This window comes from Eleutherodactylus coqui, chromosome 6 (assembly GCF_035609145.1).
Source record: "Eleutherodactylus coqui strain aEleCoq1 chromosome 6, aEleCoq1.hap1, whole genome shotgun sequence".
Lineage (NCBI taxonomy): Eukaryota > Metazoa > Chordata > Amphibia > Anura > Eleutherodactylidae > Eleutherodactylus > Eleutherodactylus coqui.
Window position 1 is genome coordinate 142,372,543 of NC_089842.1, and position 72,089 is coordinate 142,444,631.

The 72,089-nt window shown below is 43.9% G+C and overlaps 1 protein-coding gene across 2 annotated transcripts; it reads right to left on the reverse strand.

Moving 5' to 3' along the window:
* Positions 1 to 4,851: 4,851 nt before the first annotated feature.
* On the reverse strand, positions 4,852 to 46,304 carry LOC136632712 (suppressor of cytokine signaling 3-like). 2 transcript variants are annotated; one of them, XM_066607786.1, is made up of 2 exons: positions 45,949 to 46,304; positions 4,852 to 6,072 (listed from the first exon to the last, which is right to left on the reverse strand). In XM_066607786.1, the coding sequence occupies exon 2, from the start codon at positions 5,955 to 5,957 to the stop codon at positions 5,322 to 5,324; it is 636 nt and encodes a 211-aa protein (XP_066463883.1). In that variant the 5' UTR covers positions 5,958 to 6,072; positions 45,949 to 46,304; the 3' UTR covers positions 4,852 to 5,321. The 2 variants fall into 2 exon arrangements, with proteins under 2 accessions (XP_066463883.1, XP_066463884.1); XM_066607787.1 differs by lacking the exon at positions 45,949 to 46,304 and adding an exon at positions 42,760 to 42,879.
* Between the last annotated feature and the right edge of the window lie 25,785 nt (positions 46,305 to 72,089).

The window sequence follows — 72,089 nt, forward strand, 5'->3', positions numbered from 1 at the left end:
CCCTTTATGCTGATAACATCAAGTTATTGCTTACTCATAGAATAGGGGAAAAATTGTCTGGTTGGTGGGGATCCAAATGCTAACACGCTCACCGATCGCTAGAATGTGGGTCCCAAGTGACTGGCAATGAATGGAGTGGCAGTGTGTATGCTTAATCACCACTCCTTTCATTTTAATGTAACTACCAGAGATAGCCCAATTTCAGCCCAGCCCAGCGCAGCCATAAAAGTTCAGATTAGCAGCAATGCTTGGGGGAACAAAAAAAATAGATGAAAAAAAAATATTTGGAGTGAAAAGAGTTAAGGCCCATTTACATGGAGCGATGATCACTCAAAAATCGCTAAAAAGCAATCGTTTGAGCAATAATCGTTGTGAAAAGGGTTAATAAGGTTAGGATGTGTTATTTTCCTGCGCAAGTGCATTGAAATCAATGGGTTCTATTATCTGCGTATTGCACGCACAAATATTTCATGTGCAAATACGTCCATGTGAATAAGCCAGAGACACTGTTGTACACCAATAAAAAACAGTATATGGAATTATTGTACATATGTAATATTTTCCAGCTGATGTATACTGTATTACATTTGTATGGACCCAGTACCATTAGCTCAGGCAATTCATTTAGGAAATGTTTGCAGTAGTGAAAATTCTGGTTGCGGAAATGGGCTGAATTTCATTGTACTTTTGGCAGAATATGTCCTAATTTGCATTAAAATATGCACAGATGTCATAAAACCTTATTCACATGCTTTGTACTGTACTTGCTGCAGATCTCTGGTGCCGAATCTTTAATGAAAATCACCAATAACTACACCATATGAGAAAATGGCATTATTACCTGATCACATATCATTGGAAAAGGGCATACTTACTACTACAAGGTTCAAACATCAGTTCACTGCAGAATGCAAACAGGCTCCTTATATGAGGGAGGTCACATGACTTCTTGGCATTGGTCATATAGGCTAAACCGGTATTTACTGTTGACTGTCACTTGCAGAATAAGCCAATAGTATGACCCTAAAGGTCCCTTTTGCTTATACAAATGTGTAGTAGATCTTGAGCTCTTTGCAGATTTTGCCCTGGGGCCCTCGAGCTTTAGGGTACGCCACGGTCTGTGTAGCTTCTGATGGTAGATTGAAGGCAAGAGTATTTCTTTCAATTTCTGGCATCTTGTTGGTGCTAAGTGTGTTCAACACACAGAATACAATGTATTTTGTATTCTTCAGAGTCTTCTTCAGGAGTCTTCCAAGCACAAACAAAAGGAGCTCTTTAAAAGGAACACTAATAGAGATGAGCGAGCATACTCGCTAAGGGCAATTGCTCGATCGAGCATTGCCCTTAGCGAGTACCTGCCCGCTCGGAAGAAAAGATTCGGCTACCGGCCGCGGGCAGGAGCTGCAGGGGGGAGCGGGGAGGAACGGAGGGGCGATCTCTCTCACCCTCTCTCCCCCCCGCCCCCCCTGCTTACCGCCGCAACTCACCTGTCACCCGCGCCGGCAGCCGAACCTTTTCTTCCGAGCGGGGAGATATTCGCTAAAGACAATGCTCGCTCGAGCAGTTGTCCTTAGCGAGTATACTTGCTCATCTCTAAACACTAACTAAATTGCTTGGTTAGTGGTTGTAGCCACTAAGACATTCATTTCATTAGTTTTATCTGTATGAGTCCCAGAGACAAGGGAGAATGGGAGGCACTCATATATAGGTCATTCTTTTCTATTGGAAAAACACACAGTTGCTTCCTAATACTACTATATAGCCTCTTGCAGAAGATATGTTATACACTATATGGACAAAAGTATTTGGACACTGCAGAAAATCAGCAAATATGTAAATACTGAATGTGCCAAACAGTATGCTGGCAAGAGCATGGGTAAAATTAAAAGCTGTCATTTTGTAATAACCATTCATTCGAGCCCTTGTGGGACGAACTGGAGCAACGGGTACGACACCGCCACCCATGCCAATCCTCACAACTATCTCTTCTCACAGCCTTGCAGAGGAATGGCGATCCATACTTGCCCAGACTTACAGAGAACTTGTGGAAAGTCTGCCTCGACGTGTTGTCGCTGTAATACAAGCAAAAGGAGGGCCGGCACGTTACTAAATAGAAGAATAAAGCAGTTTTTTCTGAAAAAACATACAGTGTCCAAATACTTTTGTCCATATAGTGTATATCTATCCCTTGATTTTGGGGTACCATTAAGGGATAGATAGGCATATAGCCTAAGAAGTAGTTACTGTATGTATCTGTTTGCATTATTATACTTTGGTTTAAACTAGAATGGGAGGGTGTTATTCATGATTTTGCCTTAGAGCCCTGCAAATAGCTATAATCTATCTTCATGTCATTACAAGACCAAACATTGTGTTTTATGAAATATAGCAAGGACCACATTGTTTATAACTAAATTACAGATCATTGACAATGATGAAGTCTACTGGAACAAGGTAATGACCTTTTAGGAGTCTGGAGTGTATAGGCACTCTTTGAGAAGATCCAGCTGAAGGTATCAAGTCTTACAGATAATAGAAAAAAGTATGCAAATTAGCCTTCATCCAGAAGAAAGAAATGCCACCTATAAGTAGCTACCCTGTAAAGGCCCATTTAAACACAATGACTATCGCTCAAAATTTGCTCAAAAGCCATCTTTTGAGCGATAATTGTTGTGTGTAAATGTGCCCACCTTTCACTTTTCTGATGAATTTTAGTTCTGCATGAAATCCATGGTTCGGCAGAACAGCTGATAGCTGATAAGACGGACTGCACGCTGTGTTGTGCTCGGGGAGCGCCGATAACAGCTGATTGCATTGTGTCAGCTGTCAGCCCCACTTGCAGAACAAAAGGAATGTAATCAGGGAACAGCGGGTGGTCTGTTCCCTGAATTCAGCTCCCAGTGGCTAACACACTACTAATTGGTAGCAATAGGCATTAGTATCAAGTAGTAGTTTATGCAAAATGGTCGCTCAAAAGCCATCTTTTGAGCGATCATCTTTGTGGTGTAAATGCAGCTTAAGGGTGGCTTTACATGGAACAACTGTTGTCAAAATAATTGCTCAATCGAGTGAATGTAAACAATAGTTGTTCCGTGTAAAGACGGCCACCAACACAGTGACAAGTGATAGTTGCTAGTTAATTTGTTTCAGCTCACCTAAAAATAGTCGCTGGTTGATTAATTATTGTCTGGTGTAAACTGGCATTCGTCTTTCTTTCAAGAATTTGACAATAAACTGTGCAGGGAGGTGTGCGCTAAAAGCAGTTGTTCATTTGTGAACAACCCGCTGTTGAGACTATTTCCAGCGACTATCCAAATGATAGTTGTCCCATATAAACGGACCCTACAGTTATTGCCCAACCCAGAAAAAGAGCCTTGAAACATGACTCATGATATATTGGCTATAATTCTAAGCCATGATTCAAGGTAATTTAAGGGTCAGACATTGATACAGTGTAGCTAGCTATAGGGGGCACTAGAGAGACAGTTTTCTTAGTGATGTATTAATTTGCAAACTTATAGCAGTCTAACATACAACAGGGCAATATTCTGATAGGATTTTAGCATCCACAGATAATAGAGTGTTGTAGTCTATGTGAGGGTGTTTGTATGCATTAAAGGGCATCTGTCAGCAGGTTTGTGCTGCCCATGCATCATAAAGTAGTGACAAAAGACCTTGATTCCAATGGAGTATCATGTCTTGCTATAGTTTTCATAAAACCGCCCAAAGTGGGAGCCAAATGTTGAGATCTCAATATTCGAGAGCTGCCACTATTTCTGCCCTCCTGCTGTTGATTGACAACTTCCTCCTTATATTGTGCATAGGGAGAAAGCTGCTAATCAGCAAAGGGAAGGCAGACAGGAGAACTGCAGCTCATGAATATTGAGGACTATACTGCACACACTGTATTGCTAGAACTACAGCTTTGGCTCCCAATGTGGCTATGAAAAAAATGAAAGTTAAAGTAGGATATTCAGTAATCAGTAGAATCAGGGTCTCTATCAATGCTTTATTTAGAGTTAGAAGCATAAACTTGGTGACACATTCCCTTTAAAGCATTGTTCCCCAACCAGTGACTCTTAACCACATTTGGCTCTCTGGCTTATTGGATGTAGCTTCCCAGCTGGTGACAGCTATGTATTACTATTTTACTAGTGGCACCATGAATTTTATCATTTTACTTCTAGCGACCCTCCGGTCCTGGAGAAACAAAGATGGCCAAACCGCTTCTCTGACTAACTGATGTATATTGTGCATTAGTGTACATTAGTAGTCTAAAGGTCCATTTACACTTTTGAAGGACAGCTTGTTGAAAGTAAATGGAGGCAGGCAAGAGAAGAGTGCTCTTGCCTCCATGCCAGCAGCGCTTTCATCGATGCCAGCGATACTCGTCCCTGTTTGCCGACAACTCGTCCCATCTAAGACACTACATGCTGTTCTGACTGGCCGGCACTGGTCACATGGGCAGCACTGGTCAATCAAAGAAGATGTATGTCTTAGGCTAATGATGCATACTAATACACAGTGTATACTGGTAGTCAGAGAAGCTGCTCTGGCCACCTTTGTTTCTTCAGACCTGGAGGGTCACTTCAAACTTAGGCCTAGGTCCAAACTATATCACGGCTATTTAAAATATGGTGACAGTGAAATTTTTAATAGAACTCCTACTTTGAAACCCAGTGCAGCTCAACATCACCAATATTATATTTGGAAGTAAATCGTGAGATAGAAAATGTTGAGAAACTCTGCATTAAGGCAATCAGATCAACTGAACACAGAACGACAGAACGTGTTATACCCATTATATACGTGTAGCGCAATGAAAAACAACCATGGACAAGAACAGAACAGTCAAGTGAATTATTACCTTTAATATCTGAAAGTATCAAGGGTATACTTTCTCTGTCGCCTTTTAACTTGTCATTTTGTCTAATGCCACATAATGTTGCATTACAGATGTCATGCTCCTTATCTCACTATGTCTGCGAAATGCTGATAAATTAATACAGTAAGGAAATAAATGTGAAAAACATAAAATACATGGCAGTTGAATATCAGACAAGTGTTCCCTCTAGATAAAAGCCATATCTCTCTCTATATATAAAGAAATAATCTACTGTTCTCTGCACCGGGATCCTTTTTTTTTCTTGCAAAGATATTTTCTGTTGTTTTTGAAAGTTTTTTAAAACTTTTTTTGTATGACCTCATACCAGATGTAAGAAAACATGGCAACAAAGGTCCTATAGGCATTTTATTTAGGAGACTGCCATGAGGTTACTTAATAGTTCCTCCTGAAATGTTTTTAGCTTAACTAAACATCTTTAGTTTTGAAAGGCATCCCGAAGCATCTTAGACACAGGAAGTTCCTCCAAGTTCCCATCGGAACCAGACGCTTCTGCAGGCATGTTGGCCACCACTGTCCTTTTGCATAAATACTGTAGAGACACCACTTTACAATTTAGTGGTTGCGTAAGCATAAGAGGGACAGGATGCTCTTTCCCTTCAATGTAGCACAGATTAGAATCAGACTCTCCTGCTGCCGTCAAGCGCATATAATGTTCAACCAATTTCACCACACAAGGAAAGGTTGGGGGATTGTCAGCTCCTGCTACTGTTTCCAGGTAGAAAGAAGTTCCCTCTAATTTAATACGTAGGTTGGTAATACCAGCAGATGTGCGAAGGCTGAGGGTAAACAGGTGGTGATGGTCTGAAGAGTCACGGATAAGAAAGGATCCAACAGGCTGATCAGATAGTAGCTTTTTGGCTTCGGTACCGGAGAGTGTGCTCCAGTAGTAGCCACTGGCCTCCAGTCTCTCAAGAGCAGTCTCCACCCTTTCATAGTCTCCACAGAAGGATTTGTAGTGGTAAGACAATTGGGCAGCCTGTGAGCTCATGGCTGCAAGGATGGATGATGAATAGAAGCAACGATGGAAGCAATTCCAACGAAGTGTGACCATCGTCAAGCTAATGAACAAGGACTGCTGTACGTTTTGAGAGGGAAGACCCAGGCTGGTTGTGCTTAACTGTTTGCACCACTGTTAGTGCTCACCTGTGTCCACCTTCCCAGTTCATCTGCAAGACAAAAAAAACAGAAAATCAATGTAATGTGATTTTAGTAAAGACTTTTCACAACAGATGAAAGTGTAATATATGGAGACTATTTATGAAAACAGAATGGTTGCTTGGGAGCTACATGGGACTCTTAGGATCCCTATATGTGGCCCTCCAGCTTGGGGCAGCTCTACATAGTAGTACAAGGGTTGAAAGCATAACGGTAGCAATTAATACCAGTGCAATATTATGGCCCAGTCATGTGATTCGTTCATACAATTGTTTTAAATAAACTGTGGTAAAAGTAGCTTGGGATCCTGGGACACACCTTCAATGCAAGCAACCTGAACACAGGGCTTCCAAACTCAAAATGACATTTATTTTCTTTAACTTAAGGTGTAGCTTTACATACATTAGCCACTTTAGGTAAAATATAAAATAACATCTTGCCCCCACCCATTTTGGTACCCAGCCAATCTCAAGTTCTGGGCGTAGATGTGGGCATGCAGTTTGTCTCCACCCATTCTGCTGGTGTAGACAAAATGCACCAGCACTGAAATATACTTCCCATCTATTACCACTCCTATCATGTCACAAAACATTTTCATTTTGTAATGAACTTAGAAATCAGAACCGTGATTGTTTTAGTAGTAGTAAGACCATCACTGATCTCCTGTTTTGGTCTTCTTTTGTGAAAAGTAGCAGTGGAATGTGTGCTGCGTGCTGCTTAGTACAATCCTGAGCTACATCTGCTTTTTTTTGTCTGGTGTGAATTAATTCAGATTTTCTAACATTTGATACTGTTATATGTTTATTGTGGTGACTCACTGGTGCTGTACATGTTGTACCAGAAAGTTTCAGGTCAGTGATTCATTCTTTAATATTCCCTCTCATTAATTTGCAAAAGTTTGGAAATTTATCTTCATTCAAGGTTAGAAATACCGCATGACTTTCCTATGTTCTCTATTTGGATAAAGACCTTTTTTTGAAACAGAGGACTAGCGTGCATTTTTTTGGGACCATGGAGAATTATTTTTAGCTGTCTGAGTTTATTTATATTTTTGCAAACTATGCAAAAATATTATATGAAAAGAGAACACAAACAATTTCGGTCTGTTTTAAAACCTGGGTACTCATGTCACTATGCTTTGCTATTATAAGCTAGGATCGTTAACTTACAGTCAACATTGTTACCCAACCAGTAACCATGAATTGGGGTATAACTATAGGGGGAGGGGGAGAAATTGTAGTTGCACCTGGTTCCTGGAGCTTTAGAGGGGTAAAACAGTCTCAGCCTCATTTGTTCTTTTATCAATGATGCTGTTATTGTTTTTGTATTGAGGACCTAGAACTTCAACTGACCTGAGATTTTTGGGAATCTGGTCAGAAGTTACCTAAAAGATGGTAGATAATAAGAGCTGTTACTTTTACAGTTAGGTGGCAAAATGATTTCAATACGAGGCAGAATTCAAAATTATAGAATATTTTATCAGCCACTACACCAAGGTTATTTGAGGTAACTGCAAACTCTGTGTGGCATTACTAGTTTACCAGCTGCTATTGAAGTACTGCTTGTTCTGTTTCTGAAGTGCATTACGGCTATTGCCATTCTATACAATGCACATAATTGTTGCTATTATTCCATTCCTAATTAGCCGGAATTAGGGTTGCGTAACAGATCCATGGAATTTCCATATTTTCTCAACTGTTTTGCTAAACATTGCATAACCATTCTTCTTCTGTGGTTTATTAATTGTAATAAAAGTTATATTATTCCATCTCCATCGTTCGCTTCATATTCTGGTATCTGTGTCACCTACCATTTACTGTGACAGCTGCGAAACATTAGTGCTAACCACTGTCCCCATCTACTAGTGCTAGAATAAAGCATGTATCTATGAAATACACTGACTTTTTTCAAACTTTGAACTCATGACCTCAGTGGTTTTTGGCAATAGTGCCAGTCAAGGTGCCTGCCTACTAAGATCCTGTGTTCCCCACAACCTTGTGTCCATGTCTTGTTTGCTTCAGAAAGTGGTAGTGCAATACCCCAAAATGCGTTGCATGTTATCAAGGTGTTTTTGGGCATACACATTCCTTCCTGCAATAACTTCTGTGAAGACTCCAGACTGCTCCAGAAACATATTGGACTATTGGCTCTAGTGGATATCTGGCATGATATTTTAGTGAAGACGTTGGATCAGATCCCCTCCAAATAGTAAGTTAACTAGCATTCTTTTCTACATATTTAGTATTCTGGTATTGAGCTCTCCCCTTTGTTTTCCTATTATATATTGTGTTCCTCTCAAAAGCATTGGGCTTCTCATGAAATGTCTTACAGAATTTAATTCTTGCCATAGATTTCTGTTCCTTCACAACTAGCACTTCGCATGACTTTGAGTCGTCTTTCATAGTTCCTTACTCTGATAAGTTGTTGCCATACTATAAGATCTTCTAACAAATGGGTTCTCCTCAATGGCCTGGAAGACCAGAGAACAAAGAAACCACTATTCTACATTTCCAGGAATACTGAAACTATTGAACCTCATTACAGACAATCTAATTTAGCATGCAATAGAAATGTACCCAAAAATTGATGTAACTTCCATCCATCATCCATATGCGCCCAGCCTTACAAAGCATTCAGATATGTCCACGAAGTTCCCCTAGCAATAACTAATAGATGTGAAGCACTTACAAAAGGAATGAATAAGTCAATCTGATATTGCAGGAATTCTGTAATTGAATAAGAGACAACTAATTTCATCCTTAAGTCAGACATGATATGATGTATTGTGTCATAAAAGCAGAGTTAGAGATGCTTATTCCCAGAAAGTAACATTACTTATCTTTATTCTGATTTGTTACCGTCTTACTGGGAAGTGCTCTTCAATTAGCATGTAACAATCATCTACATTTTTAAATACCTGAGCTGCCCAGCCATTTTTACAGCAGGAAGAGCAGAAATGCCAGATATTAATGATATTGGTGACATAGAAAAAAGCATTTCCATTGATTCATGTTTATCATCTCATTGTGTTCTAAGTGATTGCCTTTGTGCATTATTCATTTGTTCTAATACTGACTGTAAACTTCACAGTTTGACTGTATATTCTGGGTGATTAATAACCGCTAACACTTTAATGAGTCCCGGCCAACACTGAAAAGCCAGAGCAGCATGTTACGAGCAGTTCAGCCTGGACTTATTGCTTGCAAGGAAATGACTATGCCTTCTGAAAAACAGAGATATTTCTTCCCGTCTGTCCAATAGACATAATTGAATGGGATTCCCCTGTTAAAGCGATGACATATTGTGCCTATGTTACTATTTCTGGTTACTCCGTGCTATTTAAATACACAAAAACAGTCTTGATTCCCCAAACTATGATATTCCCTGTTAATGTGCCCTTTATCAGTCTGGCAGCCTCTGCAGCCTGGTTCATTAGAGGACAAGCCTTTTTTAACTAAGTGGATCTTAGGGTGTTCTACTGCTGCAACGCCCAGGGATCACCTGTTAACCTTTAGGGAACTCTAGTGGAGTGTGTTCAATTTTCCTGCAGTACCGCTACAGACAAATGAGGCATTGCATGGTGCCCATTGAAGATAATGGTCGGTCTGTGTGGATGCACTTGGTGCTCCACAGACAGACAGTCAGATACTCTTCATAGCCACAATCCATAGCAGCTAATTGATAGTTGACCTAAATGAGAATCCTCATTTACACTGCTCAAAAAAATTAAGGGAACACTTAAATGGTTTGTCCGACTGAATTCTTTTATATAATTTTGGGCACCCGTTCCTAAGGCCGACTTCACATGAGCTTAAGCGCAATTGTGCATGGCTCGATGCAACGTATCACATATGCATTTGCGTACACTCTATTGACTTTTATAAGGATTTTGGTGTGCAAATATGCAGAAAGATGGAGCATGTTCTATTTTTTTACATGACTGAAATGTGAATGAACTCATTGAAATCAATGGGTTCTATTCTCTGCGTATTCATGCACAAATATGCCCATATGAAGCCGGCCTAAAACTGTATAAAAGCAATATACTCAGCATGACCCCACCTCAGCGTGCCCTGTTTTGGCACTCTGGCACCATGGCATCTGACAGAAGATGTCACTGGATCTTCTTGCTTGGTGACATCCCGTAAACCTGTAACGTGGGCTTCAATTGTAGAAGCCCCTAGTAGCATTCCAGGACGTCAATGATGATGTCTGTGTCAGGCCTCCTATTGGCTGCAGCCATCACATAGATGAACAACCACATGACTTCTGCAGCTAAGGTAAACAGAAAACCAAAGTAGGGGTGGGGGAGCATCATGGCATCAGAGAGGTGATTGTGTGTGTGTGTATATATATATATATATATATATATATATATATATATAGTGTATATATATATGTTCCCCCCCCCAGTGCCACCAATGATTTGGGTCGACATGGTTTATTGGAAAACTCCTTTGAGCATCACAATGTAACCCCAAGTCACTTTAACTTCGGGGATATGAACTTGTACAGTTAGGAAGCAAAAGTGATTGTGAATCAATTTCACCTGCTTTGGTGTAAATAAAAGTGACGAGTGCATTGGAGAGGCAACACAACCCATAAAAACAGAATGGCTTTGCAGGTGGTGGCCACAGACAATTACTGTCTTATCTTTCCTCACTGATTCTCCTCAAGTTTTACTACTGATTCCTGCAGCTTAATCAGGTTGCACAGGTAGTCTTGCTCCTCCAACAGTCAGGTGCCATTCTCCTGGCATTATGGCTCCTAACATCTGAGCGGTGATGCCAGGAGAACAGCACATGTCCACTACAGCCTCTGATTGGACCGTTGTGCTACAGTGCTGGATCGCCAGGGAAGAGGATGGGTAGGTACCACTGCTCATACTATTTTAACAGATTTGTGTGCATTAAAAAAAAAATTGTATAACACCTTGACAACCACATTAACTCTCAGTTCCGTATTGTGGTCTTTAAAGAAGAGGTTCCTAAAAAAGATAAGCTCTTTTGCTTTTACAAAAACAACACTCAAGTTCACTGACAAGCTCACATCAGACTTGCAATCTTTATTTTAGTCTATTATCTACCTTAATCATCTCAGTAAAGTCTCGTATATCAACCTCCAGAATAAGGTCTGCTTGTTGTATTTGCCACCAAGATATTTACTAAAAAAAATGTGTACTTTTTAAAACGTCTCTTCTAATAACTAACTCTGTAATGGTTCAGAAGGGAATAACAAGAATAGTCTGATTTCCTAGCCAGATTTATGTTATAAGGGCGCCCACCCACTGGCGTTTTTTTTCCCCTGCGAAATTCGCAGCATTTTTTTTCTGCAGGGGTCTATGGGACTTGTAATGTTAAAATCGCGATCGCGCAAAATCGCAATTTACCGCGATTTTCGTGCGTGAAAAACGCAGGGTTTTCGCGGTGTTTTTTGCCGCGTTTTCGCGGCGTTTTCGCGGCTTTTCCATTAATTTCCATTGACTTTCATGGGTGCATTAGGAGAAAAATAAGGACACATATGCAACTGACAGTTCCTATGTTAAAAAACGCAACGCAACGCAAAAAAACCCGCCAGTGGACAGGAGTACATTCAATTCTAATTGCTCTTGAGAAAAATGCAAAACGCAAAGAAAAAAAAAATCGCCAGTGGGTGGGCGCCCTTATACATGTAATCCCTTAATTAGCATCTGTAGAAAACCAAATGTGAAAAGCTGTTTAACCACCAATATAAAGACACCGAGTATAGAGCAGACCTGTGGCTAGAATCCTACAGAATATTAGAGTTTAGAGTCTTACCTGCGTGTGTAATGTTAAATACCCACTGCTAGTTCTGTATGCAAAAGTGTTTTACTTTTAACTTCAAATTTGATCAGAATTTTAAAGGGGTTTTCTGAGTCATTTCTTTTCTATAGTTTTGGGTCCCCCACCTTTATAAAAGTAATATACTCAAACCTCCACTTTGGCTCTCCAGTGCCACGGCATCCGACAGGTGATGTCACCAGGTCAGAAGCCCTGGTAATGTCCCATAAGCTTGTTACATGGGCTTCTAATGTAGAAACCCCAAGGACTCCGTTAAGGCAAAACAGCAGTGAGCTACCAAGCTTCTTACTTCTTTGGAGGAGAAGGAGAAGAACAAAGAGAACATGCAAATTTCACGCAAATGTTGTCCTTGGTCAGATTTGAACCTAGGACTCCAGCATTGCAAGGCAAGAGAGCTAACCATTAATCCACCATGCTACTACTTCTTTCTCTAAAGGAGAAGAAGAGGAAGAACAAGAATAAACATAAAGAAAACATGCAAACTTTATGCAGATGTTGCCCTTGGTTAGATTTGACCCTATGATAACTTGCTTTTCATGATAGGCTGCATGATAAAATCGGGTTGATATTTGCTAAATCAAATCAGATCAGATCATCCTGATCTGATTTTTAGCAAAACATTGGCTTTCTGCTTTGCGCAAAAAGGACACATACAGTATGTTGGCTTTGCACTACTGCATTGCAGTGGTGGAGTTTGAGGTTTGAATCTAGCCTTGATTGGGATTTGAACCTGGGACCCCACTACTTCAAGGCAGCAGTGCTAACCACTAAAATTATCCAATAGCATACAGATTTGAACCCAGGACCCCAGCACTGGAAGGCAACATTGCTAACCACAGTTGTCTTTTCAGGGCTCTTAGACAGTATTCAACACTAATTTTAGAGGTTTTTATGAAGTTCTAGTACAGCAGAAACATACCACCAACCCAACTAGTTTTAGGGGTTTTTATGAAGTTCCAGTTGAGCAGAAATGAACCACCTGAGCTTCAGATTCTTACTAAAGCAAAGTTTTAGCAAAGTTCAACTTGAATTCAGGTTCTACAAATTTGGTTCGCCCATCTCTATACTAGAACTCTGAAATTGAATCTCTAACAGGGCTCTCAAACAATTAAATTTCATAATATACGTTGGTCACTTCTTATATTGCAGAGAGCTGTTGGGCTCCAGGGGCTAGGAAGGTGTGACTAAATGTGATTCTCTCATCTTTTAAAGGGAATGCATCATTTGAAAAGTTAGTGCTATTTTTAGAGCATTTTGGAGGTGTTTCTTTGTGACTATTCACCTGAAATATTTTGCAATATTCCAGTTTTCAGATTTATTCTGGAAGCACATTGGAAAAACTTTAGTTTTAAAAAGAAATAATTTAGAAAATGTACAAATTTAACATTGATTACATTTCAAGGAACATTTTGTTTTCCTACACCAAGCCAAGTTTGCAGAGGCTCATAGGTGTCAGAATGATAAATACTCCCACAAATGATTCCATTTTAAAAGCTACACCCCTTAATATATTCTCAGAGGGGTGTCAGGAGTATTTTTACCCCACAGTTTCTTTTCAGGAGTTAATGCAATTTAGAAGAGAAAAAAATAAAATGTCATATTTTTGCAAATATGCCATTTTGAAGACAGTTTTTTTTCCTATAGTGCACATGAAAATGTGGATTTGCACCCCAAAATGGATACCCCTGTTTGTCCTGTGTTTAGAAACATACCTATTGTGGCCCTAATATTATGTCTGTATGCACAACAGGGCCCAAATTAAAAAGAGCAGCCAGTGGCTTTTAGAACAGACATTTTGCTTGAAGTCCTTTTAGGCCCCATTGCCCACTTGTAGAGCCCTTGAGCAGCCAAAACAATAAAGAACCCCCACAAATGACCCTATTTTGAAAACTAGACCCCTTAACAAATTCATCTAGAGGTGTACTGCGTATTTTGACCCCACAGTTTTTAAATGAATCTAAGCAAAGCAGAAGGAAAAAATGACTATTTTCATTTTTTTGGCAATTGTGTCACTTTAAAAACATTTTTTTTGTACAGCACACATATCAATGAAGACTTTCACCCCAAAATGGATACCCCTGTTTGTCCCGCGTTCAGAGACATACCCATTGTGGCCCTAATCTAATTTCTGTATGCACAACGGGGCCCAAATCGAGAGGAGCATTAAACTTCAACTGTTTTTTAACTTTTACGTGATCGCTATTATCCGTTGGATAAATGTGATCATGTGACCGGAGACCGCTCACAGCGGCCCACGTTCACTGCTGCAGGCTCTCAGCTACCTTTAGTAGTCAGGAGCAAGAAGGTTTTAAATTTCCCGGGCCCTCTCCAGCTTCTGGACTTTTGTCTGCCATTTTGCTGATGGCTGCATGCACTGAAGTTGGGGGAAGGCCCACGGATAAGGATCCCATCAGGGGACCTCGCCAGAGGCCTTAGGTAAGTTATTTCACCACCCCTCATGGATCAGATTCATGATGAGGTAAAATTGTAACTTTTTTTTTACTTTTACGTGATCGCCGTTATCCCTTGGATACCAGCAATTGCGTAACCAGGGGAAAGGGCTCCTCGTGGCTCCCCCATGACAGCTCCAGGTTTTTGGCTACCTCCGGCAGCCGACAGCATGGAGCTGTCAAGTCCACAGGCCTGCAGCTTTAATCCTCAGGGTGAGTGTGTCTTTACGACCCTGAGGATTAAAGTCCACAAAGCCAGGATGTAAAAAGGCAATGGGTCGGTCACTAAGGGGTTAATATAATGGCTATGCTTTTAACTTTGACCAATGTATATTTGTCTATTTGCTTTCTATAAATCTGTCCATGAAATACACAGCTACAAGCTGAATACTGGGGATGGTGTTTGCTTTTCAGAGCAGTTTAAAGATATGAGGCATTCACAGACACATGTATTACTGCTGACTGTGGACTGTTTTGTATACAGTTGTGGTTTTTAGCAGAATTATTTCCAATGTCTGGTGCGTTTTGCATACGCCTCAATGTCCAGTTTATTTAATAGTCGCCATAAATGGTCCTGTGTCCCTGCATGCAAAAATGTTATGTACTGTAACCCAAATATCCTTGAATTATATGCTAGTAAGATGATCAGGCCTTGTTTTTAAACATTTGTCCCAATTTAGTGCTCTGTACTGCTTACAAGGTTATGGGGCTTCTATGTATGCAATACCAGAATCAAGCTCTGCTATTATATTTGTAGAGTACTTGTTTTATACTAGATGTCTGCCTGAGTTACTTCTAGAGACGAGAGAAAAGACATAAATTGATGAATTGTTCCCATAATTCTGTTGCAGCTCAGACTTGCAGAATGAATGTGTTCCTATTCGGGACATAATACGTTCCTGACTATTATAATTTTCTGATCTAATTACTGAATATCTCAGAGTTCACAAATCTACCAGTAGACATACTGCTATTTAGACTGCTGTGGTTCCAAATGTGATTTCTGTAAGAGATAATTTTGGAACTGAAGTTGGAGCAAGCACTGATAGTATGGCTTAAAACTTCCAAATATTTAGAAACAGATTGAGATGTATGAAACTACTGTACAAGAATAGATCATTAATCAGTGGGGGGATTTATCACTGGCTGTGTGCCACAATTGTCATTGGGAAAAAGTCACACATTTTCATACACAGCTGTTTTTTGCAGAAAAAAATGATTTTGTTTTCCTCTTTAAACAGCAATTCCTATTTTTTGAATCATGGGCGGGCTTAGTGGGGTTGGGGTGTGGCCTGGCATGATCCAAAAATTAAATAAAGTAAATTTTGCAAGTCTACTCCAGCCCTTAATAAAATAGGCAATTTTACAACAGCTCAGTAGTATAGGAAGCACCTGTCATCATAAATTCCTCCCACTGTGACTAATTTTTAATCACTGTTTAAAGTTGAACTTTTAGCTTCAGCCTAGTTCCCAGTCATCCATACAGAATATATTTCCTATGGCTGATTTCTAATACAGGCTTCTGAGATACCCGGAGAGCCTTAGCGTGGCCTCACAGGGCCATACACACATATATGCTCGCTATTGTGAGGTTTGTATGCGCTATGCAGGACGCTACTGCACCTGGATCGGCACATTTTATTGTACTTTATTGTGCTGCCGAAACCGTTCATGTCAGCACGGTCCCAGCAGCACCATGTTTGAGTAGGCTGGTCAGCTGACTTGGTAGGACCAGGTGTTTTTGTTTAAGCCCGCAATTTCACTGCTCAATTTTGGGCAGATGGCCTTCGGTGCACAATTGCACAGAAAAATAGAGCATGTCGCTTTTTTTTTACCCACCCATTTCGAGCATGGGAAAATAACCACATGCGGAGGAACCTATTGAAGTCAATGGGTTCTATTTGCTGTGCATTGCTGGTGCTGATTTTGCAGCTGCAAATGCTACCACAAATGTGATCGTGTGAGGCCGCCCTTTGAGCTTATTCTTACAAATGCACTTGTGCTGTGTATTATGCATGCAAAATTTGCACAGGCAATAAAGAGTAAAAAGAACCCATTGAAATCATGTGTTTTTTGTGAGCGCATTTCAGTCGTACAAAAAACACACAGTATATCCTATTTTGGTGCATATTATGCACTGATTAGCCTGTATTAAACTTCATTGGCTATTGAAATCAAAGGGAACATGCTTGCATGTTTTTTTGCACACTAATGCCCATTAGCACTTTATCAGCTTCATTTGCATGTAAATGAGCCTCCAGGAGCTGCTTGCAGAATACAGCAGGTGGTCTGAGCTGTACAATCAGCTCCTTTGTTCTTACATGGGCTGTCAAGGTCTGTCAACATGAATACAATGTAATCAGCTGCTGCTATGGAGAACACAGCATGTGGTCTATGTTATCTACTTTTAGGCTGAAGGATGGATTTTAAGCTCACCTTACCAAAAAGTAAATGATGGTAGCATTTACACGCAACGATTATCGCTCATATGCCATCGTTTGAACAGATTTCGAGCAATAATCGTTGCGTGTAAATGGGGCTTTAGACTAATGTTGTATGCTAGTGTACGTGTTCATCAGGTAGTTGGAGTTGCTAGTGTGGTTATTATTGTTTCTCTGGGCCCGGTGGGTGACTTTAACCAGATGCATACCCAAGAGAGGTCTATGAGCCATGCTGTGGCCACCCTCACGACGTTTTCCAGTATGATATATTTTATTAATGCTCATGTAAGACAGACCACCTTACATTACACTTATGTGTTTTAGCCATCTCTAGGTTTGTAACATGGAGGGAACCTTATGGTCACCAGTTGGTTTCTTTCATAGGCAACAACTCTTTCATGTTAGGAATCTAATCTATCAATTTACTTCCCATATCATAGGGTGGGGCGCATGGGAAGTGGATGCTTGAGATTTACTGCAAACACACAAGATGCTTTAGGGCAAGACAAATTGGAATTAGCATGGAGTGAGTGGTGAAGTAGTAATTATATATTGTTATTATGGACCGTAGCAAAAATTGGCCTTTTATTTGAAATATCATGTTAGTCCACTATATAATTTTTGAGACTGATATTTTTCAGTCTGGCACAATTCATTAATTGACTTATTACGTTCTAAATAGAAAACAACTGTATGGCTTCAAGGACATGTCTCACATACAGTACTGAGCAAAAGCTTTACACAGGTGTGAAAAAAAATGTAAGTAAAGTAAAAATTTATAGTTTTGTTAATTTTTGTAAATTAACAAAATGCAAAGCGAATGAACAAAAAGAAATCTTAATCAATATTTGGTGTGACCACCTTCAAAACAGCATCAATTCTTTTAGGTACACTTACAAAGTCAGGGATTGTGAAGGATTATAGTGAGGTGTATGATTAATCAATTATACCACACAGGTAATAATGATCATCATTTTCATATTTACGTTGAAACACCTGTGCAGGAAGCTTAAAACTGGGTGAGAAACAGACAAACTCTGCATCAAAGGTGAGGTTGTGGAAGACAGCTTCATGACACAGGTTATACACCATGGCGAGACAGAGCACAGCAACAAGACACAAGGTAGCATCAGCAAAGTGTCTCTCAGGCAAAGATTTCAAAGGAGACTGGGGTTTCAAGATGTGCTGTTTAAGCTCTTTTGAAGCACAAAGAAATGGACAATGATGAGGACTGTAGACACACATTGGACCAAGGAAACATACAACAGATGAAATATACATAATGCCTACCTCCCTTAAAATGGGAAGATGTCTAGTAGTGCCATCAGCTTAGAACTGGCAGAAACCAGTGGGACTTAGGTATACCCATCTATAGTTTGGAGAATTCTGGCCAGAAGTGGCCTTTATGGAAGAATTGCTGGCAAAAAGCCATACCTTCAACACAGAAACATGGACAAGCAACTCAACTATATACAAAAACATATGACCTATGGGGTGCAGAAAAATGTCAGCATGTAAAATAATTGGCTGTAACAGAGAGCAGTTTGTTGAAGGGCTTTAAAATGGTACAATAATAAGTGTCTGCAGCCAATAGTGAAGAATGGTGAAGGTTCCTTGCAAGTTTTTGGCTGCATTTCAACAAATGGAGTTGGGGATTCAGTCAGGATTAATAGGGTCCTCAATACTGAGAAATACAGGCAGATAATTATCTATCATACATTACTATCAGGGAGGTGTCTGATTACTCCATATTCATTCTGCAGCAGGACAGCAACCCCAAACATACAGCCAACGTCATTGAGAACTATTTTCAGTGTAAAGAAGAACAAGGAGTCCTGGAAGTGATGATATAGCCCCTATAAAGCCAGGATCTCAACATTGTCTGTCTGGAATTACAGGAAGAGAAAGAAGGATTTGAGCAAATCTACATCTACAGAAGATCTGCATTTAGCTCGCTAAGGGTGACTAACGACTACAGTTTTTTTTCACTGCGAAATTCGCAGCCTTTTTTTTCTGCAGGGGTCTATGAGGCTTGTAATGTTAAAATCGCTATTGCGCAAAATCGCAATTTTGCGGTAAATTGCGATTTTGCACGATCACGATTTTAACATTACAAGTCCCATAGACCCCTGCAGTAAAAAAAACGCTGCGAATTTTGCAGTGGAAAAAAAAAACTGTAGTGGGTAGTCACCCTAAGGCCTTAGTCAGACGGGCGTTTTTTGCCACGATTTGCGCATGCGCATGCGTCTGGCGATTTTATAAAACCATTGCTTTGCAATGGTATCGGACACATGAGCGCTTTTTATGCGCTCGTCTGATAAATTATAGAACAGAAATCGCAGATCGCACCTATCTGCGATCTGCGATTCCTGTTCTCTTCTCTATATGCGCTCAATGGGGCCGGCGGCAGCAGCGCCGACCCCATTGAGAACATATAGAAGACAAATCCTTCTTCTCTGCCACAGCTGTAACAGCTGTGGCAGAGAAGAACGACGTTTGCCCATTGAATTCAATGGAGCCGGCAATACAGCCGCCTCCATTGAAAGCAATGGGCTGCCGGCGTGCGCTGGATGAATTGTCAGGAAGGGCTTAAATATATAAGCCCTTCCCTGCAATTCATCCAGAAATGTGTTAAAATAAAAAATATATATATACTCACCTGCTCCCGGCAGCCGGAGTTCTGTGCGGCCGGCCTGCAGTGGGTGTGAAGGGGGTGTGAGTCAGACCTGCCCCCTGATTGGCTCAGCGCTGAGCCAATCAGGGGGCAGGTCTGACTCACACCCCCTTCACACCCACTGCAGGCCGGCCACGCGGAACTCCGGCTGGTATGGTGCTTGTTTTAAAAGCAATGTCATAAACTTTACAAGGACAGGAAAACACAACCTTAGGGCTCCCACACACTTGGTTTTTTTAACGCTGCGTTTTTTTAAACGCGATTGTCAATGGGACTTTCTAATGTTGAAAACGCATCGCAAAAAAATAACAAAGCACAAACTTGCGATGCGTTTTTAACCCATTTACGACCAGCCACTGTATATATACGGCGGCTGGTGCTGGGCTTAAAAGACCACCGATCGTAAAAATACGGCGGTGCTCTAAGCCTCCTGTCTCTGCAATCAGTCAGAGGCAGGTACGGGTTATCAGCTGTTAGTGACAGCTGATACCCTGGAGCAGAAGGCAGGAGGGGTTTTTAACCCTTCCTGCCTTCTGCTTCCCCGATATACAGTGTTCATGAACACTGTCGGGACAAAGTGAAAGTAAGAAGTTCTTTCACTACGGGAGCCTCGGGGGGTCATGTGACCTCCCGGGATTCCCTGCTACTGCAGAGCTGGAGGGTCAGACTTAGACCCTGGCAGCTCTGCAGGTGACTAATGTCACCACAGGAGTTGCTTTCCCCTGTAACTGAGGGTCCTATGGACTGCCCAGCTACAGTGGGAAAATGTCAAATAAAGTTAAAAAAAAAAAAAAAGTGAGTGTCCCCCAGAGGTCTTATATGACGTCATGGGGGACACAGATAGTAAAAAGCACAATTACATACATCAGTAAAACAAAACAACAGAATAAAACAACAATACATACATAAGAAAGAGAATAACACAAAGCAGACGCCAACAAAAACCGTCACCGTATGCGCCCTATAAACCAAAACCATACATACTATATATCAAAACGTCCGAAATAAATAGAGGAACCCATTTCCATACTTTATTTTAGTGTAAATATAAAAAAAAATTTTTTAAAAACTATAAATGTTAAAAAAATCATTTTTTTTAGCATTTTACCCCCAAAAAAACTAAAAAACGGAAAAAAAAGTCAGTGAAAAAGATATTAAAAAAATAGTCCTATATGTCACGGAAAAAAAAACGCAGCAAAAATAATTTTGGTAGCTAAAGGAAAAAAAATAGAGCAGTAAAACCGCCACATGGGTAAAATCCCTAAAAAGTGTCTGGTCCTTAAGGTACAAAACAACCTGGTCCTTAAGGGGTTAACATTACAACGTCCCATTGACAATCGTGTTAAAAAAACGCAGGATTAACGCAACGTTAAAAAAACGCAAGTGTGTGGGAGCCCTTAAGCACAGGCCTCCCACTCCTACTCCTCCAAGGAAAAGCAGTAGAGTTACCAAAAATTAGGTAAAAGGAGACAGCAGGTGTGCTGCTTGTTTTAAAAGCAATGTCTTAAAGTTTACAATGGACAAATTGTAACGGAGTGAACAGAACAGCCAAGCACATACCTTCTCCAAGGAACAACTGTAGAGCTACAGCTGTTTCTTGTGTTTTAGAAAATGTTCATGCTTAGAGAAGGAGGGAAACATGTTGGAAGCAAAAGGAGAAGAGCAGCAATAGTTCCACGACCAGCAGCAACAACAACAGCACCTTGAGAGCACAGTGTGCTCCTTGTGGAAACCTGAGAGGGGTTGCAGAAGTCAGGTGAAATCCATCCCTGGTTCATTTTTATAAACGTCAAGTGATACACATTGTCAGTGGACAGGCAGATATATCTGTCAGTTATCACAACCCCAGCTGTGCTGAACACCCTTTCTGATAGCACACTGGCAGCAGGGCAGGCAAGCATCTCTAAAGCATGTTATGCAAGTTTTGGTTTGGTGGTCATGCTGCTTGCTTCAGCAGGAGCCGCTTGAAGTGCCAACTTGGCCTATCCTCGACCAACACCCCCATGTCCCCTACCCCTTGTTCAATTCATGTTTCTATTTATTTTCTTTAGATTTTTTGTTTACTTTTTATTGTAGTTTTATGCAACTTATCAGCTAACTTTGTACTTTGCAGTAAAACACTGCTAGCTGCATAAGGCCAGAAAATAATTTGTAATGACCGAACTCTTGTCTTTGAATGACATCTGAGGCCATTGACACATACTGTGTGTATTTGCTGTTTCCCGGTTTGGGTTTCTTTTTGTTTTATATTGAAAAAAAAAAAGTACCACCAACTAAATAAAATGCAATCCCTGGGAGGCACGATATGCGAGTACAGAAGACCATAGAGTGTAGTTTGTATCTGTGTGAGCTGTCCCTGTTTGGCGCAATGTAATTGAATTCCCGAAACTGCACTGCTGGCTATGTAATGTCTGCATGCAGATTTTCAGCAGATTAGTGCCCAGCCCTAAATATTATATACTGTATGGTATATATTACCTTATTTCTATAAAACAGCCTTATACAATAAGACATTTTGTCTAGTGGGATAATCAGACTAAGAATTACTATGTACATCTAATTATCATTGAGTAGGTCGTAGAAAAGAAAGATAAGATAAGGGACAACCGGGTTCGACACAGACTTATGGAACCCCCTGCGACCCCTCCTTTTGCGATTTCCAGAGGACCGGTACCCCTTCTGTCCCGCCCTGTACGGCTCAAACACCGACTGACTCACCTCACAACGCAACTGCATACGAGACCACACCCCTTTCTTCCGTCCCCCCTGCAGGGCATCGGTGGCGACATCAGCAGCAGGGCAGGCGGACGGGGTGTGAAGGTAAGTGAGACCTCGGGGACTGAGTGCGGTATCGACTGAGCAGGGAGGACGGGAAGCGCGGTGGCTATGGCAGAACGGCCCCCACTGGGTTAGCTCCCCAGTGGCCCAATCGAATTGGGGGTTATGCAACGCCAGCCACGGCATCCCTAGTACCATGTCTACCGACATTTTCTCCATCACCAGGAATGATAGACCTTCCGAATGGCGACCCCCCACAGTGAGTTGTAACACTGGGGTCCTCCATTCTACCAAGCCCGAAGCCAGAGGAGTAGCATCAATGTTAGCAAAACGAATTGGTGTCTTCAGCGCCACAAATTCAGCCCTCAGGGGCTCAACGAGACGCATGCTTACCAGGTTAGCGGCTGCTCCGGAATCAATAAACGCCTGCCCTAGGCGGGAGAAGTTCCGGACTCTAACCTGGCAGGGTATTAGAAGTCTAGGACGTACCTGTGGTCCTAGGCGACCCTCCCTGCAATCGCCTAGGACTGGGAGTCTTTCTGCCGATTCGGACTGTGGGCGCTGAGGCCTCAGGGGGCAGGTTATCACCCGATGTCCAGCTTTCCCGCAGTAGAGGCAGAGATGATGCAATAACCGAACTCGGCGTCGCTCCTTGGGGTCCAGCGGGTCCAGTTCCATAGGTTCGGGAACAGAGACTGGTACGGAAGAGGAAGGAACAGGACAAACGACCTCCCTGACTCTACTGGTCTGCCTGTCCTGCTTCCCAGCCCTGAGCCTCCTATCTGCCTTCACCGCTAGCTCCATGGCCTCCTTTAAGGACCCGGGGACGGGATGGGAGATCAACAGCTCTTTGACCGCGTCCGATAGACCCTGCAGAAAAACGTCCTTCAGGGCACTCTCGTTCCATGCAGTGTCGCCCGCATTGCGTCTGAAACTGGAGCAATAATCCTCCACACAAAGCGACCCCTGATGCAGCGCCAGCAACCGTGAAACCGCCAACCCCACTCGGTCCGGCTCATCGAAGATGCCCCCGAGTTCCTGAAAAAAGGAGTCCACCGACTGCAGGGAGGGGGAACCCTCGGGAATGGAAAAGGCCCAAGTCTGGGCAGAGCCCCGCAGCAGGGACATTATAAGCCCGACCCTCTGGGCCTCTGAGCCCGAAGAACGGGGACGCATCCGAAAAAACAGGCGACACGCCTGTTGAAAAACGAAAAACTTGTTCCTCTCCCCAGAGAACACCTCGGGGAGAGGGCACTTGGGTTCGGGACTGGTAAAGGCGTTCTGCCCCTGCGACAACGCCCACTGCTCCTGGGCCACCATGCGAGCTGACAAATCCCGGATCACCGGCACCAGGTCTTGCAGCTGGTTTGCAAGGGCGCTGATCGCCGCCATGAAGAAAAAGTATATTTAAGGGCCAGTTATTATGTTACGGCACTCTGCCCCGCCGAGCGCAGGTGGGGTGCCCTGATCTTCCCGCACCCCACTGTCCCTGCCTACTTGCCTCGGTCCTGGCTAACCCCAGGCGGACAACTGGGCGGCGGTCCCTGCTCTGGCTAGGGACCTGGCAACTACCCTGATGGAAACTCACTAACGGGGGACAGAGTGCCGACAGAAGAGGCAGGTGGAACAAACCAACAGAACTTACAAGTACAAGCAGGGCTGGAGATGGAGCTCACAGGCAGATAGACCGGACCTGAATAGCAACTAGTGCTGACTGGAACAGACCAAACTAGAGGCTAACAGGACCAACAGAAACAGGCACTGGCTGAGGTAAACTGCAGACAGACTGACTAGATGAAAGCAGAACCAATAACTGGCAGTGAGCTCACATCACTGCCAGTCTTTTAACCACAAGGTTCCGCCCCGGGGCGGAGAGTGGGAGGAGGCAACTTCCACCCACTGCTGTATTAGAAGAATGGAGGAGTGCGGGCGGCACCCTATGGGCGGACACGCCCATGCCACCGCCCACCGGCCGTCCCAAGCTGCTGGGATAACCTCGACACAGGGCTCCAGGCTGCTGGAGCCGACGCCGGAGCGACGCGCGCCGACCGCGGGACCCCGTGCCGCGCTGTATGGTAACAACATATATGCTTGCATTTTTGGAAATTCAGAAAAAATTAGGCCACACTTTAATGCTAAGATTCGTACAGGACATGTGTTAGCATTATAGGAGCTACAATTGGTACAATATAGGTGATCCATTAGCAGAGAGTGGTTCTAGGCTGTTTGCATTAGGTAATTCTCAACCCTTCCCTCTAGCTCTTGATTGACGGGTTAAGTATAATGGTAAAGGGCAATCAATAGCCCAATGGAAGGGTTGAGGATCACCAAATGCAGAAACCACAGAACCACTCTGTAGTAATGAACTACCCGTCAGAGCATTCTAGCCTCATTTACATATGGTATGTTGTGATATCTCAAGCTGATTTTGGGGTTCTTGATGAAGTATGAGCAGTAGGGAGGTGTGTGTCACCTGTTCCCCATGTCAGTGTCCCAGCCGTGCTACTAATTTAGTAACTGCAGAGACTCTGACAGATGTCTTTTCATTTAGTAAAGACAGTACCAGAACAGTTGTCTTGACATTACAATTTTCATAATAAAATAGTATCTTATGCTGAAAAAAGACATGTGTCCATCCAGTTCAGCCTATTACCACCTAAAGTTGATCCAGAGGATGGCAAAAAACCTCAATGAGGTAAAAGCCATAGAGGACACCCCCTTATTACAGTCACAGTCCTGAGTATAAATAGATGATGGGAGAGATCTCTGTATTGTACCCTGATATACACTATATGGACAAAAGTATTTGAACACTGCCTGTTTTTCAGAAAAAGTGCTTTATTCTTCTATTTAGTAATGTGTCGGCCCTCCTTTTGCTTGTACTACTGCGTCAACACGTCAAGGCATACTTTCCACAAGTTGTCTGTAAGTCTGGGCAGGAATAGCCCGCCATTTCTCGTTCAAGGCTGTGAGAAGAGATTTTTACTTTACCCATGTCCTTCCCAGCATAACGTTCGGCAAACTGCGTATTTGCTGATTTTCTGCAGTATCCAAATACTTTTGTCCATATTGTGTATTTATACATACAGTAGTTATTAGGTCATCCTCAGCTATCTTTTACTAAATGAAATAACCCCACTTTTGATAACCTCACTGGGTATAGTAGTCCTCCCATTACATTTATTACTCTGCTTGCCCGCCTTTAAACCACCGCAAGCTCTGTTATGTCTTTCTTGAGTACCGGTACCCAAAACTGTAACAAAATTCAATGTGTGGTCTGACCAATGACTTGCAAAGAGGAAGAACAATGTTCTCATCATGTGCCTCTATGTCTCTTTTGATGCACCCTATGATACTATTTGCCTAGGCAGCAGCTGTCTGACACTGGGTACTCCAGTTAAGTTTACAGTTACCTAAACTCTCCAAGTCCGTTTTTCAGGTCATTAATAAATATATTAAAAAGAATAGTGCTCAATACCGACCCTTGTGGTACCCCACTAGTAACGGTGGCCCAATCAGAGTATGTACCATTTATAACAGCCCTCTGCTATCTACCACTGACCAGTTACTTACCCACTTACACACATTCTGCCCAGACCAAGCATTCTCATTTTATATACAAACCTTGCATGCGGCACAGTTTCAAACGTTTTGGAGAAGTCCAAATACACAAGATCAAGTGACTCTCCCTGATCCAGTCTAGAACTTACCTCCTTGTAGAAGCTGATATGTAGTTATACAGCTATTTTACTTGAGGTACTGCAGGGTAGCATCTCTTAGAAACCCTTCAAACATTTTACCCACAATAAAAATAAGACTTACCGGCTTGTAGTTTCCAGGTTCACTTTTTGACCCCTTTTTGAATAGTGGCACCACATTGGCTATGTGCCAATCCAGTGGAACAGATCCTATCACTATAGTGTCCTTAAATATAAGAAATAACGGTCTTTCTATCACTTTACTTAATTCCCTTAGAACCCGAGGGTGCATGTTATCGGGATACAGCGATTTGTCTGTTTTAATCTTAAGGTGGGCCTGAACTTCTTCCTGGGTTAAACTGGGAACATTTAGTGGAGAATTTACTTTATCAATCTGCATTTCATCTGACATTTTCCTCTGTGATTACACTGGAGAAAAAAACTGTTTAATAGATTTGCTTTCTCCCCGCTCCCTAAAATTTTTCCTACATTATTTATTAAAGGGCCAACACTTTCAGTATTAATCTTTTTACTATTTATATAATTGAAGAACAATTTAAGGTTAGTTTTACTCTCTTGGCAATGAGTCTCTCTGTCTCCACCTTCGCTGCTTTTATCCCAGTGTTGCAAGCTGCGCCTTTAGATCTAGGATCTGGGCTTTCAAATGCTTAACATGCCCACATTTTGTACAGCAGCATGTACCCTTGAACGGCTTTTCAAGGACTGCATACGTGGCACAAGATGTTCACTGGACAGCATTGTCAATCAAGGAGCACATTCTAAATGGGGATTGTACAGATAGATTAGATAAAAGTAATATGTGCAAAAATTCAAATAGATTAGCAGTAAATAAATACAAGTGACTATTCCAAAGTCCCTGAATTGAAAGTCACTAATCCAATGTCACACACTTAATAAACAGCACACTTAAGAAGACAGCACACTTAGAATATAGCATGCACACTCAGCTCGTATGCGCACTTATATTTGCTCTATACAGCATTTTATCTGTAATACTTCAGCTCCTCTTTTATTTGGAAAGGACACAGGAAGTTCCACAGATGCAATTTATCACACCCTGATTGGGTAACCCCACCCCTACTTAATTACCTGTGCAAAGCAATGGAGACTACTATATTTAAAAGCACATATAGTCTGCTTGTGGGTTTCAATGTTTAACAATATAACCCTCCAATATACCCCCTCAACACAATTTATTTAACCTCTAGGCCAAAAAAAGACAATGTAGCGCAATCTATAAGCTAATAGATTACTATGAGTTGAAATAAAAACAAATAAACAAATCTAAATAAAATAGGGAAAGATTCACTGAGCAACTACACTAATCCCAAGTCACACACTTAGGGTGTATTCAGACGACCATATATCGGCCGGGTATTCACACCGGCCAATATACGGCGTCTCTCTCTGCAGGGAGAGGAGCCTGGAAGAGCCGGGAGCAGTGCTCTGAGCTCCTGCCCCCTCTCTGCCTCCTCTCCACCCCCTCTCCGCCCCTCTGCACTATTTGCAATGAAAGGAGGTGGGACAGGGGCGGGGCTAAGTTCCAGGAATTAGTTCCTCCCCGCTCTGCCTCTCCTCATTGAAAATAGTGCAGGGGGGTGGAGAGGAGGCAGAGAGGGGGCGGGAGCTCAGAGCACTGCTCCTGGCTCTTCCAGCCTCCTCCCCCTGCAGAGAGAGATGCCGTATATCAGCCGGCATGAATACCCAGCCGATATACGGTCATATGAATGCACCCTCAGGATTCATGCCCACAGCCAGGTTGGATTCCGCCTGTGAAATATCGCAGCGGAATCAGACCCGGCACCCCCCAGAGACCCTATACTCATCTCTCTGGATCCGCCGCGAGTGTCTCGCCCGGCGAGCCAGCGTGCGTGTGCAGTGCAGGGCATGAGGCGCCGGTGCTTGGCTGTGACGCAGACTCCCGCAATACTTCCGCAGTGCTCACTGCGGAAATATCGCAGGACAGACGGCTTCCATTGATTGCAATGGAAGCTGTCCGCGTGATTTTCAGCATAGAATAGCATATGCTGTGATTCTCCCCCGCGAGCGTAAAAAAAGCAGTTGATTTCCACTCATTGGCAGGGGAGAATCATATAACACAGCATGTCCATGGATGGTCATTGCTGTGGAATTTGCGGCTGTGTCTGACCACGATTTTGCAGCGATAATCCGTCCGTGGGCATTTGACCTTAAGAAACAGCACATTTAGAAGGCAACACACTTAGAATACAGCACACACGCTCACTTGTTTGCTCTATATATCACTTATCTGTAATACTTCTGCTCCTCTTGTGTTTAGATCACAGAGAACCATGGTGGGCACATCACCATCCTAGGCATTGCAACGACAAACCTAAGCATGATTTTGTAAATCATGCTCATGTTTAGGACCTTCAATTGAAAATATTCACACTTCAATGTGTATTTTACAAACGCCTCATTATCTGTGCAGTACTGGGAAGACAGGTGACTTTCATTACCGCCACCCCACTGCAAGACAGCAGTAAAACAGTAATTGCATGCTTCTCTTACAACAAGCTCGTTAAATAGCACTCTACACTAGCGCTCATTCATTGCTTTTGGGAAATGCGTACATTACATCAACCAGGAAGATTTTTTTTACTGGACATATAAAAGGAACAGAATTGTTGCCAAAGGGTTAACTCCCCCTTGCACATTTCCTGCAGCTACTGAAAGGGTTAAAGGTTTCCATTCATCTTCTGCTGCTCTTCTTGCAAGTTCTTAAATAGAGTTCTTTATCTAGAGTTCACAATCAGCAGTAACAGGTTACTAGAGCTTCACTTCTGGGAAATGATCAGGAGAGCAAGACACGAGGGTTGGATATCCAGGCAGGGGGTTCTACTGCTGTCACGGCAAATGTGTAAAGGAGAAAGAGAGGCAGTAACAGGACGGATTTCAAAACCACAAGCTTGCTCGTTATTTCAGTGCTGTGCAAAACATTTACACTGCAAACACACTGCTACACAACAAAGATTTACTTTATATCATAGACATCGGCCTCATAAGAGGCCTATTTTATCCAAATTTAAAGGAAGACTTTTTCCTGCAAGGTTCCAAATGTGAATGGGTTAATTAAAGCGCAAAATATGCAAGCATCCCATTTATTAACCGCAGAATACCCTGTTTTTCCATAGGAGAGGATGTTATGAGAACTGCACAGAGCCTGTGCTCTACTGAACAGAAAACTAACTAACCAACATTCTGGAATCATTTCTATTGAGGTCATTGAGAAAAAAAATGTTGGCTCCTAAATTTGACTGATTGGCTCCTAAATTCTACAATTTCCAGACCTGAACTGACCAGGAAAGCTACGTTAGTCATTTTTTAAGTTAAGTAAACTACATAAATTAAGTCTAGAGACTGCAATTGAGACTTGAGCTAGTAGCCTCACTCTACCTCTCCTGACAATGTATGACTGAAAGCTCAACATTATAGAATGCTTTTGAGTCTGTGTCTGCAGAATGGATATTTAAATGGACAACAGCTACAATGCAGTGGCAACCACCTATGATTGCCGTAAAATAATCTTCTAGTGGAGTGGTCCTCTGAAAGAAGATGGCCAATAATGATAGCATGTGATGGATCTAATAGTCTGTTACAGAATATTTGGTCTAGACCAGTGTTTCCCAAACTCCAGTCCTCACGACCTCCCAAAAGATAAGGTTTACAGAATTTCCATAGTATTGTACAGGTGATATAATTTTTGTCAGTGTCTCAGACAGTGCTACAAATGTTCTTTCTATAGTGAATTCTGACATCATAATCTCCTGGCAGGTCATGAGGACTGGAGTTTCGGGAACACTGGTCTATATAAAGGATGGCCGGAAAATGCCCACACAAAAAGTGCCCACAGGAAAAATGCCCACAGAAAAAAAGCTCATGGCTAGAAATGCTCACCGGAATATTGCCCACGTGGAAAGTTGCCCATATGGAAAATTGTCCACATGGGAAATTGTCCACATGGAAAATGAATTGCCCACATGAAAGAATAACAGTTTATTAAAGTGGTCTTATAACAAAAATAACTCCAGTTTATTAAACAATTATTGCACACACGATGAAATGCAGTTCTTTGCTGAAAATTAGCCAATCTCCTTAAGTACTTAAATTTATCATTGACCAGCTGATAATAGAAGTGGCACCCATGTGATACAGTGCCTCATATTTCCTCTTTTTTTTTTTTATCTCAAAGCGACCTGCTTGTGCATTAGCCAGTGTTAATTTGTGGCAAGCCAGGTCCCTATGCAATCCATCAAACAGAAACCACATGCTGGGATGACTGCAGTGGAATAAGGAATTAAGTGCATTGTGAAATCACAACAGTTTGTACTTTTTGGTGACTGTTTCAGAGCTGCATCATGGTAATTCCATATTCCTATAGAAAACTGAGGATCTCTACCAGCTGCACCCTCAAAATATATAGAAGGCCTTTCCCAGCTAACACAACAATCTGCTAGCCGGAGACACAGACAGGTTTTTTAATGAGCGTAAGTTGCCTAAAAAGTTAGGTATAGAGGGAACCTTTCATCAGGTTCATACTGCTAGATGCATGTGCAGCATGAACATTGGACAGGTATGCATATTCTTGGCATTTGTCTAATTCTGAAACAAATAAACATATGTTAAAGAAGATCAACCCCAAACAGAGCATGGAGTTATGCCTCTACCCGCCTGCATCATCTAAAGCGACAGCTCTTTCCATATACATAAACAGATAGAGAGCTGCCACTCTAGATGATACAGGCAAGGAGAGACCAGTCTGATGCCACCAACATGACTCCAAGATCCATTTGGAGTGGATCTTAAAAGTATATTTCTTCTGAAATGTTACAGCGATGAAGACTAAAAACTACATGGCTGGAATATACAGGTTCATGCTGCTCATAATATTTCGGGCAGCATAAACCTGGTGTCAGGTTCCCTTTAAAAAGGGTTTAAATGTAATATGTACGTAATAAGTTCCAATATCAATTATATTGGATTTTATTATTTTTAGATATTTGATGCACAATGGGTTTCAATTTTTATGCTTGTAAACTCCCTTTAAGGGCTAAGTTCCACCCGTCCCGCCCCCTCCCATTGCAAATAGTGGCGAGGGGCGAAGAGGGGGCGGGAGCTCAGTGCACTGGGGGCGTGAAACCCCGGCCACTATACACACATCGGAATAAGCCCTAAGGCTAATTTTACTTGGGTAAGTGCGATATTGGGCCATGAAACTCGGGCCGATATCACGCTTGCCAACATGCGATTTCCCCGTTTTTCTTTTTTTTAATAAAATGCCTTGCATCACTTTAGGGAGGAGTTTTTTCCATTGTTTTTAATGTGAAACATTGTATCGCACTTATGTGCACCTTGCACGATGTGTGATGCTTTGCCGGCCCCATTGAAAACAATGGGCAATGCGAGGGAAAGGCCAAAGCCCAAAGATAGGAGATGCCGCGATTTTTTTTTCCTGCAATGCTCATATATATGACCCTATTCAACAGAATGCTGTTCATATTCATGCAAGATTTCTGTGTCTGGGGATGCGATTTTCCTGGCCTAAAATTTCAAATCTGGGAATGCCATTTTCTATTTTTTGCAAAAATTACATGGGTTTGTATTTTCTTGAACCCTATCTCATAACCCAGATTTTTTTAAAATACAGGAGATTGTTGAATTTTTTTTATGCACCTCTACTTAATTGTAACCATTCACCAATAAAACACTATAGACCTTTTGAGGGATCATCATCAACCTTGAATACCCAGTAAAATGCAGCTAAAATGACTTCAAGAGACGTCTTTAGAAACAATTGATTACAACTGAAGGCAAGTGTACTGATCGGGACTGATTTGTTAACTACCCTAAAAATCATTTTGTTTTGTATGTTTTTAATAATTGTTTTTTTGACTATTTTCATGATCTAATTAATATGGAAACTGGTTTTAAAATATGTACGGTATCTTGATTTCAGGTTTTGTATCATAGAACTCTGAAACCCTGAGTCTTTCTATACTGAATGTCAGGGGCGTAACTCTAGAGGGTGCAGAGGTAGCAGTCGCTATCGGGCCCAGGAGCCTTAGGGGGCGCAGAGGCCCCCCTGTTACATACCAAGACACCAGTATTATAAATGACACATAGTAGATAGGGGGGCCTATTACAGATTTTGCATCGGGGCCCAAGGTTTCCTAGTTACACCTCTGCTGAATGTACAGTATTTCGTTTTAGCTGAGAGAATAAAATCTACACATTTGCAAATAAAATTAATCATTGATCCATGCTCTTTATTTTTTCTTCTGCTTTCTATATCGTGTTGGACCTGTCTTACAAAACATGCTAGAGCTCTAGAGCTGTATTTTTCAAAATCAAGGCCAAGTATGGATTCTAAAGGGAAGAACAGTGTGAAGTAGAGATGAACGAGCATACTCGCTAAGGACAAGTGCTCCTTAGCGAGTATCTCCCCGCTCGGAGGAAAAGGTTCGGCTGCCGGCGCGGGTGACAGGTGAGTTGCGGCCATGAGCCGGCAGCCGAATCTTTGCTCCCGAGCAGGCAGGTACTCGCTAAGGGTAATGCTCGATCGAGCAATTGCCCTTAGCGAGTATGCTCGCTCATCTCTAGTGTGAAGTAAAGACAGATCCAATTGGCCTAAATTAGATTCATCAGAGTTTGTTTTTGGAAAGAATAGGCCAAAATACTACTATTCTGGTTTATAACTTGCAACTAGAGATGAGCGAGCACCCAAATGCTCGGGTCCGCGTTATTCGAGTCGAGCTTTTCATAAAATTCGAGGGCTCTACTCGAGTAATGAACCCCATTGACTACAATGGGAGACTCGAGCATTTTTGTATGTGGAACGCCGGGTCCCAAGCTTTTTTTTTTCTTGGTTTGTGTGTTCTCTCTCTCTCTCTCCCCTGCCTGCCAGCCAAAAAATTTTCCATAGACGCGCACACTGCATAGCGGCAGGGAGGGGCCAAAACAGGCACGTCACAGCGGGGAGGAGCCAAAAACTGGGTCAGGGTCGAACAGGGCGTGATGCTCGTTTGAGTAACGAGCACCATCGAGTACGCTAATACTCGAACTAGCATCAAGCTTGGCAGAGTACGTTCACTCAACTCTACTTGTAACTACAAAAAAAGAGCTAAATAAATTGCTTGTGCAGCCCACCTAAACCATGGAGCAGGTGCTACAGAAGTGTTGTTCCGTCTTCCTATTTGCATATTTCCCAGAGGAGTATGGGTGGCTTTATATGTCTCCTCACGCATCTTCTAGGTGCTCTCCTTAAGGAGAAATGATACTCTTCTTGACTGTTGTTTGGTAACATGAAAAACAGAAATCTGAATTTGGCTTTTAGACATGAATATAAAAGAACATATTATCTAACTAGTAATTGGTACAATGTAAATAAAGCAAAGTGTTTCAAAAGTTATTCAATATTTTATTTTTATGGTACTCGCACTTTTTTTTCTAAAAAGCATTTATTAAAGGGTCTGTCTGCTCTGGACAAGCCCTATTGTGAGAGAAGGGTCTAGTATTGCTAACCTGATTAAAGGGTGAGCCACTCCTGCGATCATCAGCAGTCAACTGAAATCTGTGTGGGAATCCAGCAGGAAATATTACATTTCCCTGCGCCGCCTCTGAATTGGAATTAATGATTAAAAAGCTACAATTTAAATCAATGGGATGTCTGTGAATTGCATGGTTGTGTGCATCCTCCAGAGTGACTGATGCTGTTTGTAGTGGGTCTCTGCTTAAAGGGACCTTTCACATGGGAGTGAATTAGTCTACACGAATATTTCTGTTTTACAATGTTATCCCTATGGGGCTTGAATTACACACCTGTCTTTACTTCAAAACCGCAAGATTAAATTCCACAGCATATATGTTTTCTACTGTGGAATTAAGTATGTCTTGGGGAAGTATTGTTGCGGATTTCTAACACACAAGAGATGTAATTCTACAATTAAAGTATATGTAAAAAAAATGCTAAAAATTCCACAAGCAATTCCATAGAATGCATCCCAAACTGAAAAAGGCAACAAAATCTGCACTAATTGACATAATCCACATCTGTGCTGCGTCCTGTGGATAATTCTGTCCTATGTAAAAGGTCCCTTAGGGGTCTCTAATATGGGATGGAATTATGCAGCAGAAAACAGCCAAATCCATAGCTGTGGAATTCCATACCAAAATCTGAAGACTTGGCTGCGGATATTGATGTGGAATTGCAGGCAGGTTTTAAGCCATTTTTAATTACATATCAAAATCCACAAGTAGCCTTTGGATTTCTTTGAGCAATTTACCAAAGTTGCTGTGCGTTGTGCAACCTATTCCATACTGTGTGGAGGGTCTCTAATAGATGAGAGCCCTGAACAGATGACACCATCTATTACTTCAGAATTCCTTAGTAGGATATTTCAAAATGAGTTTTCCTAGACGACCCATGTAAATTTTTTACGAAAACCAGGCTGGAGACATGACCCAACTTGTTAGGGGGATCCTTTCTAGAATGAAGCAGACCTTTTTTGGTTGAATAAAAGCTGTTCACTTTTTGGAACAGTGGCATGAAAACCTACAGAGCAGTGTGTGGAGCGTGAGATCCAATGAGCCCAACACAGTAGGGTTGCATCTAAATTGACTGCAGGTCATCCTACAGCACTGCTGAGGGTCTCCTGGAGGGCATCTCCCTGCCACTGTGTAAAGGATTCACCCCTAAGTGAATAATGCTGCCTCTGAAAGGACAGAAGGTGTGGCAATGCCTATGGTTAACTTCACAATGGAGCACCAAGATGGTAGCTCCAAACTGAACTGAACATGCTAACTCAGAACTTTCTGGCAACTATGCATAGGACCAAGGGCGTAACTATAGTGGATGCGGTTGCACCCAGGCCCAGGACCCTTAGAGGGCCCACAAGGCCTATCTTCTCCATATAGGGAGACTAGTTGTATGAATAGTTGGGGCCTGTTTGCTGTAATAGTTCAAGGGCCCTGAATCTTCAAAGTTACAACTCTGCATAGGACCAGAGTTGCTGTGTCACAGAGGAGAGCAGCAGGAACTTAGAGCTGAGTTGCTGCTACGAAGCAGGTGCAACAGTCTGCTTTTGAAGAAGTGCAGAGGAGCCACCGCTGGAGAAAGACTGGAAAGGGCAGTGAGAGGTAAAGGTAGAGTCCCCTGGTGCACTCCATGACTGACTCCTAGGGTGAGGCCACATTGTGACCTTTTTTTGTCAGACTGTTTTTGCGGTGGTTTGCCATTGCCTTCTCCAGTCATCTTTTACCCCCTACCAAGCTGGGTGCTCATTTTACCAACCTCGGAAGGCTGACTCAATCTTGAGCTGGCTACCTGAACCAAGCAACCTTCAAGTTGTGACCAAGAGATGAGGACTGCATTTCTGCTGCCTTAACACTCTGCGCCACACGGGGCTCTCATGGAAGTAAGAGAGGGTGCTAACCAAAGGACTACCATAAGTGGGGCCGACCTCCAATAAATACTGAATAGTGAATACTGCCAGGGACAAAATAGTTGGCCAACAAACCTGCTGTGAATAGAGACATATTGGCTCAGCTTCAAATGCTGTGTCTTAAGTGGACTGTGTTGCTAGTAGCAGAGCGTTAACCCCTTAAGGTACGGATTGTGTGATTTATATCTTTGTCTAAAGGACCAATCTCTTTACAGCTTTATTAATACTGTTTTCCACATTACTGTTATTTCATATTGTGCATAGAGTATTATTGATCCAAGGATTTAGTTAGTCGTAGTTAGAATCAGATGAATCTATGGTAAAAATAAGACTGCTTTTCAATTATTATAACATTACTCATTTTCATTTCTTTGTTTGTAAATAAATATTGTATCTCTTTGTAAATCCTTTTGCTGCATTGTATCTTGAGTCTGCATTGTGATACTACCATTTGTGACAACAGCTTGCTCCTTCTATGCATTTCACATGGGGTTGCACAAGTCACTATGTATTGATCCGCCTTGTACTTTCATGGGTTCTTGAAGCAACTGTGCCTCTGCTTTTCACAGCAGCCAGTCTCTGTGTCTGCTGATCACTCTCCAATTCTGGCCTGGTGCCTACACAACTACTCCGACCCAACAATGGCACCCAAACTGTAACAATCTTTCTCAACTTGCTCACTGACATCACCTCGGTAACAGCACTCATGTCTTCTTGTACAACACCAGGCTCCTCTGGCACCTCATGCAGTCACTCTTCACACACAGTGATTTAGCACCAAAAACTCCTTTTGAACACTTCTCCTAGCCCCTTCTAGCTGGGGTGCTAGCACAATGTGACAAAAATGCTTGCCAGAAGTTTGGACTCTCCATAGACCTGTGTCAATGCCCAACATCGCCTCTTGCTAGACTAGCATGCTCTGGTGGCACTGGTGTGTGCAGTGGCCTTCAAGTGCTTTACACTTAAAGGCTAAACAAAGGTGCACAAAGTATAGAACATGGCATGCAAACATGGCAGTAATAAATCTGTTAAAGTGACAGATGCCTAATTTTACATAAGGAGGGAATACAAGGGCTACTCGCATACAAAGTTCTTGCAGCCAAATGGGACTGTGAGTGCAGACAAATAAAGTTTCTTTGGCATCGGCCATAACTGATGAAGTGGGAAAAGAAGGCAAAAATTGGATTTGCTTACCAAAATACCAGAAAAGCCTCTGGGTGTCCAAAGGCTATGGGATAATAATGGGTCTAACCATAGTAGGGTTCATGTTTCAGTAGTGGAAATTCCTTCTGAAGCTAACACTTTGATGGGTCATTTAATATATGGATTAAAGGGGTTTTCTAAACCATTATCTTTTTAATTCTCCATGGTCAAAAATAATAAAAAACTCTTTATTGACCTCTCCTGGATCCCTCAGCTCCAGCACCATGACTCTATTCTTCCCTTTGGTGCTGTGTTTATAGTCTGCAGTAAAACTGTTGATGGGACATCACAGGCTGCTACAGCCAATCACAGACCTCAGGGCTGATCTCCGTCATTGGCTGCGGCAACTTATGACATCTGTCAACAGGCTGTCTGTGGCCTGTCAATACGAACATGACGCGAAGAATGGAGTCACAGTTCTGGACCTGCAGGGAGCCAGGAGAGGTGAGTATACCATATTTTATTATTGTTGGCTATGGGAATAGGAATTTAAAAAATTGATAATAGTTCAGACAACCCCTATTAGCATCATTTTTTTGTTATTGCACAAATAATGAAGTAGTTCTTGATATGGCTTCTGTGTGCATCAATAACAGCAGAGCAGATAAAGGTATTAAAAGGGAAGATATATAAAATTGGAGGCTGGGGGTCTTTCAGAATATTAGTATCATTTGATATATGTCTGATGCTGGAGGGCAGCAGTCATAAGCTGGGTAGTCCCTTCTCAGCACTGTTTCTGCCTGCTCAGAATATTGCACAATGCAAGGCATGATAAGACTTAAAGGGTACCGTTCATCATGTTTGAACCCCATAAACTCCCTTAACATAGAGTGTGAATGGTAGAGTGCACACACAGCGGGCTGAAATGAGTCGTGCTGCGTGCATGTGGCAACTTTGTGGGGACACAGCGCTGGAACAAGGGACTTTGTGAGTATTAAACACTGCTCCCTGGGTTTTCCGTTCTCTCACATTTGAGCCCCATAATGTAGTCGTTATGATTACCATTCCCATTAAATACACCACAAAGTAGATTTGTTGTGGCCCAGTACGACGGGACCCCTTCTTTAATGGTGTGTATATTGTCAGTGCTTTTCATGTTGCAAGAACAGTGTGCATTGCATATTTGCAGCAATGAATGAGTTAAGTGTCTGGTATGTAGATGACTGTCTGGTTTTGTATCGTTTTATCTGTCACGTGATGTTGGATGGTATATGTGTTCTGAGTCTAAACGGGACAGGGGAGTTCCATTCTGTTCCTGGCTGAGAGAGGAGTGCAAGGCAGCTGTCTGTGGGTACCTTCAACCCACAGACACAGAATGGAGGAGGCCAAGAGGATGGCCTAGCAAGTGTGGGGACTACTACTCCCCAGCGGTTCGGCAGCATGTTCTAAACTATGAATGTTAACTGGTAGAGTCAGAGAGAGAGAGAGAGAGAGAGAGAGAAGAAAGTAAAACGACCAGTGGCCTGTCCATTTCCGGAGGCTGTGTCTTAAACAGTACCCATGTGTGTGTGTGTGGATTTACTCCGTCACCGAGGAATCCCTCCACAGAAGCTACACGGGAGAGGATTTACTCCAACATCTAGGAATCCCCCGCTGTGAAAGAAATGGTGGCATCACGAGACAAAAACAGAACTCAAGATAATCCATCACTTGGGTTCCCCTTTCATTAACCTGCCCTTGGCCGTTGGATGTGTCACTGGTTACCCTCCAGGTGAGAGACGGTAGAGCCACTGTGACAAGGCCAAGCTCTACCCCGCTGTCTCCTAGGCTGTGACCAGCTCCTCGGTCACTGCAGATACTGTTGTTGTGTTGCCCATAGACAGAAATTGGCAGCAGAGATTTACCTTACACAACTAATTCAGACAAATTGACACTAAAGCCGTAAATTGCCAATGCAAAATATTGAGTACGTGAGCAATTAAAAAAAAAAATTAAAGCAGTTTTCATTACTAGTGAATACTTTTTGAAATACTTGTTACCAGTTCCCCTTTTGTTAGTACTATAGAAACCAAACATCCTGATCTTATTGAAACACTCATTAACACATTATAGGAAGCTTCTCACTTCCCTTTTTTATGTATAAAGTCTGGCAGACGGGAGGAATGGGGGGTGGGGGTGGATTTATATACCATACGTAGATCAGTGTTTCCCAACTCCAGTCCTCAGGGACCCCCCAACAGGTCATGTTTTCAGGATCTCCTATAGTAAGAACCTGTTGGGTGTGCTTGAGGACTGGAGTTAGGAAACACTATATTAGATAATTGACAGGACAGAAGCGTCTAAGTTGATTCTGTGTCTAGGTTAATAGACAGATGTCATCATGCTCATGATGCAATTGTGTTTCATCACAATAATTTCAAAACTTATCATTCACAAACTGAAGACTGAAATGAAAAAATCTGAAGATTTTTATGGTGGGATCCTCATAGGTGATACATGTTGTGCTAGTAGTAAGCAACAAAGAAGTCAAAAGGCCCATTTACATGCAAAGAGAATCTTTCAAATGATTGAAAGATTGAAAGTTTTAGATATCTTTTTGCATAAAGTGTTAATGGACACTAATGTCCATTAACACTTTATCATCTTAATTTGCATGTAAATGTAATGATTAATCACACACACTGCTGTGCAAATAGCTGCATTGTTCTTGTTGGTGCTGCCGGCAGAATACAATGTAATCTCACAACACCCATGGAGAACACAGCATGTGGTCTGTTGAGAGATACTTTATCTCTCAACAGAATGATGGCTTTTAAGTTCACCCTAAAATCATCGTTCAGATGAAAAGTGCATATTGGCAGCGTTTACACGTAACAATTATCGCTCATTTTTGGTCATTTGAACGAAGGAGCACTAAGTGAATAGAGGTGGAGCATGCTGGAGATCGCTTCCGCCTGCAAGCAGATAGTCGTTTATAGATGAAGAATTGCTTGTTTACACAGGCCATTCATTGTTCAGTTTTTATGAGTGCAGAAAATGAACGATAAGCAAACAAATTAGCGTTTGTTGTTCAATCTCTGCAAGTATTTACATTGAACAATAATCATTAAGATTCTCGTGACCCAGTGAGAATCTGAACGATTGGCTCAAGTAAAAGGGCCCTAATATAGCAAGCGCTGGAAGCATATTGGAAGGGGACACAAAACCGGCCCTTTAAATGTGGAGGCAGGAGTCCCTTAAAGTCCTATCATGCCCTGCATTGTGCAATATTCTGAGCAGGCAGAAACATAGCATTGAGAAGGGGCTACCCAACTTATGGCTGCTGCCCTCCAGCATCAGAAAGATACCAGAGGAGATGATACTGAGATTCTCTGCTGTCATTGATATACACAGAAGACATATCAACAACTACATCATTATTTGTGAAATAACTGAAAAATAATCCTAAGGTGGGTTATCTGAGCTATTATTATTATTTTTTTTAATTCTCTTTTCCCATGGCCCCAAAAAATAAAAGATGGTATACTCAGCTCCTGGGGCAGAAGCAGGATGCAATGCAACTGGAAGAATGGGCCATGCAGCTTGGAGAGAGGATGGCAGCACCTGACATGGCCCCAGCGACAGGTGAGCCAGGGAAGCTGTGGCGGTGTGCCGTGACAGAAGTACAAAACTGGTTTAGTGTTCACTGCTCATAATTCTTTGGCAACATCTATGAGATCTCGTGTGCATATATAGGAAGTCTGAAGATAAAGTAAAAAAGTTTTATAGAATAAAACAAATGTCTTTTAAAAGCAACAGCAATCTTGTTTATGAGCTATGCAACTCAACGCCATTCAAGTAGATGCTGCAATACCAGAGCCACGAGATAACCATGTACAGACTGATTGCTTCAGGGTTTTTTGCCCTCATCAGTGTACAATAGGTTGCTGGCTGGCTGGCTGGCTGGGTGGGAGGCCTATGATATGGGTCAAGAGGAGTAAAGTTTCAAGTTAGCGAGAGACCTAGTACGTGTGAGACTTATAAGGCCATGCATGCTCCTCTGGGAAATTATTCAAATGGAAAGATGGAATAATGCCTATACAGCGCCACCTAGAAGGTAATGTTCCTGTAAGTCAATGTCTGACCTTTTTAACAAGCCTAGTAACATGACTGGGAATGTGAGCCAAAGCCTGAGTTTTCTCCAGAAGGAAAATAAATTTCCCAGAGAAGCATGCATGGCCTTATAAGTCATCTGGTACCTACTAGGTGTTCTCCTTAAAGAGGTCATTTGACAAATGATCGTAAACATGCTCCATTTGTAACAGAGATTTGCATTCATCTATATTGCCATCTCTCTGTTCAAGCAATAGACTCTAACTTATTGTACTGTTTATTATTCTAAATAAACAATGGGCTACACCCAAGTCTCTACTTTTCCACCACTGGTTTCTTGGAATGAAGAGTATTCATCTAGCTAATTATATAAAATAGTCACACCTCTTCAATTCTCTGATATTGGACAATATTGGACTAAACTAAAAGTGTTTAATCTCGTACGTGGATTTTATTCAAAGATCTGCTGATGCAACTATATTTCCCCAGTTGGAGATGAAGCAGCATAAAATATTAATCCATACTTTAGTGTCAATTTCTTATATGGGGTAACTTACAAGGGTTATCCAATGAAAAAATATTGTTTAGAGTTACATCCAGCCTATAATTCTAAACTTTTTTTTAATTTACACTTTTTAAAATGCTTAAAACCCCAGATAGGCAAGGACTGATGTTAGAATAGCACTGCCTGCTGTTTCTATTCTGTGTCCTCCTCAGTAATCTTTCCAAGATGGTCACACATGCTCAGTGTTGCTTCTCTTTCTTCTCCACTGGGTATGTGGAGAATTCCTGGTGTGGCGAGTGGCTGCTTCTGAAGTAGCTGCATCTTCTCTGATGTCAGAAGTGTTACTGTAGAGAAGCAAGATTGAGTAGGTTTGACCACCTTGGAACATTTACTGAGGTGGACTGAACACAGAAAATCTCTTCAATAGAAACAGCAGGTGGCGCTATTCTAACGTCAGTCCTGGAATACCCGAGGATAGAAATATGGTTTTAATAAGTGTAAATGCAAAAATGCGTATAATAATGGGTGAATTTAACTAGAAACAATATTTTTCATGGCACAACCTCTTTAAAGCTCCAGGCCTTAGTAAAAAAAAATCTGTAAAAGGTCATTCAAGTGTTACGCATTGTTTATAGTACTGGTTTTCTCATATAGGACAGAGGGACATTTTGGGCCCCCTAAGGCTCCAGGGCTCAGGTGGGAATACTACCTTTACACCCTCTATAGTTATGTTTCTGCTTCAAAACAGCCTACCTCAAAGTTGTCATCAATTCTAAAAAAAGTAATAGAAATGGTAAATCTGATGGCCATTGTTAGTGCATAATAAAAGAAAGCTATGTAAGCAGTGTCATATGGAGACATGCAATTAATAAGCTATTGATATTTTAACATATTTGTATGAACATGGAAATGTCCTAGGAACCAAGAAACATATAAAAGGAACTTGCCCATAAAGTAGTAACTTACCCAAAATGAGCTTTTATGGACCCTGAATGCTCTTCAAAGAACGGGCAACAATTGACATGACTTTGTATGTTGTTATAGTCAATAGAACTAAAGACAGTGAAAGACTATCATAAAGCTACTCAGGGACAAAAAGAAACATTGAGGGGGAGCAGGCTTCCAGAACGCTGGGAAGTCTCCAAACTTGATTAAAGTATAACCTTCTGACTTCACCATTCACAGGGAAATAACCAAGAGAAATGTCAATGTTTTCCATACAGTGAAAGAGCGGCTGACTTGGAAATGATACAGTGGAAATTATGCATTATGCCCTCTCCAAGGTGGAAGCGTATTAATCCTTTCAGAACTGGAGATGTGCAAGTGCGATCCAATAACTGTAGTCAAATGCTAATCTAATAAGTCAATTAACCAAGTCAATTAATTAAACTAACGACTTACAAACAGCCACATTAAATGTGAAATTTAATAAGGCTATGGGCTCTAAAGCATACAAAACATTTTGTAGTAGCTTTCTACTGCCATATCGAAGGCTGTCGGAGTCTATATATATATATATACAGTATATATAGGAGACATTCCTGTATTATCTCGGACATTAGGACATTGTAGTCAATATTGGTAGAGCTTTCCTTAAGCCTATGTGTACTAACCTTTCTGAAGATCTGTAGCTCATATGTGAGATGTTGCATGTTCTGGAGCATCTCATCCCATAGCCCCAAAAATCTCAAACAGGGTGTTCACTGAGATGAACATGAATCCCCAACCCTCTTATCAGAATAATGGGATCAATCTTTTTAGGGCTTATTCATGAAGTCATAATTCTGATGTGCTGTCCGTGAGTATAAATGACTGCAGATAGACAGCACACGGTACCATTACAGTCCACAAGGTTACACGGATCAATGGTCTATGTAAAAAGATTGCAGCATGTCCTATTTCTTGGACGCCAGTTTACCAATCAATGGGTGTGTCAATAAGTGGGCAAATTAAAATAAACAGATTGCATATAGATGATATCTTTGTGTACTCCATTTTTTCAGGGATCATTGCTAAACAATGCTAGAAAAACATTGGTCATCCTTCCACTTTTTTGTGTGACTTACTCAAACAGATAACACACGAATGACACATAACATTTTCATAAAATGGACATATGCAATGCATATGGATACATGCGAACTGCAATTGGTCCATTTTGGTGACTGAAATCAGACACACTCATCTGATTAGGACCCGAGACGCATTCTGAATTGCTTGGAGTGGGACCTGGTTAAATTGGGCCTTGACATCAACCTGAAAAGTATGGTTCCCTTCCTGCAAAAGTATCATTACTTTGACTGGTTCTTCAAGGTGTGATATAAAGATGTAATGCACATCTTAGTGACTTTCCAATTACATCACTGGCCTATCAAGTCTAGGGAAAAGTGGCCACGTTGGAGCCTCCAACTTTTCTGTCCTAATGACATACTTCAGTTTTTTTTACAGTTGCTATTTTGCATGCATTGTCTTTAATATTATGTAGTCTTAATTGTCATGAAGAGGTAATATTACATTTATATACATATATAGTCTGTCTGGTTATTTTGCATTGTAGTTTGTTATACGTGAGATAAAGCACAACAATGGCTGCACCTTAAAGGACTTGATGTCAAATAAACTCCTTTAAGAGCTAAAGTCACATTTAAAGGACTTTCGCATCTTGTGCATTTACTGCATATCTAAAGGATCTCTTCCCATGAATACTTGATAGGTGTGTGGGTCCTGTCACTGGGACCCTCACCTATCGGGAGAATGGGGGTCCTGCTACTATTGAAATCAATATGGATATACCATAAATGACAAAGTCGGGAATATCCTTCCAATTACAAGTAATGTATATGTGCTTGCATGTATTATATTCAATAGGTGATGTTCCATTGTGTCTAAAATGTTATATATTTTGACATGTCAATCAGTCAGGTCTCTATGGGTCTTGAGTTTGAACCCCACTAATTAAAAAAATCTAATGGACCAATTCTTTGTTCTCAGTTAGGCATGCCTATGTATTCATTTAGGATACCACAAACACTCTTCCAATCCAAAGGCCCCATGTAGAGATTGACTGCGCATGCGCACTCATCCCACCGTTCAAATGAATGTTTTGGAAACCTATAGGCACACTACTTCTGCTTACCTATAAGTTTCTATAACTACCATTCATTTAATTGGAGAGGTCGTATGAGCATGTGTGTCCCTTCTCTATCATCATCTGGAATTAAGAACCCTTTATTCTTGAGTTTCCAGTTGTAGCACCTGTGCTGCTGTCTGGAATATAAACCCCTCTAAATACAGAACACTCTATAACTGGTTATTGAAGTGGTCGTTTGTGTTCCCAGTTGATAACCTTATGAACCGTAGCTGTAGTACCTTTACTTAGTCCTTTATGGGTGAGTGATAGGTACATTAGTGCCTATGGACTCATCCTGTCTCTATGGAGAATGCCTCGCTATTGTTATGTACATGCAATGACATTTTCCACTTTATTGTGATCGGCTCCTCATATGTGCTCTGGTATTTATGTATTGTAGGCTTTGTAACAAAAGGAAAGTGTGGGAAGTCTCTTGGGACACAGATACATTGTGTGGAATACTGTCCAAGCATCTATTTTAAGCCTTCAGTAAGTATTTTGCAGGCTGGTGTCTGATCCTCAGTGCTCATTCCTAAACTTTCCATTCATCTCAACAGAGTAGAAAGAATTACCACCTGGTGCCATGCTGGACACATGCCAGGCTACCTCTGCTAGTTTATATTAGACACCCCAACACGTAATATTACAATAGCCAAATTGCATAATACATGATAACGTGAAGCCTCAATAGCCATATCAATAAGAATGTTTATGCCATGTCTTCTAAATGAAGCTACACTGTAATGCCACAACTACATTATCAGTGTATAGCTGTATAATAAACTAGACTGGCACATACAGTTTTGACATGAAGCTACTAGAGTGTAAGCTGTCTGGGCAAACCATGAGCAAGAGAGGAGCAAATTTGTATTTATACTAGAGAGACACATATGTTTCAGCCAGTATGATTCATATGTTGATATAACTGCATGTATCGCCCAAGTACAGATGCAGCAGAGCTGAGTCTGTCAGTGTAGTAGTAATGAGTTTGTCATTGTGTATCACAATAGCTTAACTGTAGATACCTTTGATGCCCAAAACACATTTTTAAGGAGCAGCTCAGCTCTGCTACAATGTATCGGTTGCAAGTTTCTGTAGCAAGTGCTGTTTACACAGTATAAAATGATTCCTATGTTTTGATGACAGAATTGCTACTGTGACAAAAGCATTTTTTTGCATTATCCTATAAACATAATGTATTGTTCATCTGATATGCTATTCATTTGCAAGCGTAAGAGACTAAGTTCAATTGATTTATGATTTGATTATGCCACCGTGTTTTAATTATGGTAAAACGCAGTAATGTATTCTGTTTCTATGATGCCTCTGAGATCCGTAGGATAGCAGAACATGCTGCTGGGCTGGAATCAATATCGTTCTGCAGAACTTCATATTCATGAATATTATAAATATTTATGGACTGTTAGAACATTTGTTCCCCGAATAGACGTAGGACATTAAGAATGTCGGTAATCAGGGATAACAAGAATAACATTTGCATATACGCATGCATAATTAGGTTACTCGTAAGTCAGCTGATATACTGTAAACCCTGAGCAATCCCCAATAGACTTAAAGTTTTAGAATATACTTGAAGTCACGAGAAGAACTGTGACATATTACAGAGTGAAGGGAGAGGGGTTACAGATAAACATAAAGTAAATGCACCTACCTTGTTGCATAGAGCCCCCCCTATGTTCCTTGCATACAACTTGCACAGACTATCTGGAAAAACAGATGTAACATGATGCATGGTGGTAAATAATAGGCTAATACATATTATGTAGAGCCCAAAGCGTGGATAAAAGGACGAGTTCTTAGGATTTTAATGGAAGTAAATGCAAATATTAATCCATAAATAATGCTGGAGGGGGGTATGTGCTTGTCTGCTAAAGTCTCCTTGGTTCTGCATTCTTCATGCAATTTTCCCATTGGAGTCAGACTCCACTTCACCACATTCAAAGCTTTACTTTTTGAAGGGGAGGGGGTTGTTTTTTCATGGTGTGCGTGTTTTTTTCTCAGTTGCAGGCATGCTATTTGTCAGAGTAGGGTTTGGGTTCTGTTTGCTTGGCTAATGCCTCGCTGAGTCCCTCCTCCCCAAGTCCCCACTCAGCCCTCCCTCCCTGAGTATTCCTGGAAGTGCTGAGGGTGATGTTGGTAAAGGGGTGGACTTGTAATGCTCTATCTCTTTTTTATTCTCTTTCCCTGCAGTGCAAATGTCATTACAAACAGAAGCTGAAATGATAACAGGAAGTCCCCCCTACCACGAGGCTTTTCTTTCAATATATCTTTCCTAATAATCTTATTAACAATGTAATTATTGGAACAGGGTGATAGATTGCAAACAACTGGGAAAGCGAGCAGCATCACAGGGGCTGCAACATTAACGTCACGGTCGAATACACAATACATCCCCTGTTTGTGGAAAAATATTCTAGCACGTCGTCACTAGTCGGAATTAGAAAGCCAAAATATGTGCATTTTCTGCAAATTAACCCATTCAACATACTTTGTCGTTTCGCACAATGTGTGGCTATGGAGTTAAAGGAACAGTAACGCCAAAGCCTGCAGCTTCTAGAAATCAAGCTTAGAGAAAGAGCTAATACAACTTACATATATGGAAGTATAAATGTTTCTGGGGCTCAGCACTAGAGATAAAATAATGAACTTATTTGTCATTGAAAACTGTTCTTTGCTCCTCACTCCCAGCCTGAATTGGTTGTTGAAAACATACTGCACAGTTAATGGAGATAAGCGAGACTTTAGGGTTACTGTTCCTTTAAGAAAAGTTATTGCATATTTCATTCATCCATAAGTTAACCCCCTTTGTCAGCTCTTGTGGCAGCTTGCCAGTTTTGGTAAATGTGGTTAGCATGTTCTCTTATTCAGCAGGATTTCAAGCTATTGGTTCCATTTTTTTTTTTTAACCCCGTATGATTCTATTTTCATTCATCGATTTTTAACGTCCTGATTGTCTCAAAATTTGTGAGTGATGTCACGTTGTGAATGAAGTGTACTTAGGCATAACGCAGCTGTGCTAATAATTGACAGACTGCAATACAGTTCCCAGGATACTCTAAAAAAAAATCAATTTACCGTATGTTACTAATGTGCATCTACTTCTGCTTTTGTCAAACAAACCCTGCTTCTGTATACAGGCGTTTCAAGGCTCTTTTGAAACCATGAAATCAAGCTTGCAATAGTTCAGTGGAGGATTTAGCTAGTCATACGACTACAGCTCTAATGAAGTACCAAGCTGTGATATAGACATCCAAGCAATTATTCACATGACTGCCAATACTAAGGCTGGGTTCTCACAGGGTGGAATCCCGCGGTTTTGACGCAGCAAAAAAAATGCGAGATTTCCGCTGCTTTTGAAGTGCTACTTCAAAATCCGCGGCACTTAGCCGTGGGTTTTGGAAGGGCTTAGCCGCATGCTTGAAATATATGCCCTACCCTGAAAATTAGCCCTAGCTGGAGTAAAAAAAACAACAAAAAAATACATCACCTAAGAGGCGCTGTCTTCTCTGGCACGTCTTCTCGCTTGAAGCTCCCCGGCACTCGTCTTCAGTATTCTGAAAGCCCTTCGTGGATTGGAGGATCAAAATTCCTGCCTCCAGGAAGGGCTGGCTGTAGAGATGAGCGAACGTACTCGGTAAGGGCGATTTCGCAATCGAGCACCACGATTTTCGAGTACTTCACTACTCGGGTGAAAAGTACTCGGATGCGCCGGGGAGCAGGCGGGGGGGGGGGGGGGGGGGTGCGGCAGAGCGGGGGGTAGCAGCGGGGAACAGGGGGGAGCCCTCTCTCTCTCCCTCTCCCCCCCACTCCCCTCTGCAACCCCCTGCTCACCCCCAGCGCACCCGAGTACTTTTCACCCGAGTAGTGAAGTACTCGAAAATTGCGGTGCTCGATTGCGAAATCGCACTTACCGAGTACGTTTGCTCATCTCTAGCTGGCTGTGATTGGTTCTTTGAGCGCTGGCTCTGATTGGCTGACCAGTCCTGGTCCAGGAAGCTCTGCAGGAGAACTTCAAGCAACTACTGGGCAGCTTTAGGGGACACACGTGGGGAGATGACATCTGGAGGGATGGTGGTATATTACCTGAAGCTGTTCTTTTCTGCCACCACTCCAATCTGCAGCAATCTTCTAGCTATGTAATGCACATTGTGCATTACTCTATGATTGTCCAGTGCTGATCATGTGAGTAACTATGGCCAATGAGAGAGCAGGTATAGTGCATTGGTAGTCAAACACTATCAATGCACTATGGGCGATTAAGTAGTTTGAGGATTGATTGCGTTGGCCATCTTGGATGGTCAGAAATGGGACCTGAGAGTGGTAGACTAGAGGCACTGGTGTAACTATAGGAGATGCAGGGAATGCGGTTGTACCTGGGCCCAAGAGCCTTAGGGGGCCCATAAGGCCTCTCTCCTCCATATAGGGAGCCGAGTACTATGAATAAAGCATTATAGTTGGGGGACCTGTTACAGGTTTTGTATTGGGGCCCAGCAGCTTCAAGTTACGCCCCTGATTAGAGGGATGGCAGACAAGAACAACTGCAGTTAATTTACCCCCCAACCCTTCCTGTTTCGGGACAGAATTTTGTTCTGAAACCAGAGAGTCGCTTTCAAAGAGATACGCTGATAACAGGGTGTCTCGTTTTTGGAAGCCCCAATGATCAGCCGTATTCTGTGGCAGAACTTATCAGCAAGTGTTCAGTTTGCCTGTAGCACCACCTGAGGATAAATGAAATATTACATTTGCCCTTGACATCAACAGGTTGTCTTTGTCATGCACCAATGCACTTGTCTTCTAGACGGCTCCTTAATAATGGAATCACTGTAGACAAGGCAGGCATTGGGTTAGACAATACCCATGCATGACATTCTATTGCCACCCCCCATATAGCTACAAATTACAACAATACCACTCATTGCTGAATTATCAACGTAATACAGGTTAGTATGCTGGCCCTGAAACGATAAACTGAGACTAGTTTGGGAATCAGTGCTGAGACTAGTGCCATAATCTTTAGCTTGGTAAGAACATATACTGTAGAATTGATTGGCTGAGCTCTGCCAAAAGTAAATCTCTACACTGTCAGCCTCAGATTTGAGGTCACCCCATCACAATGGGTCTTGTTAGCTACATACAGTGGTCCTCTATGCTCTTTCTGCATTAAGTTCTTTGGGCACTGTCGAATTTCCTAGTGACTGCCATAGAGTAGGTGAGGAAATTGCAGGAAAAATGAACTTATCTGTAAGCACTGTAGAAATGCGTTGCATAGAATGGCCTGCAGGGGCTGCTAGACAGAGCCATTCTGATGCTTGCAGAAAGAAAACACCTGAGTGGGGCAGAAAATGAGATAAAAGTCCTGCCAGACTCAGGAGAGGAAGTGAGAACTTAGCAGAGCTGGAAGGGCTGCAAGCTGAGGTCCAGGGTGGACCAGCAGAAGCCTTGAATCGGACAGTGACAACAGCCCTCGACTCTCACACCCAGGTGGGGTGCTTTTGATGGATATTTATGTGATATGCGGTACATGTTTATTGTGGTGCTGTATAAATAAATGCTAACGGGGGCCAGATTTATAGAAAATCCACATCTTCTGAGTGTTTCTGCACATGTGGTGACCATTTTCAGACCGAGAGGTTGGCGATCCGCAGTTGGGAAACCCCGTGGCTACATCACTATTCTCTATGGATCAAACCATTGGCAGCATGTAGTATGAAATGCAGCCTTCTTGGTTATAACAGTGTTATGTTAGTGTGGCCAAGGTTATGCGTTTCATATTACTTCACATCAGTGGCTTGAAATGTAGAGTCCTATACAGTTCGATCTAAATTATTCAACCCCCATTGAACTTCTTCTGAAACCAAACCTTGCTGGACTTTGAGGTATGCTTGGGATCATTGTCCTGTTAGAAGGTCCAGCTGACATCCAGCTGAATGTTTTTAGGTGTCACAGTGGGCTGTGCAAGAATGTGAACTCTATAACTTTTTCAAATTTTGGTAGAGCTGAACTAGTGCTGTGGCTCTTTCATTCTGAGAATTAGTAGAGAACCCAGCAGTCTGACCCTCATCAGTAGGGAAGTGATGTCACATTTGTTGCTGATCTCCCCATATCGGGCAGTGGTCTGTCTTGGACTTTTAGCATCCTGCTGTGATTGTACCACCTTTAGCTATGGCCCTGGCAGCAATTACTTCATTGAAGTGCTAATAGTAACTGTTGATCAGTCCCTCCCTTCAGCTTGAAAGAATTTGGACTGTTGGATTTTTTGAGTCAGTTCACAGATACATTGACATGTCCTTGTAGAATTTACTGGTACTGTATAGAATATCTTTTGTAGCTTCAACAATTATGGCAAGCCATCCTGGTCTCATTGCAGTAAAAGTGCTCCAATTCATCATACTGCCAACATAGCTTTTTACAGTTAGGGTAATGTTTTTATGTTGGAAAGTAATTTTGAGTTTTGCCAAATATTCAGTTTCGTATTTCACAAAACTCTATTTTTAACTCATCCATTCACAGAAACTTCTTCCAGAAATGTTTTGTGTAACCCTTGTGGGCATCAACAAGTTTTAGATACCGTAGTTGGCTTCCTTCTACTATCCACCTATGTACACTATAACTGAATAGTGTTGACCTGATGGTGGACCCATGAACAATAACTCAAAGGAAGCTCGATTGACTATTAGACCTTACCCTAGGTATGTGGTGATTTCCCGTAGTATTATATGCCATGTTCATAGGCTGAGGTAGAACAACAATAGTGTTTGATTATTGCATACAGTACACTTGTAAAGTTCAAAGTCTTTGAAAATTGCTTTCTTTCCAGCCTGCCGAGGATTGACAGTTCTTTCTGTAATGTGCTTACGGTTTGCTGAACCCACCAGAATTTGGTAAAACTGGTCAATAGTCTAATATGTATGGGGCCTCATAACAGTCCTTTTGCATTAGCTTTCTGGTAAAAGTAGGATTTCCGCCTTCAACTTGCCAGTTTTTTGTTCTGAAAGATAAGCTAGGTACCTGGCAGTGGTTCATATCCCTCATAAAATAAGCATTCAGACATGTTTATGTGGGAGTTGGGAGAGATCGCTGTTGGCTGAAGGAGCGTTTGGCTGGTATCTATCTTATTGGCATGCTTAAAATTTGGTAGTGTAGACAAATACTTTACAGGTCTACCCAAACGTATTTCTCATACTATACACCTTCCAATTTAATCCTGAACATAAGATCATTTTTTGCATGTGATTTTCTTTTCTTTTCTTTTACCTTTTATAAGATGCATATAAGACTATATATTAGGTCAACTTTATGATGAAATTGTAATGGGGTCACAAACTTTCTACTGTCACTTTGCATAGATGAGGTAAATACATTTATTCTGTTAATTATATTCAAGTTTATTTTAGTTTTAAAAGACAAAATTCAATTAACGTTTATTTAATTTAACTAAAATTTGACATTGTAGACCAACCCAATGGGTTTCTGAGGTGAATGAAAACTTTTTATATATTGATTTTTCCCAGAGTCTGTTCAAAAGCTCCCATGGCTTCTCATAAGTGAAGGGGTTTATGATAATATTGTACTGTTAGGGTTACTGACTGTTAAAATGGTGCATATCTAAATATCTATTCTATGATTATCAGATGATAGTGGTTTATAAGGAGTTTTTTTTGGTTCATCTTGGCTCAAATGATCGTCAGTAAAGGACATGGATAAAGGTTAAGTGATTGATGTCAATGAAGATAATAGAAAGACAAACAACAATGCGGCAAGCAAGAAAGATGTGATGACACAAGTCTGTGCTTCAGCAACTAGAGTTTATATTTGGCCCAACTGGTAGCCCTTAAAGAGCCACTCTGGTGATTTTTTTTTATTCATCAGATGGTCATGTGATTTCAATTCTGACCAGCTCAGGTTTACTTGGGTTTATGTGTATAGTTTCTAGTCAATTTCTCAGCCCTAAAGGAGGATGCAGACAGGCCTATTTGTTAGAGTGTTCTGCTGGGATCTGTTGTTCTACATGTTTTCCTAGCAGCTCAGCTCCACAGGTGGTGGTTGATTGAGCTGGCTGGGTGTGGATTGCTCCAGCCAGCCAATCCTTCAGGTCTGCTGATTATATATACTAAATTCTCTGCTAGTGGCTGCTGGCCTTTTCCTGTTTGTTCAGTGTGAACAGTGTTATGTTCCTTTGTGTATGTGCAGTATGCCTTTCATGTAGTGTTAACTGTGTCTTGCTCTGTTTTGTTTATCTAGGATTAGGTAGGTCCCTAGGTCCCAATGCAAGGTCATCCCTGTCGGGATTATTGCCCTGCATGCAGGCAGGTTTCCTGGGGTTAGTTGTCTCGTTAGAGTAGGGACACACGAGACAAGGAGGACCCTTGAAGTGGGCTTGCAGGCTTAAGTATCTTGACCAAAATATAAACTTATACCTCATACATTCTATAGTTGTTTCATCTGACTATGTGTGCAGGTATCCAGGTGAGTGTTTTGAGCATTTGTCAGTCATCTGGTTTATGTTTGTCTGTGAGTATAGAGTCCAGTTCGCAGTTCTGTGGTTCGATCTGAGTTTGCCGGTTCGTGAGTAGGAAGTCCTTTTCGCAGTTCTGCAGTTCTGTCTGAGTTCTCCTGTTGGCAAGTATAGAGTCCAGTTTGCAGGTCTGTGGTTCCGTCAAAGTTTGTCTGTCAGCACGAATGAAGTCCATTTTGCAGTTCTGCAGTTCTGTCTGAGTTCGCTTGTTTGTGGGTATGAAATACATTATAGAAATGCACGTATGACACACCATGCACACAGAGGAGGGGCCCAAATGACACGCATACCCCCCACCTGAAATGTGTACATTCTGTTACATCTTTCACACCCTCAAACTGACAAACTCAGACGGAACCGCAGAGTGGACTTCATACTCGCCAACAGGCAAACTCAGACGAAACTACAGAACTGCGAAACGGACTTCATACTCACAGACAGACATAAACCAATGACTGACAAACGCTCAAAACACTCACCTGCATACCTGCACACATAGCCAGATGGAATAACTATAGAATGTACATGGTATTAGTTCATACTTTGGCCAAGATACTTAAGCCCACGAGCCTACTTCAAGGGTCCTTGTTGTCTCGCGGGTCCCTACTCTAATTAGACAACTAACCCAATTAAACCAGCCTGCATGTGGGGCAATCATCCTGACAGGGATGTACCCGAGCTGGAAGCTAGGTACATTCCTTGACTTAGCTGACAAATGAAACAGAAGGACTGAATGAAGCTCACACCAACACACCAGAGATTTGCATACAAGACAGAACACCATGCACCCTGAAGAGGACTGTTCACACCACATGTCCAGCTACCTGCACAGACACGTAGGTACATGATACTGTTCACACCTAAACACACTGAACATGTCTGTTCGCACTTCATGTCCAGCCACTGGCACAGACACACAGGAACATGACACTGTTCACACTTCACACACAGCAAACAGGGGAAAACCAGCAGCCACTAACAGAGAAGGTGGTATATATGAGCAGCAGACCCAGGAGATTGGCTGGCTGGAGCAATCCACACCCAGCCAGCTCAATCAACCCCACCTGTGGAGCCATGCTGCTGGAAAACCATGTAGAACAACAGATCCCAAGAGAACACTCTAACACTATCACAGTTACTAATGATGATCACACAGTTATTATAGAGGAGATCATAGACCATACTCTTGACTGTATACTTATAGTCTGCAGATTATTTAGGTGAATTTGGAAGATAATGATAATTAAAGGGGTTTTCCACTGAAATGCTATTGATGACCTATCACCAGGATAGGTCATCAATAGGTGATCAGCTAGGCGCATGCCGAGTGGGAGACCCCAGCCGATCAATTATTGATGACCTATCCGGATGATAGGTCATCAAAAGTATTTCAGTGGAAAACCCCTTTAAACTGTCCCGCTAGCAGGCAGAAAGGGTACAGTCTCTAGTTAATGCTGTGCTGATGCATCATGGGATTGATATGAAAGTGAAACCAAAAATATCTTACCATCAAGATGTTGCCTGATAAACATGAAACAGGGGGATGCACTGCATGGAAGTCTAGATTCAAATCTGACCTAGGGCAACATTTGCATGGAATCTGTATGCTTTCCATGTGTTTCTTTTCATTCTCCTCCTCTGAAGGAGAATAGAGGAAGAAGCATGGTGGTTCAGTGGTTTTAATTGTTGCTTTGCAGTGCTGGGTTCCTATGTTCAAATCTAACTAAGGACAGCATCTACATGAAGTTTGTATGTTCTCCCTGCGTTTGTGTGTGTTTCTTAATAATAAAATGTTCGTAACAAGAGAACCCAAGTAATCTTGTAGATATAGTACCTTTTAATGGCTAACAAAACTACATGATGTGACAGCCAGCTTTTGAATCTACTCAGGGTTCTTCCTCAGGCATAATGAAATAGATCCAAAGAGGCATGCATATATATATATATATATATATATATATATATATATATATATATATATATATATATATATATATATATATATATATATACACACCTACATATGACAAGGCACAGACATGGTGTGATTAATTTGCACTTAAAAATATACCAAAATAGAATAAGTAGATAAATAAATACTTAAAAAGTCCACCGATAAAGGTGTGAAAGTTTTATGGTTTCTGTATTAGTGTTAGGGAGTCACCAGGCCAGAGTGTTATCTCCGCTATAGATTTCTCATACTTCCCAAATCATGCAAGACTTGAAGAGTGCTCGGCTACTGGTAATTATGTCTTTCTTTCTTTAATTGTGTGTCGATGAGATCTCATCCTCGCTTTCAGTTTTTGTCCTGTTTCTCCAACATAAAGGCAACATTTACTGCACAGGATCAGGTACACAACATCAGACGTGGAACATGTGAATGTCCCACAGTCCTGCTGTGTGTTGGGGATTTGTATCCTGTCCGCGGTCAGTACATATGAGCAGGTCTTGCAGCTCCTTACATTACAGGGATAAGTTTACTTTTAGAAACTTCTTATGTAATGCATACATTTATTGAGAAGAACAAACAGAGGGAGAACATACAAACTCATGCAGATGTTGTCTTTGGACAAATTTGAACCTAGGGCCCCAGCATTGCAAGGCATCAGTGCTATCCACTGAGCCACATTGGACTACCAACACCTCCTTCTAATACACTATTTTTAGGGATAGGTGAAATTCAGGTTCAGCTCGAACTAAATTGGACCGAACCAAACTTTTTGTTAGAAATTTAGCGAACTGGCCCAATCGACCTTTTGAAAAGTTCACTCAACTCTACTTATCAGGTAGTCTTTATCTTAGTCAAGTCTGTTTCTCCTTAAACACAAATATAGGTAAAAAAGGCCACACAAATTTATTTTCATGGGTGTTATCAAGAACAACAACAAAGAAAATTGGATGTGTTCTCCAACCGATAACAAAATTTTGCCGACTCGATTAGATTCTACAAATGACCACAAGGTTAGAAACTAGAGATGAGCGAACACCAAAATGTTCGGGTGTTCGTTATTCGTAACGAACTTCCCGTGATGCTCGAGGGTTCGTTTCGAACAACGAACCCCATTGAAGTCAATGGGCGACCAGAACATTTTTGTATTTCGCCGATGCTCGCTAAGGTTTTCATGTGTGAAAATCTGGGCAATTCAGGAAAGTGATGGGAATGACACAGTGACGGATAGGGCAGGCGAGGGGCTACATGTTGGGCTGCATCTCAAGTTCCCAGGTCCCACTATTAAGCCACAATACCGGCAAGAGTGGGCCCCCCCCCTCCCAACAACTTTTACTTCTGAAAAGCCCTCATTAGCATGGCATACCTTTGCTAAGCACCACACTAGCTACAACAAAGCACAATCACTGCCTGCATGACACTCCACTGCCACTTCTCCTGGGTTACATGCTGCCCAACCGCCCCCCCTCCCCCCCACAGCGCACACCAAACTGTCCCTGCGCAGCCTTCAGCTGCCCTCATGCCACACCACCCTCATGTCTATTTAGAAGTGCGTCTGCCATGACGAGGGACCGCAGGCACACACTGCAGAGGGTTGGCACGGCTAGGCAGCGACCCTCTTTAAAAGTGGCGGAGCGATAGCCCACAATGCTGTACAGAAGCAATGAGAAATAGAATCCTGTGCCACCGCCATCAGGAGCTGCACACGTGGGCATAGCAATGGGGAACCTATGTGCCACACACTATTCATTCTGTCAAGGTGTCTGCATGCCCCAGTCAGACCGGGCTTTTTAATTCATAGACACAGGCAGGTACAACTCCCTATTGTGAAGTCCCTGTCGACCCACAGCATGGGTGGCTCCCTGGAACCCACCGGCGGTACACAGAAATATCCCATTGCATTGCCCAACACAGCTGAGGTAGTAATGTCGTGCTTAATGCAGGTGGGCTTCGGCCCACACTGCATGCCCCAGTCTGACTGGGGTTCTTTATAAGTGTACAGATGTAGTAAAAACTCCGTGTGCACCTACAGCATGGGTGGGTGCCAGGAAGCCACCGGCGGTACATAGAAATATCCCATTGCATTGCCCAACACAGCTGAGGTAGTAATGTTGTGCTTAACCCTTTCCAATCCAATTTGTATATGGTTTTCCTAGGGGGCTTACTCTTTTTCTGCTGTTATACAACGGCGCTATATGCTGGCTAAAGCCAGTACTGCATGAGCTGACACGTAGGATAGGCTCCGACAGCAGAGAGGCTGGCAATATACAGTAAGAGAACCCCGACGGACGTCTACCAACAACGGAGCTGTACAGCCTTAAACCCTAATGTCTTCACAGGTCACACAGTGGACTGGAAAGGGTTAATGCAGGTGGGTTTCGGCCCACACTGCATGCCCCAGTCAGACTGGGGTTCTTTACAAGTGGACACATGTAGGTTTAACTCCCTGTGGACCCACTGCCTGGGTGGGTGCCAGGAAGCCACCGGCGGTACATAGAAATATCCCATTGCATTGCCCAACACAGCTGAGGTAGTAATGTCGTGCGTAATACAGGTGGGCTTCGGCCCACACTGCATGCCCCAGTCAGACGGGTTCTTTAGAAGTGTACAGATGTATTAAAAACTCAGTGTGCACCTACAGCATGGGTGGCTCCCTGGAACCCACCGGCGGTACACAAAAATATCCCATTGCATTGCCCAACACAGCTGAGGTAGTAATGTCGTGCGTAATGCAGGTGGGCTTCGGCCCACACTGCATGCCCCAGTCAGACTGGGGTTCTTTACAAGTGGACACATGTAGGTTTAACTCCCTGTGGACCCACTGCCTGGGTGGGTGCCAGGAAGCCACCGGCGGTACATAGAAATATCCCATTGCATTGCCCAACACAGCTGAGGTAGTAATGTCGTGCGTAATACAGGTGGGCTTCGGCCCACACTGCATGCCCCAGTCAGACGGGTTCTTTAGAAGTGTACAGATGTATTAAAAACTCAGTGTGCACCTACAGCATGGGTGGCTCCCTGGAACCCACCGGCGGTACACAAAAATATCCCATTGCATTGCCCAACACAGCTGAGGTAGTAATGTCGTGCGTAATGCAGGTGGGCTTCGGCCCACACTGCATGCCCCAGTCAGACTGGGGTTCTTTACAAGTGGACACATGTAGGTTTAACTCCCTGTGGACCCACTGCCTGGGTGGGTGCCAGGAAGCCACCGGCGGTACATAGAAATATCCCATTGCATTGCCCAACACAGCTGAGGTAGTAATGTCGTGCGTAATACAGGTGGGCTTCGGCCCACACTGCATGCCCCAGTCAGACGGGTTCTTTAGAAGTGTACAGATGTATTAAAAACTCAGTGTGCACCTACAGCATGGGTGGCTCCCTGGAACCCACCGGCGGTACATAAAAATATCCCATTGCATTGCCCAACACAGCTGAGGTAACGTCAGCTGTAATGCAGGTGGGCTAAAAATTAATTTGATTACACTGTAGGCGAGGGCCCACAAAAATTGCTGTATCAACTGTACTAATGTACATCCCAAAAATTGGCCATGGCCAGCCAAGAGGGCAGGTGAAACCCATTAATCGCTTTGGTTAATGTGGCTTAAGTGGTAACTAGGCCTGGAGGCAGCCCAGTGTAACGAAAAATTGGTTCAAGTTAAAGTTCCAACGCTTTTAAGCTAATTGAAACTTATAAAAATTGTTCTGAAAAATTATTTGAGTGAGCCTTGTGGCCCTAAGAAAAATTGCCCGTTCAGCGTGATTACGTGAGGTTTCAGGAGGAGGAGCAGGAGGAGGAGGAGGAGGAATATTAGACACAGATTGATGAAGCACAAATGTCCCCGTTTTGGATGGTGAGAGAGAACGTAGCTTCCATCCGCGGGTGCAGCCTACGTATTGCTTACGTATCGCTGCTGTCCGCTGGTGGAGAACAGAAGTCTGGCGAAATCCAGCCTTTGTTCATCTTGATGAGTGTTAGCCTGTCGGCACTGTCGGTTGACAAGCGGCTACGCTTATCGGTGATGATTCCCCCAGCCGCACTAAACACCCTCTCCGACAACACGCTAGCCGCAGGACAAGCAAGCACCTCAAGGGCATACAGGGCTAGTTCAGGCCACGTGTCCAGCTTCGACACCCAGTAGTTGTAGGGGGCAGAGGCGTCACCAAGGATGGTCGTGCGATCCGCTACGTACTCCCTCACCATCCTTTTGCAGTGCTCCCGCCGACTCAGCCGTGACTGGGGAGCGGTGACACAGTCTTGGTGGGGAGCCATAAAGCTGGCCAGGCCCTTAAAGACTGTTGCACTGCCTGGGATGTACATGCTGCTCGATCTACGCACATCCCCTGCAACATGGCCCTCGGAACTGCGCCTTCTGCCACTAGCGCTGTCGGCTGGGAATTTTACCATCAGCTTGTCCGCAAGGGTCCTGTGGTATAGCAACACTCTCGAACCCCTTTCCTCTTCGGGAATCAGAGTGGGCAGGTTCTCCTTATACCGTGGATCGAGCAGTGTGTACACCCAGTAATCCGTAGTGGCCAGAATGCGTGCAACGCGAGGGTCACGAGAAAGGCATCCTAACATGAAGTCAGCCATGTGTGCCAGGGTACCTGTACGCAACACATGGCTGTCTTCACTAGGAAGATCACTTTCAGGATCCTCCTCCTCCTCCTCCTCCTCAGGCCATACACGCTGAAAGGATGACAGGCAATCAGCCGGTGTACCGTCAGCAGCGGGCCAAGCTGTCTCTTCCCCCTCCTCCTCATGCTCCTCCTCCTCCTCCTGTACGCGCTGAGAAATAGACAGGAGGGTGCCCTGACTATCCAGCGGCATACTGTCTTCCCCCGCCCCCGTTTCCGAGCGCAAAGCAGCTGCCTTTATGGTTTGCAGGGAATTTCTCAAGATGCATAGCAGAGGAATGGTGACGCTAATGATTGTAGCATCGCCGCTCACCACCTGGGTAGACTCCTCAAAATTACCAAGGACATGGCAGATGTCTGCCAACCAGGCCCACTCTTCTGAAAGGAATTGAGGAGGCTGACTCCCACTGCGCCGCCCATGTTGGAGTTGGTATTCGACTATAGCTCTACGCTGTTCATAGAGCCTGGCCAACATGTGGAGCGTAGAGTTCCACCGTGTGGGCACGTCGCACAGCAGTCGGTGCACTGGCAGCTTAAAGTGATGTTGCAGGGTGCGCAGGGTGGCAGCGTCCGTGTGGGACTTGCGGAAATGTGCGCAGAGCCGGCGCGCCTTTACGAGCAGGTCTGACAAGCGTGGGTAGCTTTTCAGAAACCGCTGAACCACCAAATTAAAGACGTGGGCCAGGCATGGCACGTGCGTGAGGCTGCCGAGCTGCAGAGCCGCCACCAGGTTACGGCCGTTGTCACACACGACCATGCCCGGTTGGAGGCTCAGCGGCGCAAGCCAGCGGTCGGTCTGCTGTGTCAGACCCTGCAGCAGTTCGTGGGCCGTGTGCCTCTTATCGCCTAAGCTGAGTAGTTTCAGCACGGCCTGCTGACGCTTGCCCACCGCTGTGCTGCCACACCGCGCGACACCGACTGCTGGCGACATGCTGCTGCTAACACATCTTGATTGTGAGACAGAGGAGGAGGAGGAGGAGGAGGGTGCTTTAGTGGAGGAAGCATACACCTCCGCAGATACCACCACCGAGCTGGGGCCCGCAATTCTGGGGGTGGGTAGGACGTGAGCGGTCCCAGGCTCTGACTCTGTCCCAGCCTCCACTAAATTCACCCAATGTGCCGTCAGGGAGATGTAGTGGCCCTGCCCGCCTGTGCTTGTCCACGTGTCCGTAGTTAAGTGGACCGTGGCAGTAACCGCGTTGGTGAGGGCGCGCACAATGTTGCGGGAGACGTGGTCGTGCAGGGCTGGGACGGCACATCGGGAAAAGTAGTGGCGACTGGGAACTGAGTAGCGCGGGGCCGCCGCCTCCATGATACTTTTGAAGGACTCCGTTTCCACAACCCTATACGGCAGCATCTCAAGGCTGATGAATTTTGCGATGCGGACGGTTAACGTTTGAGCGTGCAGGTGCGTGGCGGCGTACTTGCGCTTGCGCTCGAACACTTGCGCAAGCGACGGCTGAACGGTGCGCTGAACTACACTGCTGGATGGGGCCGAGGACAGCGGAGATGAGGGTGTGGGTGCAGGCCATGAGGCGGTAGTGCCTGTGTCCTGAGAGGGGGGTTGCATCTCAGTGGCAGGTTGGGGCACAGGGGGAGAGGCAGGGGTGCAAACCGGAGGCGGTGAACGGCCTTTGTCCCACCTTGCGGGGTGCTTGGCCATCATATGTCTGCGCATGGTGGTGGTGGTGAGGCTGTTGGTGTTGGCTCCCCGGCTGAGCTTTGCGCGACAAAGGTTGCACACCACTGTTCGTCGGTCGTCAGGCGTCTCTGTGAAAAACTGCCAGACCTTAGAGCACCTCGGCCTCCGCAGGGTGGCATGGCGCGAGGGGGCGCTTTGGGAAACACTTGGTGGATTATTCGGTCTGGCCCTGCCTCTACCCCTGGCCACTGCACTGCCTCTTGCAACCTGCCCTGCTGATGCCCTTGACTCCCCCTCTGAAGACCTGTCCTCCTGAGTAAGCGTTGCACACCAGGTGGGGTCAGTCACCTCATCGTCCTGCTGCTCTTCCTCCGAATCCTCTGTGCGCTGCTCCCTGGGACTTACTGCCCTTACTACTACCTCACTGCAAGACAACTGTGTCTGATCGTCATCGTCCTCCTCACCCACAGAAAGTTGTTGAGACAGTTGGCGGAAGTCCCCAGCCTCTTCCCCCGGACCCCGGGAACTTTCGAATGGTTGGGCATCAGTGACGATAAACTCCTCTGGTGGGAGAGGAACCGCTGCTGCCCAATCTAAGCAGGGGCCCGAGAACAGTTCCTGGGAGTGTTCCCGCTCCTGAGCAGGTGTCATTGTAGTGGAGTGAGGAGGCTGGGAGGAAGGAGGAGCAGCAGACAGAGGATTCGGATTGGCAGCAGTGGACGGCGCAGAACTGCGGGTAGACGATAGGTTGCTCGAAGCACTTTCTGCCATCCAGGACAGGACCTGCTCACACTGCTCATTTTCTAATAACCGTCTCCCGCGTGGACCCATTAATTGGGCGATGAATGTGGGGACGCCAGAAACGTGCCTCTCTCCTAATCGCGCAGCAGACAGCTGCGACACACCTGGATCAGGAGCTTGGCCTGTGCCCACACCCTCACTTGGCCCTCCGCGTCCTCGGCCACGTCCACGTCCACGTCCTCTAGGCTTACCCCTACCCCTCAGCATGCTGTATTACCAGTGATTAGATTTCCCAGGCAGGAAATAAATTGGCGCAAGACTGCAGGCCAAATATAATTTTTGCCCTTTTTGGAAAACGAAAGGCCCCACTGCCTCTAGTGAATGAATTATCTAAGTTTAATAACTGTGCTGTGTCCCTGCTTATGTGTCACAGAACGTGAGGGTAGCAGAGTTATTATAACTCTTGGAGAGCAGGTATTTTTTTTCCCAATTAAGGAAAGCAAATGGCGAACCCAGCAGTAAAGCGTAGCTGGCTGCGTATGATTTAGCAATGTTTTTCACGCAGCTCACACGTCTCCACAGGCGTAAGGACGGACACAGGCTGGACAAATAGATTTCTTTTCAGTTTTTTCCCACCAACAGGCAGCACTGCGTATATTCAATGAACCTGAGAAGTTTAATAACTGTGCTGTGTCCCTGCTTATGTGTCACAGAACGTGAGGGTAGCAGAGTTATTATAACTCTTGGAGAGCAGGTATTTTTTTTCCCAATTAAGGAAAGCAAATGGCGAACCCAGCAGTAAAGCGTAGCTGGCTGCGTATGATTTAGCAATGTTTTTCACGCAGCTCACACGTCTCCACAGGCGTAAGGACGGACACAGGCTGGACAAATAGATTTCTTTTCAGTTTTTTCCCACCAACAGGCAGCACTGCGTATATTCAATGAACCTGAGAAGTTTAATAACTGTGCTGTGTCCCTGCTTATGTGTCACAGAACGTGAGGGTAGCAGAGTTATTATAACTCTTGGAGAGCAGGTATTTTTTTTCCCAATTAAGGAAAGCAAATGGCGAACCCAGCAGTAAAGCGTAGCTGGCTGCGTATGATTTAGCAATGTTTTTCACGCAGCTCACACGTCTCCACAGGCGTAAGGACGGACACAGGCTGGACAAATAGATTTCTTTTCAGTTTTTTCCCACCAACAGGCAGCACTGCGTATATTCTATGAATAATAACTGTGTTGTGGCCCTGCCTATACAATTCTTTCCCTGCAGTATCAATGGAGGGTGGAATGCTCTGCAGAGGCGATTTTGAGAAGCCCAAAAAAAATGCAGCACAGCCAACAGCAGCCTGGACAGTACTGCACACGGATAAATATGGCCCTAGAAAGGACCGTTGAGGTTCTTGAAGGCTACACTCACTCCTAACACTCTCCCTGCCTATGCAGCACTTCTGTCCCTAATGCCAGGTGCAACGGTCTGCAGAGGCGATTTTGAGAAAAAAAAAATCCCACTGCTAACAGCAGCCAACACACAGCTATCAGTGGCCCTAATAAGGACCTTTGGGGGGTCTTGAAGCCTACACTAACTACCAATTCTTTCCCTACAGCAGCTCCGGTATAAACAGCACTGTCCCTCATCTAACTCACACCGCATCTGAGGCGAGCCGCGGGAGGGGCCGACTTTTATATTAGGCGAACACCTGATCTCGCCAGCCACTCACAGCAGGGGGGTGGTATAGGGCTTAAACGTTGCAGGGGGAAGTTGTAATGCCTTCCCTGTCTTTCAATTGGCCAGAAAAGCGCGCTAACGTCTCAGGGAAGGAAGTGAAAGTAACCAGAACACCGCATGGTGTTCGTCACGAATAACGAACATCCCGAACACCCTAATATTCGCACGAATATCAAGCTCGGACGAACGCGTTCGCTCATCTCTATTAGAAACATTTAAAAAGACTTAAAAATTAATTCAATAAATTATTGGTAAGTATATTAGATATTGCTGTTCTCAGTGGGAAACTATGTTCTTAAAAAAGAAAAAAAGTGCCTAAGTACATTTTTCTTATTATTCTAATTAGAGATGAGCGAACGTACTCGTCCGAGCTTGATAGTCGTTCGAGTATTAGCGTGTTCGAGATGCTCGTTACTCGTGACGAGTACCACGCGATGTTCGAGTTACTTTCACTTTCATCTCTGAGACGTTAGCGCGCTTTTCTGGCCAATAGAAAGACAGGGAAGGCATTACAACTTCCCCCTGCGACGTTCAAGCCCTATACCACCCCCTGCAGTGAGTGGCTGGCGAGATCAGGTGTCACCCGAGTATAAAAATTGGCCCCTCCCGCGGCTCGCCACAGATGCGTTCTGACATAGTTCAGGGAAAGTGCTGTCTTGGTGGAGTTGCTATAGGGAGAGCGTTAGGAGTATTTTAGGCTTCAAGAACCCCAACGGTCCTTCTTAGGGCCACATCTAACCGTGTGCAGTACTGTGGAGGCTGCTTTTTGCAGTGTTGCACATATTTTTTTTTTTGTATATCGGCCGTGCAGAGCATTGCGCCCTGCAGTAATACTCCAGGGCCAGAAGTGGTGGTTAGGCAGGGACAGAAGACATATATTGTGAGGCAGGGACAGAACACATATATTGTGAGGCAGGGACAGAAGACATATTTATTGAATATAGGCAGTGGGCCTTTGCAAAAACATTTGGGGAAAAAAATCTATTTGGGCTGCCTGTGACTGTCCTCAGTGTTCTGGGTCTGTGCTGGGTGTAGTAGTCCTCCTAATTCATACGCAGCCAGCTAAGTGTTACAGCAGGCTTGCGCAAAATTATTTCCTGGCTCTGTGTTGGCTGTTAAATCACCGCTGTATTCCAGTCCACAGTGCAACAATCTGCAGTTATTTGACATACTCCAGGGCCAGTAGCGGTGACGCAGAGAGAGAAGAGATATATTTATTGAATATAGGCAGTGGGCTTTTGCAAAAACATTTGGGGAAAAAAATCTATTTGGGCTGCCTGTGACTGTCCTCAGTGTTCTGGGTCTGTGCTGGGTGTAGTAGTCCTCCTAATTCATACGCAGCCAGCTAAGTGTTACAGCAGGCTTGCGCAAAATCATTTCCTGGCGTTCTGTAAGCGAAGTCAGCCTCCAACCACAGGCCAATAAGCGGCACATTTAATTACAGCGTTCTGTTTCTGCACTACTGGTAATACACCATGCTGAGGGGTAGGGGTAGGCCTATAGGACGTGGACGCGGGCGAGGACGCGGAGGCCCAAGTCAGGGTGTGGGCACAGGCCGAGCCAGTGCGGTGGCCAGGGGTAGAGGCAGGGCCAGACCGAATAATCCACCAACTGTTTCCCAAAGCGCCCCCTCGCGCCATGCCACCCTGCAGAGGTCAAGGTGCTCTACGGTGTGGCAGTTTTTCACAGAGACGCCTGACGACCGACGAACAGTGGTGTGCAACCTTTGTCGCGCCAAGATCAGCTGGGGAGCCACCACCACCAGCATGCGCAGGCATATGATGGCCAAGCACCCCACAAGGTGGGGCGAAGGCCGTTCACCGCCTCCGGTTTGCACCACTGCCTCTCCCCCTGTGCCCCAACCTGCCACTGAGATCCAAACCCCCTCTGAGGACACAGGCACTACCGTCTCCTGGCCTGCACCCACACCCTCACCTCCGCTGTCCTCGGCCCCATCCAGCAATGTCTCTCAGCGCAGCGTCCAGACGTCGCTAGCGCCACTGTTTGAGCGCAAGCGCAAATACGCCGCCACGCACCCGCACGCTCAAGCGTTAAACGTGCACATTGCCAAATTGATCAGCCTGGAGATGCTGCCGTATAGGCTTGTGGAAACGGAGGCTTTCAAAAGCATGATGGCGGCGGCGGCCCCGCGCTACTCGGTTCCCAGTTGCCACTACTTTTCCCGATGTGCCGTCCCAGCCCTGCACGACCACGTCTCCCGCAACATTGTACGCGCCCTCACCAACGCGGTTACTGCCAAGGTCCACTTAACAACAGACACGTGGACAAGCACAGGCGGGCAGGGCCACTATATCTCCCTGACGGCACATTGGGTGAATTTAGTGGAGGCTGGGACAGAGTCAGAGCCTGGGACCGCTCACGTCCTACCCACCCCCCGAATTGCGTGCCCCAGCTCGGTGGTGGTATCTGCGGCGGTGTATGCTTCCTCCACTAAACCACCCTCCTCCTCCTCCTCCTACGCAACCTCTGTCTCGCAATCAAGATGTGTCAGCAGCACGTTGCCAGCAGTCGTTGTCGCGCGGTACGGCAGCACAGCGGTGGGCAAGCGTCAGCAGGCCGTGCTGAAACTACTCAGCTTAGGAGAGAAGAGGCACATGGCCCACGAACTGCTGCAGGGTCTGACAGAGCAGACCGACCGCTGGCTTGCGCCGCTGAGCCTCCAACCGGGCATGGTCGTGTGTGACAACGGCCGTAATCTGGTGGAGGCTCTGCAGCTTGGCAGCCTCACGCACGTGCCATGCCTGGCCCATGTCTTTAATTTGGTGGTTCAGCGCTTTCTGAAAAGCTACCCACACTTGTCATACCTGCTCGGAAAGGTGCGCCGGGTCAGCGCACATTTCCGCAACTCCAAGACGGACGCTGCCACCCTGCAGACCCTGCAACATCGGTTTAATCTGCCAGTGCACCGATTGCTGTGCGACGTGCCCACACAGTGGAACTCTACGCTCCACATGTTGGCCAGGCTCTATGAGCAGCGTAGAGCTATTGCGGAATACCAACTCCAACATGGGCGGCGTAGTGGGAGTCAGCCTCCTCAATTATTTACAGAAGAGTGGGCCTGGTTGGCAGACATCTGCCAGGTCCTTGGAAACTTTGAGGAGTCTACCCAGATGCTGAGCGGGGATGCTGCAATCATTAGCGTCACCATTCCTCTGCTATGCCTCTTGAGAAGTTCCCTGCAAAGCATAAAGGCAGACGCTTTGCACTCGGAAATGGAGGCGGGGGAAGACAGTATGTCGCTGGATAGTCAGAGCACCCTCATGTCTATATCTCAGCGCATTGAGGAGGAGGAGGAGGGGGAGGAGCATGAGGAGGAGGGGGAAGAGACAGCTTGGCCCACTGCTGAGGGTACACATGCTGCTTGCCTGTCATCCTTTCAGCGTGTATGGCCAGAGGAGGATGAAGAGGAGGAGGGGGAGGAGCATGAGCAGGAGGGGGAAGAGGCAGCTTGGCCCACTGCTGAGGGTACACATGCTGCTTGCCTGTCATCCTTTCAGCGTGTATGGCTAGAGGAGGAGGAGGATGATCCTGAAAGTGATCTTCCTAGTGAGGACAGCCATGTGTTGCGTACAGGTACCCTGGCACACATGGCTGACTTCATGTTAGGATGCCTTTCTCGTGACCCTTGCGTTACACGCATTCTGGCCACTACGGATTACTGGGTGTACACACTGCTCGACCCACGGTATAAGGAGAACCTTTCCACTCTCATTCCCGAAGAGGAAAGGGGTTCGAGAATGATGCTATACCACTGGGCGCTGGTGGACAAACTGATGGTAAACTTCCCATCCGACAGCGCTAGTGGCCGAAGGCGCAGTTCCGAGGGCCAGGTAGCAGGGGAGGTGCAGAGATCAGGCAGCATGTACAGCGCAGGTAGGGGACCATTATCCAAGGCCTTTGCCAGCTTTCTGGCTCCCCAGCAAGACTGTGTCACCGGTCCCCAGTCAAGGCTGAGTTGGCGGGAGCACTGTAAAAGGATGGTGAGGGAGTACGTAGCCGATCGCACGACCGTCCTCGGTGACGCCTCTGCCCCCTACAACTACTGGGTGTCGAAGCTGGACACGTGGCCTGAACTCGCGCTGTATGCCCTGGAGGTGCTTGCTTGTCTTGCGGCTAGCGTCTTGTCAGAGAGTGTGTTTAGTGCGGCTGGGGGAATCATCACGGATAAGCGTACCAACCTGTCAACTGACAGTGCCGACAGGCTAACACTCATCAAGATGAACAAAGCCTGGATTTCCCCAGACTTCTCTTCTCCACCAGCGGACAGCAGCGATACCTAAGCAATACGTAGGCTGCACCCGCGGATGGAAGCATCGTTCTCTATCACCATCAAAAACGGGGACCTTTTTGCTTCATCAATCTGTGTATAATATTCCTCCTTCTCCTCCTGCTCCTCCTCCTGAAACCTCACATAATCACGCCGAATGGGCAATTTTTCTTAGGCCCACAAGGCTCAGTCATATAATTTTTGTAAACAATTTTTATACGTTTCAATGCTCATTAAAGCGTTGAAACTTTCACCTCAACCAATTTTTATTTTAACTGGGCTGCCTCCAGGCCTAGTTACCACTTAAGCCACATTAACCAAAGCGATTAATGGGTTTCACCTGCCCTCTTGGTTGGGCATGGGCAATTTTTCTGAGGTACATTAGTACTGTTGGTACACCAATTTTTGGGGGCCCTCGTCTACAGTGTAATCAAATTAATTTTTAGCCCACCTGCATTACAGCTGACGTTACATCAGCTGTGTTGGGCACTGCAATGGGATATATTTATGTACCGCCGGTGGCTTCCTGGCACCCACCCATGCTGTCGGTCCACACGGAGTTGTAACTGCATGTGTCCACTTCTAAAGAACCCCAGTCTGACTGGGGCATGCAGTGTGGGCCGAAGCCCACCTGCATTAAGCACGACATTACCTCAGCTGTGATGGGCACTGCAATGGGATATATTTATGTACCGCCGGTGGGTTCCAGGGAGCCACCCATGCCGTGGGTCCACAGGGAGTTGTAACTGCATGTGTCCACTTCTAAAGAACCCCAGTCTGACTGGGGCATGCAGTGTGGGCCGAAGCCCACCTGCATTAAGCCGACATTACCTCAGCTGTGATGGGCAATGCAATGGGATATATTTATGTACCACCGGTGGCTTCCTGGCACCCACCCATGCTGTCGGTCCACACGGAGTTGTAACTGCATGTGTCCACTTCTAAAGAACCCCAGTCTGACTGGGGCATGCAGTGTGGGCCGAAGCCCACCTGCATTAAGCACGACATTACCTCAGCTGTGATGGGCACTGCAATGGGATATATTTATGTACCGCCAGTGGGTTCCAGGGAGCCACCCATGCTGTGGGTGCACACGGAATTCCCATTGCGGAGTTGTAGCTGCCTGTGACTATTTATAAAAAAACGCGGTCTGACTGGGGCATGCAGACACCTTGACAGAATGAATAGTGTGTGGCACATAGGTTCCCCATTGCTATGCCCACGTGTGCAGCTCCAGATGGAGGTGGCACAGGATTGGATTTCTCATTGCTTCTGTACAGCATTGTGGGCTGTCGCCCTGCCCCTTTTAAAGAGGGTTGCTGCCTAGCCGTGCCAACCCTCTGCAGTGTGTGCCTGCGGTTCCTCCTCATGGCAGACGCACTTATAAATAGACATGAGTGTGGCGTGGCATGAGGGCAGCTGAAGGCTGGGCAGGGACAGTTTGGTGTGCGCTGTGGACACTGGGTCGTGCGGGGGGGGGGGGGGGGGGGTTGGTCAGCTTATAACCCAGGAGAAGTGGCAGCGGAGTGTCATGCAGGCAGTGATTGTGCTTTGTTGGAGGTAGTGTGGTGCTTAGCTAAGGTATGCATTGCTAATGAGGGCTTTTCAGAAGTAAAAATTGTTGGGAGGGGGGGGGGGGGGCCCACTCTTGCCGCTATTGTGGCTTAATAGTGGGACCTGGGAACTTGAGATGCAGCCCAACATGTAGCCCCTCGCCTGCCCTATCTGTTGCTGTGTCGTTCCCATCACTTTCTTGAATTGCCCAGATTTTCACAAATGAAAACCTTAGTGAGCATCGGCGATATACAAAAATGCTCGGGTCGCCCATTGACTTCAATGGGGTTCGTTACTCGAAACGAACCCTTGAGCATCGCGATAATTTTATCCCGAGTAAAATATTTTTTAATGATTTTATATTTCGTTTAGTCAACTCCATTCTGATGTATAATTATAAATTTACTCTATACTAACACAATTAATATCGCTGTACACAGTTATAAGATAAACAGAATTCGAAATACTAATATCTTATGGGAAAACAAAGGTCGCTTTACCAGCACTGGTCTGAAGTAATATATTCTGAAATATACATTCATAGTAGAGCCGCCTTTATGCTGGCCACTATTAACTATTTATATGTAAAGATGGCATTTTCAGCATATTATTAAACACACAGGCACTAAATGTGCCAGCTAAGTACTACTTCAAATTAGTGTAAGAAGCATATTTAGGTTGACCTTCATTTGAGCAACCCCTTTGATGCAGGAACAGAGCCAGGAGCACTGTACTGTATATACTGTAGAATGATGGGGAACACTATTTTAACGTTTTTTTTAAGGGATTGTCTCATCAAAGATATTTCTAAGATGCTGTATGACACCAGTATCTGATCCATGGCGGATTAACCACTGTGACTCCTGTCATTCTCTAGGGTGAAGTGACAGTCGTACTAGAAAAGATGTCTCTTGACAACTTTGGCTGGCCTTTTACTAGGTCATGGCATCGCTGATCATTTTCTATCATTTTGAATTTATCAGGCCACCTTGAAAAAGTTGTGTGGAGTTACCAGTAGACAAAGTGGCAGAGTACAGTCTTTGTGTTGCTACCACACTAAGAAGATACCCTGCCACTTTCTTTTAGAGATTGATATGGGATCCCAGCATTCAAACCTCTGCTGATCAGATATGGGTGGCATATCTACTGTTTTGATGAGAAAACCCTTTATTTTTTTTTACTTAGGTGTAGTTATAGAAGTGCTTATGCATCCATACTTCTGGTGTATAGTGAAAATAGGACACAATACTTTTTACTCCTGCATATTGGAAAACAGCCTACTAGCAGAACAGGAAAGCCTTTGGCAGGGGTTGCAGGTGACAGCCACTAACTTTATATGTGTTGCTACTATTCACTTCAATGGGAGCCATGTATGGATGTGAAAGTTGGACTACGAAAAAAGCTGATAGAAGTCCTGAATTGTATAAGACCCGATATATCACTGGAGGACAAGATGGCCAGACTCAGACTCACGGATTTTGGCCATGTAATGCAAGCAGAGTTGCTAGAAAAATCTATAATGCTTGGACAGATTAGTGGCAAAAGAAGACCTGGCGCCAAAGGACATGATGGCTGATACTGTCAGAGCTGATACTGGCATGGATATCACACAACTGAAAGAAGCCACGGAAAACCGAAAAACATAGAGCTTGCTCGTGAACGACTAAACGGCTAACAACAACAGAAGGGTATGTGTCAAGTGCATGGGACTGACAACACCCATGGATTACTCTTACATTTCACATGATAACCCTTGTTCTGCTGTTTCTGATGCACAGTCTGAAATGTGTAGCTTTGTGATAAGTATTGGTAATATATATTTAGATCTTGACTTTGTTGTCGGAATATTGTGTGATACAATTATTCATCAGTTCCTTCGGCATTCCTGGCACTGTTATGGTGAATGATATTACTTCCAGTATTTATGACTCCCTAATGAGTGTTATTCCTGTGACTACTGGCACTTTAAGGATTCCTGGCAGAGTAAGAAATGAAATTTGTGGATATGATGTATGTGTAGCTATAGCAGGGATGTCCTGATTCTGTAATCCCTGGGCATTTAGCTGGATCACTCACAATAGATCATTACTGTGGGTTTGTTCATAACATACATTTCGGTGCTATTTATCTACTGTACTGTTTGTATAAAGCACATGGTTATCTGTGGATCAATTGGTCCTACCGCTGCTGCTTAGATTGTATCAGTTTAGATTTCTCATGCAAACTGCAAAATTAATACAATGATTTATATTAAAGGAGTTGCCTCATCAGAAACAAACTCTTTCATACTGAAGCTATGATGAGAAGCAGCTGATTTTTCTGGGGAAAGGTGTTTTTTTTTTCTTTGCCTATCCACTTCCCCGGCAAAGGCTAGTTCACAGAGATGTAATATTACAAACTGACCATTTAGCTGAATAGCCCTCCACATAAAACAAGGACAGCCTGAGAACTGTATCACTCTTAGTTTAATTTTTTGTTAATGAAGTGGGGTGGTAAGTCCATTTAATAAAAAAACAAACACCTGAATCACCTACTGGCTGCTGCTCCAGTCCCCTGCTGACTTCCAGCTAGCGCAATCATGTGATTAGCACATGTGATGACTGCGGTCAATCCCTTTTCTATGACCTTCTTTAACGGGTCATAAAGAAAGCATTATTAATGAGTGGGGGCACTTTTAGTATGTGGAGGCACTACAGGAAGAAAAGAGGATGCTCTTACTGTCTGGGGTGCCACGGGTGG

Coding starts and splice junctions, on each gene's coding strand:
- LOC136632712 (XM_066607786.1), bottom strand. CDS start 5,957: ATGGTCACACTTCGTTGGAATTGCTTCCATCGTTGCTTCTATTCATCA.